General features: G+C 43.2%; 3 protein-coding genes and 1 long non-coding RNA gene across 8 annotated transcripts; 2 read left to right on the forward strand and 2 right to left on the reverse strand.

The window, feature by feature from the left end:
- Positions 1 to 31,118: 31,118 nt before the first annotated feature.
- LOC125552683 lies at positions 31,119 to 33,324 on the forward strand. Of its 2 annotated transcripts, none has more exons than XM_048716316.1 (4): positions 31,119 to 31,368; positions 31,464 to 32,276; positions 32,363 to 32,518; positions 32,622 to 33,324. In XM_048716316.1, exons 2-4 carry the CDS (start codon positions 31,488 to 31,490, stop codon positions 32,772 to 32,774), a joined length of 1,098 nt encoding a protein of 365 aa, XP_048572273.1. In that variant the 5' UTR covers positions 31,119 to 31,368; positions 31,464 to 31,487; the 3' UTR covers positions 32,775 to 33,324. The 2 variants fall into 2 exon arrangements, with proteins under 2 accessions (XP_048572273.1, XP_048572272.1); XM_048716315.1 differs by having other exon boundaries at positions 31,149 to 31,368; positions 31,475 to 32,276.
- On the reverse strand, positions 32,443 to 33,536 carry LOC125552684 (protein FAR1-RELATED SEQUENCE 5-like). The gene is made up of 3 exons (XM_048716317.1): positions 33,249 to 33,536; positions 32,754 to 33,126; positions 32,443 to 32,637 (listed from the first exon to the last, which is right to left on the reverse strand). The coding sequence occupies exons 1-3, from the start codon at positions 33,340 to 33,342 to the stop codon at positions 32,589 to 32,591; spliced, it is 516 nt and encodes a 171-aa protein (XP_048572274.1). The 5' UTR covers positions 33,343 to 33,536; the 3' UTR covers positions 32,443 to 32,588.
- Positions 33,537 to 33,954: 418 nt separating this feature from the next.
- LOC125552685 lies at positions 33,955 to 35,554 on the reverse strand. The gene is made up of 3 exons (XM_048716318.1): positions 35,418 to 35,554; positions 35,180 to 35,323; positions 33,955 to 34,412 (listed from the first exon to the last, which is right to left on the reverse strand). Exons 1-3 carry the CDS (start codon positions 35,444 to 35,446, stop codon positions 34,262 to 34,264), a joined length of 324 nt encoding a protein of 107 aa, XP_048572275.1. The 5' UTR covers positions 35,447 to 35,554; the 3' UTR covers positions 33,955 to 34,261.
- Positions 35,555 to 35,638: 84 nt separating this feature from the next.
- On the forward strand, positions 35,639 to 42,140 carry LOC125552686. 4 transcript variants are annotated; one of them, XR_007303730.1, is made up of 10 exons: positions 35,639 to 36,472; positions 37,336 to 37,511; positions 37,597 to 37,746; positions 37,994 to 38,037; positions 38,255 to 38,389; positions 39,076 to 39,146; positions 40,160 to 40,269; positions 40,441 to 40,732; positions 41,277 to 41,325; positions 41,868 to 42,140. It is a non-coding gene; the product is annotated as an uncharacterized LOC125552686 (long non-coding RNA). The 4 variants fall into 4 exon arrangements; XR_007303729.1 differs by having other exon boundaries at positions 37,372 to 37,511; XR_007303731.1 differs by having other exon boundaries at positions 35,639 to 37,511; positions 41,277 to 41,329.
- The last annotated feature ends 29,949 nt before the right edge of the window (positions 42,141 to 72,089 follow it).

A 72,089-nucleotide genomic window follows, 5' to 3' on the forward strand; every position in this document is an offset into this window, starting at 1 on the left:
CCAGCAACACACAGGCAAAGAGCTCACTGCTGCTGCCATTCTGCGCAGTGAAGCCATCGATCTATCAAGCGATGAAGATCTGGGCGATGACGCACTAGAACAGCTCATCAAAAGCAAGGAGGAAGCGGAAATCTTCAACAATCTGCCTCTCTTTGATGTCGCCATCATCCACAGCTTCATTGATGAATGGTTTGACACACCAGATATAAGCTTCAATGATCTGCAGCTGCCTGTTGGACTCAGCGTCGCCTTCCAAGGCGCAATTGCTTCAGAACTGGCCATTGCTCAGCGCATCGTTGAGCTGAAGCAGAAAATTGATCACGAAAAAGCTCAGTTCAAGAAGCACATGGCCAGTCTCAGCGTGCAGGAAGTGAGAAGCTTCAAAATCATGCTGCATGATCTCAAAGAAAACTTTCTGAAGAAGCGTACTGAAGCTCAAGGCTCGCGTGAAAGGATGAAGTCATTGGCTGACAAATGTGTTCAAGCCTACAACGAGGCTGAAAAGCGCAAGGCACTTGGGCGTCCAGGCATCGACCCCAAGATGGCCGCAAAGAAGAAGAAGCAGCCTGCTGTGAGTGAACCAGAGGCATCAAGACAAGCAGCCACTCCCATTGTCTTCCCAACCGCCACGACTGGCTCGAAGCCAAAGAGCCGGTCAACAGCTTCAGAGCTAAAGAAGACAAGAGCTGCAGAAGCTGAAGCCAGAAAAAGGAAGAGCTCTGAAGCCTCTCCTTCTGCCCCCAGTAAAAAGAAGCGCAAGACCAAGAAATCTAGGGCTGCTCCCACAGAGCCCTTGATGGTTGAACCCCTTTCTGTCATTCACCCCAATGCAGAAAGAAGACTAACAGTTCATGAGCCTGCTCCCACAGAGGCACCTGACGCTGAAGATATTCCAGAAGCCGACCCACTAGCTGCTGAAGACATTGGTCATCAGGACAATGTGCAAGGTGATGCAGCCCTTCCTCAGCTTGAAACAAGCGAACCCATCAGCATTGGTCGTCCTCTGACGCCAATGGCACAAGATGAGTCATGGGCGGATCGCCCTCAGGAGGAAGAAGACATTGAGGCCCAGCCCACTCCGACACCACAAGCGTCGTCTGCGTTCCGTAGGCTTCGCAAAGGTCCACAGCCTCAAGTCCAGTCTGCAGAAATTCCGACTGCATCAGCCGAAGACAATGAAGAAGCACCTTCAGAACCCACTCCCTCGCTCCATCGAGATGCAGTTCCCCAAGAGAACATGCCTGTAGATGTCCCTCAAACTACTAACACTAAAGCCAATGTGGAGCCCGTCCCACCAAATGCTTTAGCGGACAGCGAAGCCACTGAGCCAGACACTTCAGTTCCTGAGTCTGCTGCAGGTCCACAATTTGACTATCACATAGAGCACAGGCCTCATGTCCAGAAGCCAGTCCCAAGGCTTCCAAGGTTCCCAGGTCCTGCATCAGCACCTGGCTCCTTTGATGTAAACAGCTTCAAGGCAGACAACACATTTTTCAATAGCTCCAAGAACCCCTATTCAAGGGAAAGGATTGTATCAGACAGGTTCTGGAGCTATTCACAGCGCAGCTATTATTCTTGCATCTTATACAACCAAGGTCGCATCTTCCCTCACAAGCGCCTTGAGGTTGAAGCTATTGCTGGTCTGCCATGTCTTGAGAAGCTTTGGACTGCTTCAGGCAAGTGGGTTTGCTGCCGTTTGTAACTGATGAAGAGCACTGGAACGAAGAGCTTCTACTTCAGTTTTATGCCACTCTCCACATCAAAGGCTACAACAGAGATCCGAAGACTTGGATCCTGGAGTGGATGACCGGAAATGTCCATCATGAAGCCAATGCATTTAACATCATTGAGCTCACCGGCCTGCCCACTCCAGGCGAATTCTTCGAGGAAGGCTGCCAATCACATTCTGAAGCTATTGAGAGTATTTTCCAGAGACCTGAACCCAATATGAGTCAGATGCTCTCAATGATGAAGCCATTGCCTCAGGATGCACCCTATCCAACTGAGTTCTTCGTTGAAGACCTAGAGTACCTGCCCAGGACCATATATCATATTATCCGGCGGACTCTCTGGCCCATTAAGGGACACTCTCCACATGCCAAGATTGAGGGTGCAATGAAGACTCTCATATTCTATATCATGCATGGCAAATGCTTCAACGCATAGGATCTTTTCATACGACAACTTGCTGCGTTAGGCTCAGACTTATTTGGTCTAAAAATCTATGCCCCTTGGGTGATGAGGCTAATCAAACTGCACTCTACAATTTCGTATCAGCCCTCAGCCCGAAACCATCGCATCTTCCTGCCAGATGTGGATATCTCTGCTGAAGCAATATACCCTGAGCCTGCCAAGCAACCAATAAGTCTTCAGAATGCCGAACACCAGAGCTTCACGCAGAATGTTGAAGGTGTTGAAGCCATGTCCAGGGTCTATCCGATGGCTGGCACTACACGTGCACCAGCATCAACTGAAGCCACAGATAGCACAAACGCTCCAAGACCCAAGAAGCGTGCTCGTGTCCTCACTGACCGAGAGCTTCTTGTGGCCCTTCACCAAAAGCAAGATAGGCATCACGACTGGCTGAAACGTCAGATGAAGAGCCTCTTGGTGGATGTCAATCGTCTTCGAAACCTGGCCACCAAGAATGCCTTCGTTACACATGAGACTTGCCGTCGTACGTGGAAAGGGCTCTCAATGATCTGCACTGAAGCTGAACTTGAAGAGGACGGCTTCACAGAGCGCTTCAAATTTGACACCACACCTCCTAGGAGGGCTGTGATGCGCAACACTCCGTCACTTGAAGACTCTGAGTATTCCTCATCTGCTGCCACCGTCACTGCGAGGATCATTGATGAAGATGATGATGCTACTTCACCACCACCTGCTTCAGCACCTCAAAGCTCAGCACCGCCAAACAACTCCACCGACCCTGCTGCGCCTGGGAACGCGTAGAAAACTCTATGTCTTCAAACCTTTTTGGTCATTCCTGACAAAAGGGGGAGAAGCATATGATGTTTATAGTCTTCAAGCGGGTCAATATGGGCGGGTGTTATACTTTGCTTCGTGTTTACAACTCTTGTTTCTGCTTCATTTGGTTCTTTTGAGTTGTAAACACTAAAACTCGATGGTCGTCTGCTACTTGTTTACCACTCTGTTTGCGAAGATAAATTCCGCATGTGCGACGATAAATTCCGCACTCATCTCATTTTGCAGACGTCCATTTTCCATTATGCATGTCATTATCTTCATATACTTTCACATGCATAGTGGATTGTCATCATAAGCTGAAGCTGATCTCCACAAGTACAACCTGCCATGTGCATTTGCATTCCAAAAGCAAATTAACTTATATGCACATCTTCAGGGGGAGCTCTTGCAACTTATGATGACAATTCCTTTACAAACTTCACACTTTATATTCCCCGTTGAAAACTTCAACTAGTTTGTCATCAATCACCAAAAAGGGGGAGATTGTAAGTGCATCTAGTGCCACCCCTAGTTGGTTTTGGAGTATTGACGACAAACCTAGTTGAGGGACTAATGTGTTTGTGAGAATTGCAGGAAAACACAGGTAGAAGTCCCTCATTGATTCGGTTTTACTACCAGAGATGACCCCTAAAAATGAATGAAGACATTGAAGACAAAGGTGGTATATGAAGATATTCACATTGAAGACTATGACAACAGAAGACACGTTATGAAGCCTATGAAACTCGAAGACTTAGATCTTTCGTAGTTCTTTTTATTCTTGTTGAGTCATAGGAACCACCGTACTGTTAAGTGGGGTCCAGGAGAACCAGTCAGAATGACTGAAGTGATGCCTAAATCAAAAACCTATGTCTTCGAGTGAAGACAATGAGAGCGAATCTTGTCCAAAGCCGGACAAGTCAGCTTTGCTTGGAGCCCAAGTAAAGTTGCCATGAGAGTTCGAAATCTGACCGTTGAGACACGTGTCAGTTCCTTAGTGACCCAGGGTCATTTCGGACAAATTAGGTCGGGTTGCCAAGTGGCTATAAATAGCCCACCCCCACAACCATAAACGGTTGGCTGCTCAGATTTCAGTGCACGGCTTTTGTCGTTTGAGAGCAACCCACCTCGAAGTCTTTGAGAGAAAATTCCTAGTGAGGAGAAAAGCCCTAACCACCCAGAGCCAGAGTAAATTGGGCATCACTTGAGTCTTCTTGTCTGTGTGATCTGAAGACTTATTACACTTGAGGACTGTGAATCCTCCAGACGGTTAGGCGTCGCGTTCAGAGCATCCAAGAGACATTGTGGATTGCCAGTGAACGAAGTCTGTGAAGGTTTGGGAGTCTACCTTGAAGACTTACCTGAGTGATTGGGCGAGGACTAAGTGACCTTAGCTCAAGGAGATTACGGTGAGGACTTGGTGTCCTGAACTATGTGTTCAGGACTGGGTGTCCAGGACTGTGTGTCCTAAGGTTTAAATACCTAGCCGCTCCAACCAGACGTACAGTTGTCACAGCAACTGGAACTGGTCCAACATATCATTGTCTTCAACGAGTCACTGGTTTCATCTTCACTTCCTTCTCTTGCGGTTACTCATTGTGAAGTCATTGCATGCTTGCTTTATCATTTATCTTCACAACGTGAATGCATGATCTGTTTGGCTTCATAACTTCTTCCTACTTGATCCTTATTACACTGAAGCTGTTTGTCACTGTGCTTTCACTCTATTGAATACATGACTATGGCTGGCATAGTGTAATCTAACTTCCGCTGCATAGTAATAGGCATAATCTTCACTGTTTGTCTTCATAACTTCCAAGTTTTGAAGACTTTCATAAAAATCGCCTATTCACCCCCCCTCTAGTCGATATAACGCACTTTCACGGGGGCTACTGCATTGCCTATTCAATGCAGAAAATTCAGAGTGCTCAGTGTTCGGCTGGACCGGACTATGCGCAAACGCATCTTCGGACAACAATAAGTACCATCTGGGACTTATTCGGCATCAAGCTAATATATCACGGCGACTTCTCACGACCCTCTCTCAGGGGCCCGTCTGCCGATCATTATTTCTAATATATTACAATGCGTTCCTATTCCTACGTATGCTGCCGAGCTAGGAGTTGATCCTTAGGCCGATTTTGCAAATTGACCTGAGTCTCAGAGGCTACTAGGATCAGCAGTTTTATGTTTTCCTTCAGGTGCATCTCGGGTTTTAGACGGACACAAACCTTGAGGGCTACTGGATATACATATACTGGCTATATATCTCAGTAGAGAGTAAATTGCACCAATAAAAAATATTCACAAAAAATCAGCCCGTGGTCGGGGTGGTCCACCACCTCAGAAGTAGTACAGCATAAAGCTCGGGCGCCAGTGGCTGGCTCCATAGATGGTATTTCCGGCATAAAGCTCGGATTCGAATGGCTCGTTCCATGGAGAACTTTTCAGCGTTAAACTCGGATAACCTCCTTCAAACTTTTTCAAGCCAAGGTGATCTATGACACCTTGGATATAGTCTGGCGTTAGAGCTCGGATATAGTCCGGCGTTGGAGCTCGGATACAGTTCGGCGTTGGAGCTCGGATACATTCCGGCATTGGAGCTCGGAAGCGGTCCGGCATTGGTGCTCGGCTGCAAAAGATACCTCGAATGCAGTCCGGCGTTGGAGCTCGGATGCAAGAGGACACTACCGCACGACAAACACTTCAAACCTGAGGTGTGGCATAAAAATAACAAGGCATTGATAAAGGTCGAAGACTTAAAGGGCTCCTCGGATACCTGACATGTGAGATCTTCAGATTCAGTTCGGCAATCCTCAAGATAGAAGATGGGAAGATTTGTTGAACCAGTTTTCAAGACCGACGACCGAAGACGAAGAACAGTTCGGGAGAACCGAGGAGCATCCCCAACTTGAAGACCGGTTTAGGGGGCTACTGACGGTGTCCTGGACTAGGGGGCACTCACCACGTCATCTCCCGATCAGTTGGATTGGGCCGAGGACCCCCATGGCTGGTTACTCATGGGCCAGTTTGGACAGCCGATGTATACACAAGGAGGATTCCACAAGACTTGGTGATCAAGACAAGGACTCCTCTCCACCGACGTATTCGACTAGGACTCTTATTATCCTAGGCCTCTGGTACATTATATAAACCAAGGCCAGGCTAGTCGATAGATCATTAGGACATTATTCATCATACCCTCAGGTTTTAGACCACAACATATGATCTCGAGGTAGATCAACTCTGTACTTGATACTCCATCAATATAAACAAGAGCAGGACGTAGGGTTTTACCTCCATTAAGAGGGCCCGAACCTGGGTAAAACATCGTGTCCCTGTCTCATGTTACCCATCGATCCATGACGCACAACATGGGACCCCCTACCCGAGATCTGCCGGTTTTGACACCAACAACGAGGAGCTCCGGTGTTCATCGCCGCCGTCGTCGAATAGGACGTCGTGCACACGCTCCTCTCGCTCCTCCCCAACCTCAGAAAAAAACTTTCACTTGCCCTAACTGGCGTACACGACGCGGGCGAGAGTGAGGGGCAATGCGTGTGCGAGGGAGAGGCGGCGCCGCGTGCGGCTATGAGGGAGGCAGTGATGCGGCCGAGAGGGTGGGATTTGGCTACTGTTGGGGGGGAGGGATTCGTGAGTGAGTGTGGCGAGAGGAAGGGGAACTGGTGAGTGATTGCGGCAAGTAGAGGGGTAAAATGGGAAACTAGCAGATTTTCGTAACGCGACAGGAAATGAACTGGAGTTTCTAAATGCTCTAATAAAAGTTTATGGAGGGAGTACGTGTTATAAGAGTTGACTACCTTTGTAGGCTTTGTAGTGCTTCTATCATTTGACAATTGCGATCTGAAGGATGCTATCAGGCTGATATATTGATATTGTTATTGATGGAAGAGGACATAATACACATTCCGATACATAAGAGTTGTAGGTAATTTATTGTTGTGACTCTCAAAGCCTGCCTTTTCTTTGAGATTTTCAACTGAAGGCTACAATTTGCCATATGAAGCAATAAGGAGATAGGGGTTGTTTGGATGGTGCTCATAGCAGCCCCACCAAAACGATGGTGTGCCAATTTTTTGGCGAGCGAATTTGCCGTCAGGATTTCGCCACTACGCGGGTGCGGAATCAGGTGCAGGTTGCAGCAAGTGACCAAAAAGTTGGCTACGATTCAAAACTTTGGCTGTGATCCAAACGCGTGCCCACCCCATCGGTAATGCCAAAAAATAGCAGGGCAGTCGTGGGCACCCATCCAAACAAGCTCATACTACCATTGAAATTGAATGTAGTGTGAAGGTTGCATCTTTGGCTGAGGTGGTCAAACATAGCAAGCAGGGGCTATGTGGAGCATCATGATAATTGTCGTCACACACTGACTATAATGATTAATGGGCTTATCGTTGTACATGGGCCACATCTTCAACGAGCATAACTGATGGATGGATCCCGCATTTCAAGTAGATAGAAAAGATCCCACCTCTTTAGTGAGCATGCTTGATGGCTACATATGACCATCGTCATGAAAACCACGAATCGACGTGATCGTCACCATGGCTAGTAGCACATTCTATGTTACAATGTACATTATATTTTTCCTTCTCTTTTTATAACTGTAACTGGGTCTTTTCTCTCTTAACGATCTAAAATCATTTTTTTTCAAAACGAATTTATTTTTTTAATTATCTAATGCTTTAAAGCACTATAAAAGTTTATTTTGAGCGTGTAAATTCCTATCGTTTTGTTATCATGGAGCTCTAAATATTGACATTATTCTTCCATTTCCCTGTTCTTAATTTCCAGATCTAGACTTTGTTGTTGCTTATCTATTCTCACATCCATTTTTAGCACTTTCACAAGGATGCATCAATTCTTACATGGGGAACCAGATAACAAGGAGTAGAGCAGACTGCCAACCTCCTCCAAGGAAGGCGGCTGTGGTGCGTGACCTCAAGCAATTGTTAGTTTAGATTGGTAACAATAATTGGATATCTTATAGATTGCTTTTGTTTTGCAATTAGCAGTATTGAAGATTGCTCTAGGCACAAGAATAGTTGAAGCTTAATTATGTGCCAGTACCTTCAGCAGCTGGTTTATTTGTCATAGTGTCGTTGCTCTTTACGCAGAGACATAGGGTGTTCCTTATTCTTAAATCATTTTACTTTGCAACATTGGTTTTCCAAGGTTGTGATAAAAATGGATGAGGCAAACCATCTACAAGCCGTCATGAGCTATTATATGATCTTTTTGTACATGGCATGACGTTCAAGGAAGCGAAGGCACTCATGAGGTTGTCATTTGTTTATTTCCGTACTATGTTTTTTCATAGAATTATAATTGTAATTTGGGCCTATGGTCATATTTTATATCAAGATGAATACCCGATAATCCAAAAAAGTTTAAGAGTAAAGCAAACTCATTAATTGTACATTTTGACATTGGCGTGTGCCACTGTGTTGTTGTCGGGTGGTACCGTTCGGATGTTGGCGTGTGTCATTGATTGACGTTTATATGGACACACGGAGTTTCTTTCCCATTGCAACGCACATGCTGCATTGTTGGATGTTTATATGGACACACGAATTTCTCTTCCGTTGCAACACACGGGAATATGTGATAGTATTACTTAAGAACTCCCACTTAGATTGACATCCTTCTAGTCATCTAAATGATCACGTGGTCCATATCAACTAATCCATGTCCGATCATCATGTGAGATGGAGTAGTTTTCAATGGTGAACATCTCTATGTTGATCATATCTACTATATGATCCACGTTCGATCTTTCGATCTCAGTGTTCCGAGGCCATATCTACATATACTAGGCTCGTCAAGTTTAACCCGAGTATTCTGGACGTGCAAAACTGGCTTGCACCCGTTGTATGTGAACGTGGATCTTATCACACCCGATCATCACGTGGTGTTTCGGCACGACGAACGGTAGCAATGGTGCATACTCAGGGAGAACACTTGTACCTTGAAATTTAGTGAGGGATCATCTTATAATGCTACCGACGTACTAAGCAAAATAAGATGCATAAAGGATAAACATCACATGCAATCAAAATATGTGACATGATATGGCCATCATCATCTTGTGACTTTGATCTCCATCTCCAAAGCACCGTCATGATCTCCATCGTCACCGGATTGACACATTGATCTCCATCGTAGCGTCGTTGTCGTCTCGCTGACTATTGCTTCTACGACTATCGCTACTGCTTAGTGATAAAGTATAGCAATTACATGGCGATTGCATTTCATACAATAAAGTGACAACCATAAGGCTCCTGCCAGTTGCCGATAACTTCCACAAAATATGATCATCTCATACAACAATTTATATCTCATCATGTCTTGACCATATCACATGACAACATGCCCTGCAAAAACAAGTTAGACATCCTCTACTTTGTTGTTGCAAGTTTTACGTGGCTGCTATGGGCTTCTAGCAAGAACCATTCTTACCTACGCATCAAAACCACAACAATTTTTCGTCAAGTGTGTTGTTTTAACCTTCAACAAGGACCGGCCATAGTCAAATTCGATTCAACTGAAGTTGGAGAAACAAACACCCGCCAGCCACCTATGTGCGAAGCACATCGGTAGAACCGGTCTCATGAACGTGGTCATGTAATGTTGGTCCGGGCCGCTTCATCCAACAATACCGCCGAATCAAAATAAGACGTTGGTGGTAAGCCGTATGACTATTATCGGCCACAACTTTTTGTCTTCTACTCGTTCATATTATCTACGCATAGACCTGGCGCTGATACCACTGTTGGGGAACGTAGCATGCAATTTCAAAAAAAAATTCCTACGATCAGGCAAGATCTATCTAGGAGATTCATAGCAACGAGACGGGGAGAGTGTTTCCACGTACCCTCGTAGACCGAAAGCAGAAGCGTTAGCTTAACATGGTTGATGTAATCGAACGTCTTCACGGTCCAACCGATCTAAGTACCGAACGTATGGCACCTCCGCGTTCAGCACACGTTCAGCTCGATGACGTCCCTCGAACTCTTGATCCAGCAGAGGGTCGAGGGAGAGTTCCATCAGCACGACGGTGTGGTGACGGTGTTGGTGATGTGATCCGTGCAGGGCTTCACCTAAGCACTATGCCGTTATGACCGGAGGAGTAAACTGTGGAGGGGGGCACCGCACACGGCTAAGAGAACAATTGATGTGCCTTTGGGGTGCCCCCCGCCCCCGCATATAAAGGAGGGGAGGAGGAGGTGGCCGGCCCTAGGGTGGCGCGCCATGGGGAGAGTCCTAATAGGACTCCACTACTAGTAGGATTCGCCCCCTTCCTTCCAACAAAGAGGGGAAAGGGGTGAGAGGGAGAAGGAAAGGGGGGCCGCAGCCCCACCCCTTGTCCAATTTGGATTGGGCAGGGGGAGGCGCGCGCCTCCTCGTGTGTGTTCACACACGAACACGTCACCGTGTACCCTCGCCGCCGGGGGTAATGCACCGCAGCTCGCCTCGAAGGAGATCCGACCAGCAGCGCGATACGCAAGACAGCCGGCAGATGCTTTTGTAGACCCGAAGCCTCGCTTGCCCGGGAGGGACCCCGTCAGGGCTCGCGGCGGCTATGGGCTGCTCCAGGTTGATTCGCTCACCCCTAGAGCCTCGTGTATTCACAACCCTCCAGCATGAAGAACTAGCGAAGAACGAGAAGAAAGATACAAGGGAGAGATAAAAAGTAGATGAACACGAAAAAGTAGTAGATGTGTTTGTTCGATTGGAGTTGTTCAATCGACCATCACCCCCAACATATATAAGAGGCGGCTGGACTTCCCGTACAAGCAAAGGATTCATCTAGGCTTTCCTTACAAAAAAATTACATCAATTCACGTCCTAGAGTCCTAGTTCTATTCCAACTCGGATTCAGTCTGAATCTGGCCCAACTTCTGTCTTCCTCCTTGCGCGGGCCGCTGAGCTTGCATATGACCTCCGATCAAGACGGCCCAAATATGAAACTTGTGCGCATCGACGAGACGAACAATCCTTATGTTGAACACTTTTCCAAATAAGACCATCTTAAATACTCTACGATGCCATCTTTAATATCCACTCGGACTCGGTCATGTAACGGACTGGATTGTCTGAGCCTCGTAGTGAACTTACATGCCGTATACTATCTCATATGATAATGACTCCAAAACCAAAGTTCACTGTTTTGACGATACGCACAACTTCCGTGTTGATCACTTTTCCATCCGAGGTCATCTGGATTACCTTTCGGGCACATCTTCAGTTTCACTCGGATCTGAGCTCATCCACTCGGATATTAGAGTTTTTCGTCCGACTGGACCTTTTCACTCGGATGTTAGAGTCTTTCACTCGGAAGACAATCTTTCATTCGGATGACTATAATTTCACTCGGAAGACAATCTTTCACTCGGATGACTATATTTCGCTCGCAAGGCAATATCTTATTAGAACGTCAAGTTTTCATTCCGATGGTAATCTTTTCACTCGGAATAACTTCACTCGGATGATAATTTCACTCGGATTGCTATATTTTCACTCGGAAGCCAATCTTTTACTCGATCGATAAGTTTTTCACTCGACCTTTTACTCGATCGGTAGGTTTTCACTCGGATGGTAAACTTTTCACTCGGATTTCCCGACTGAAAACACAGCCTGATCTTGATTTGCCTCTCCAGGTCGTATACGACCTCAGATTGAGACAAATTTTATATGAAAAACGATCGGCTCGACGAGACAAAACTTTTTCGTGTTGAAGGTTTTTCGATTCAAGGCCGTCTTGATGGCCGAATTACTCACGCAACCTATTAGACAAGTGTGTGGCACCTCGCGCCATATTTCCGTTGAGGTTCGGTCTGCAGTGTATTGCCTCTAACTTTTGCATATGAACTCGGATTGAGATGATTTATATATAAAAATCAATTGCCTCAACGAGACAAAGACAATTCCTTAAGAGTGCTCCTTCATCCGAGGTCATCTTGAAGACGTGATTGGCCAAAAACCACTCGGAACATTGAATTATGCCAGTCGGAGTATAGTTTCGGTCCGTAAGATAAAGTCGAATGAATATAACCGAAACATCAAAGTGGTTCCACTCGGCGACATGAATCTTTTCATGCTGAAAACCTGTTCACTAGAGCATCTTCATTGCAATCTGTATCTTGCCAAAATCAGGTGTCAACACATGCCCCCCTGTTTTCTGGCAGAGCTTGCGTGCCAGAAAATACCTTGCTTAGGGTAATGTTTAAGCATGATGTCAACACTCCATCGGTTGTGCATGTTGAGTATGATAATTTTAATCGTCCATATGCTCATGTTTGTTGCTTCTTTGGTAGACCATATTGGATAATAGTTGTCTGAAAACAACAATTGGATGTCACAAAGGCTTCCACGTAAGTTTCTTATGTCAATCCGGACCTTACATTTGTCCAGGAATTCCCTGGGAATATTAGAACCCTTCAACGAAGACGGTTGCCGAACGATTATGACCATGCACCTCAAAGGAATACCGTCAACTGTTCGGCGACTCAACTCGTTATCAAAGTACACCATCAAGCCTCCGCCGAACAACGTCTGTCTCCTGACTTGGATCCTGCAAATAAATAACATTTGGAGTCGGGGCTCTTTTATGCACTAGACCCTTGATTGGTGGTCGACTCAATAATTAAGTCGGCCTCGCCGGTATTGGCAAACACTGAGCATCGGCTATAGGAGTAGGAAATCAACCATGGTGAACACAGTTAGCCAGATGCTGGGTTTGCCAACACAATGAATTCTAAGGGCGATATGCAAATATCGGCCATGCATTCTTATCTCAAAAGTGCTCGGGAGTCCATCCACCAAAGTGTGAATAGCCGAAATAAGTCAGATGTTTCGGCTGAGGATAAATTCCATAGCGTTGATTTTGATGGTAGGATTGAAGAATATGGATGAGACGCCTTCTGGAGTCTCCTATATGAAAATTATCATCCTCGCCTACGGGCTTTACACTTGTACTCCCTTATTTCTGCTGGCTTCGCAATAGGAGATGTGATGTCGCTCTTGACTCGAGGATTTCCCTTAGGAACCCAGGCCATGTTCCTCTTCTCCAGCTCTTTGGCCCTAAGCCGTTTTAGCTTCTTCTATTGCGAATATGGTAAGCCGAGTGGGCGTCCCGGCTAGGACTTTGGTTTATGCACTGGCAAATTCTTCCTGACTATTGGATCCTTGAAATTTACTTGCTTCACTTTCTTGTCCTTAGCAGCCAACATAGGCTCGGCTGGCTTTTTGTCATTTGGAGTCGGATCTGAAATTGCACTCTTGCGGCCATCCTTTTCGTTCTTCTCTTTTTTAACACTTGTTGCAATAGAAGGTCGGACATCATTTCTATTTTGACTGCTCCTCTTGGGAACCCATGCCATGTTCTTCTTTCTCAACTCATGTGCACTAAGTCTTTGTAATTCCTTCTCTTGCCAATGTGCTAAGATGAGTGGGCACCTCGGCTGTGATTCTGTTTCAACCAATGCCAACTCTTTTTTGGCCTTGTGCACTCTCAACTTCTTCCCTTCAGATTTGGCACTTGATTGACTTGCCTCGTTGCCTTTTGTAGCCAATATCAATACTTTAACTGGCTCTTTGTTATTTGAGAATAAATCTGAAGTAGCACACTTACGACCATCTTTCTTGACCTGGTACACTTGCTTGACCACCTCTTTCTTGTTCCTTAAGCTCCGGACCGATTCCTTATGATTGAAACGATCTTTGACGTGTGATTGTTCATCAAATGTTAATCTTTTTGGAGCTGCATAATGTTGGCGAGATGATCTAAAATAAGATGGAAATTTCCCTTGTATCATACCTGCCCCATGATGGATATGGATTTACATGAGCGTAGGGAGGCATCCACGACATTGGCATTGGCGGCCCAAAAGCAGGATATGAAGTCTGCTTGCTCAATGTCTTCCTTTGCCAATCCAAGTCTTCAGATTTATGCCTTGGGGGTGACTTCGATGCTTTTGCTTCACTCGGCCGATAAGCACTCTTTGCCTCACTTATCTTTTGGTACTTTTCTAATAACTGCGCGAAAGTGACTTTCGGCTTTTTGCTTTTGTGCTTACCATGGCATTTGCTTTCTTTGGTTGTGCATGCACCGGTCTTTGAATTCTCTTGTTGCCCCCTAGTGCTAGATGTTACCATTGTAGCTTTGATGGAATTTCCGTCTTCAAGATTGTTCTTGATGCACTTCTTAACAATATCCTTGCTTGAAGACTTGACCCCATCATCACTGACGTGTACATGTCCACTTTTAGATAAATCAGCTGAAGATAGCCGAGTCAACATTTGATGGCCGTCAAAATGATCCGACTGTCCAAATTATCGTGCCTCAACAAACTCCAATTGTCCTATCTTGTCCGATTGCTTGACTTGATGGATCATGTTGCAATCTTTGACATTTTGCTTGAATGAACATTGCGTTGGCTCTTGTCTTGATGGCTCGACGTCGTGATCAATTATAATAATAGGATTAGTCAGCGATGTACCGATGATGTGATCCACTATGACTGCACTGGACGTACACTCCTGGTCCATTAACCGATATTGTGATACCGGCTTCGATACAAAACAACCGAGCGGTGTCAGTTTAACATCATCCGACTCGTCCATGCATTGATTTTCGTCCTCCTTTCCTGATGCTCTTGAATCGGTTATCCTGGAGAACTTTGAACCTGGCTTTATATTCCTGCAACCAAAATAATTACAGAATATACGTCTCATCTGAGACCAAATGTTAGCCAGGCATGAAACAAACAAAGTTGCCCATATGAATATAAAGTTCAGTCGGCATGACGGGAACAACTTTGGTTGCGATAAGTTGTCACTATTAGCCTCTATGAATGGTGCCATGTGTTGATCAACATGATTAGTAACAAGATAATTCGAAACAAACAGATTACTCATCTCGATCGGTCTTTCAAAATTAATTAGAATCTTACTAACGGGTGCATCAACAATATGATTTTGACCGAATCGAAAACTAAGTAAACTCTCGGTTAGGTGTACCTTTGTGAAGTCGTTGGAACGAGAAGATGGTTGCACCACTGGAATAATACCTTGCTCCACTTCTGAATAATTCTCGAATGCATCTTCCTCTTTTTCTGGATCTCGTGCCTCATCACTCGGATTACCTGAATAGATTTGACTTGGATTTCCCGAGTAGATTTCACTCGGATTACCCGAATGGATTCCACTCGGCCGCTCTTCGTCAGCTATACTTTGTTCAGCTGCACGCTCTGGTTCTTGGTCTTTGTCACTAGTCAAACTTTGTTTGGCCATATAACTTTGCTCTTGATGCTCATCAATTTCTTTGGCACGGAACTGATAGGGCAGCATGTAAGCTCCCTCACATCCAGAAAAATCGAGCACGGCCAATTTGTTGTGTTTACCGTTCTTTTTCTTGGCAAAGCTTGCATCTTCTATTTTGGTACATGCAGCAATAACTGGCTTGATGCACTCGGCTCTAGCGGCTTTAGCCGGTGATGCACTCATCTGGAATGATGCACTCGGCTGACACGATGCACTCGGCTGGCTCGATGCAACGCACTCGGCCTTAAACTTCTCAGTGGTCAATTTGGTTTCAATTGAATCCACCATTGTCTTGTCACTAAAGGAACTGTTCAACTCAGCTGTAGACGACTTAGTCATATTCGACTCAGTTTCAACCGAATCAACCGTATTAGCCGAGTGAACCTTTCTTGACGATTTTCTTGCAAAGCTTCTTTTTTATCTTGCCCCAAAATTACAAAGGATCCAACATGGTTGCTACATGGAGGCAGGCACTTGACGTATTCTTGCAAATATTCCACTCCACGTTTCTTCTTGAGTGCTTCATAAGCATGTCGATATTCTGCTGGTAATTCCTCAAGAGTTGGCATAGTAAATTCGTTGACGCTATTCCCTGTGAGCTTTGGCTTGATCTTGTCCACTTGGGCCACATGTTTTTCTTTAAACTCAGCCCTGCTTGGATCAGCTTGCCCCCCAATACTTTTATGATCTTTCGGCAATGAATTGATGTTGCCGAAATTTTGCAATTGTATAGGGGGTGTATAACATGCTGCAATGATAGGTGAAGACATGTGCACTGTTGTTGAATTCTTTCTCGTGCCAATTTGATCAATCGGTAACACTTCATCTTCTTTCGAAACCCTAGCTTTTATTGCATCATAATCAGGAACCAAACCTTTATCATGTTGCTCAAGGCAAAGAGCGGTAATCTTCTTATTTTGCGCTAAGCTTTTTAACGCAGCCAAAGTCACCTCATCTCCTGCAATATTAGACACATACACTCATGTAGAATTGTAACACCCTCGATGCGGCTATATCTCCCACGTGTCGAAGCATGACTTAGAGGCATAACCGCATTGAAAGCAATGTCGCAAGTGAGGTAATTTTCACACCACCCATGTAATACATAAGGGAAAGAGATACATAGTTGGCTTACAATCGCCACTTCACACAATTACATGAATAAAGCATTACATCAACCAGCTACAATCAAGGCCCGACTACGGAGCCAAAATAAAAGAAGACTACCCCAAATGCTACACAGATCCCCGATCGTCCCGACTGGGCTCCACTACTGATCAACTAGAACGAAACAACACAAAGGACAAGATCTTCATCGAGCTCCTCCTTGAGCTTGGTTGCGTCACCTGCTCGGTTCAACGGCACCTGCAAACTGGTTTTGGAAGTATCTGTGAGTCACGGGGACTCAGCAATCTCGCACCCTCGCGATCAAGACTATTTAAGCTTATAGGTAGGGTAAGAGGTATGAGGTGGAGCTGCAGCAAGCGACTAGCATATTTGGTGGCTAACATACGCAAATGACAGCGAGAAGAGAAGGCAAAAGCACGGTCGAACAACTATGATCAAGATGTGATCCTAGAACAACCTACGTCAAGCATAACTCCAACACCGTGTTCACTTCCCGGACTCCGCCGAGAAGAGACCATCACGGTTACACACGTGGTTGATGTATTTTAATTAAGATCACCTTTAGGTTTTCTACAACCGGACATTAACAAATTCCCATCTGCACATAACCGCGGGCACGGCTTTCGAAAGTTCAAATCCCTGCAGGGGTGTCCCAACTTAGCCCATCACAAGCTCTCACGGTCAACGAAGGATATTCCTTCTAGCGGGAAGACCCGATCAAACTCGGAATCCCAGTTACAAGACATTTCGACAATGGTAAAACAAGACCAACAAAGCCACCCAGATGTGCCGACAAATCCCGATAGGAGCTGCACATATCTCGTTCTCAAGGCACACCGGATGAGCCAAACGTCAGGTGGGCCAGCCCAGAGTTGCCCCTGGTAGCTCCGGACATCGCTCAGTTTGGACCAACACTTAGAGGAGCACTGGCCCGGGGGTTTAATAAAGATGACCCTTGGGCAGGCCTACCCAAGGGAAAGAAAAAGGCTAGGTGGCGAATGGTAAAACCAATGTTGGGCCTTGCTGGAAGAGTTTTATTCAAGGCGAACTGTCAGGGGGTTCCCATTATAACCCAACCGCGTAAGGAACGCAAAATCCGGGAACATAACACCGATATGACGGAAACTAGGGCGGCAAGAGTGGAACAAAACACCAGGCATAAGGCCGAGCCTTCCACCCTTTACCAAGTATATAGATGCATTAATTAGATAAGAGATATTGTGATATCCCAACAAGTAAACATGTTCCAACAAGGAACAACATATCCATGTACCAACAAGGTACAAACTTCATCTTCACCTGCAACTAACAACGCTATAAGAGGGGCTAAGCAAAGCGGTAACATAGCCAAAACAACGGTTTGCTAGGACAAGGTAAGTTAGAGGCTTGGCTTAACAACATGGGAGGCATGATAAGCAAGTGGTAGGTATCGCAGCATAGGCATAGCAAAAGAGCGAGCATCTAGCAAGCAAAGATAGAAGTGATTTCGAGGGTATGGTCATCTTGCCTGAAATCCCGCAAGGAAGAAGAACGAGTCCATGAAGAAGACAAATAGACGTAGACAAACGGTTCCTCACAAACGCGACGTTATCGGAACCAACCGGAAGAAGCAACACCGGAAAGAAGCAAACAACATAGTAAACAACCACCACATAGACATGGCATGATGCACAACCAAGTATGATGCATGTCCGGTTTAAAGAGGCATCGCATGGCAAAATGCACAAACAATCCTACAAATTAAGTGGAGCTCAATATGCAACGGGATGCATATTGACGGAACACCACATTCGGGTTACTTAGTTCGATCTCGTTTATGTACCGAACAATATTAAATGTTGTTAGCATGGCAAGAGGGTGAAGCAAAGTAAGTCTACCTATCTAGTCAAGTTTAAATGAGGCCGGAAGCAACGAACAACAATTCCGGTAAATACCCATATGCATAAATTAGGTTTGGGACTGATCTTCCCTAAACACAATTTTAGAGTTATTAAACATGCAAATTGGTACCACCATGTTAAACTAGGCATTTTTCTACCCCATTTACATATAAAGTTTGTTTAAAACCGAGCTACGGTTAATTTGTTATGAATTAAATCATTTTTACATGGCATAGGAGCAAATTTAACCAAACATCATTTTAAATATTTTAAACATGGATGAAAGTTGCATATTTTTAAACTAGATGAAATTCTAAGCATGTTTCATATATGACATGTTTTATTTGGATGCACGGATATTTAGTTATGAACAAATCAAAATGATGGCATATTCTGTAAATATGCATGCCCTTGGAATTAGAAAAATCGCAGCGAACAAAAAAAATGTGGGCCGAATGTTGCTCACTGTGGAAGCCCAACAGCAGATCTGGCCCGAAGTGGATGTGGCTGTGTGCGTGCAACAGTATACAGGAAAAACAGAGCAAAAATTGGGGCGCCTGGGACTCGAACCCCAGACCCCTTGGAATTAGACAAATCGCAGCAAACAAAAAAAATGTGGGCCGGATGCTGCTCACTGTGGAAGCCCAACAGCAGATTTGGCCCGAAGTGGATGTGGCGTTGTGCGTGCAACAGTATACAGGAAAAACAGAGCAAAAATTGGGGCGCCTGGGACTCGAACCCCAGACCCCTTGGAATTAGACAAATCGCAGCGAACAAAAAAAATGTGGGCCGGATGCTGCTCACTGTGGAAGCCCAACAGCAGATTTGGCCCGAAGTGGATGTGGCTGTGTGCGTGCAACAGTATACAGGAAAAACAGAGCAAAAATTGGGGCGCCTGGGACTCGAACCCCAGACCCCTTGGATGTGTGCACGCGCTATTAACCAGATGGGCTACGATGGAACTATGGTGAAAAGGTCTTATGCTCGAGATGAACCATACCCTGGCGCTGATCTGGCTTACCATGGGCTTGGTCCGTTCAAAAGAACATAGAGGAGGCCTGGCGCTGGAGGAGAGGTAGGCCGTGCGGGGCTCGCAGGGGAGCCAGCTGGGCCTTGCTCGACGCGGTGGGACGAGTCGATCTGGATCGGGCTGCGGTCAACGCGAACGAGTCGAGCGAGCGACTCTGCTCTCGTCTCTGAAGAACAAACACTGCAGCGGGGGCGGGGTTCAGAGGTAACAGCAGCGGCAGAGACGAGCGGTTCCAGGGCGGGGCGTCGTTCTCCGGCGAGGAGCGGGCAGATGGCGGCAGAAACGGGGCGGCGGTGCTGGTAGCCTACTCCGACGAGGTACTTGGCAGGGCGGCGGGTCTAGACGACGGGAACGGCGCAGATGGAGGTCGCAGGTGGCGGGGGCTCCTCCTGGATCCGCGCGACGAGGAGGAAGACGGGACGGCGGTGAGCACGGGAGGTGCAGAACCTTGCACCGGCGACCAGGACAGCAGGGGCGAGCTGCGTTTGTTTCCTGGCAGAGGAGAAAAACAAACGAGGGCGGGAGAGAGATTAGAGGAGGTAAGAGAGGAAAACAGGGGAGAAGAAAAAGGAAGCCGGCGGCGACTCATCTGCTGGGTTTTTGCTGGCGACGAACGGTGCGCGGCCGCGGTCAGGGACGAAGGAGCTGCGTGCGGCCGGACTTGCTCAGGATGCAGGGGAGGCAGAGGCGTGCGAGGCTGTGGCCTCGATCCATCCTGGATCGGGCGCCAACTGGTTGCGGGGAAGATCGAGCGTGGGGGGGAAGGAGGAGGCAGACCGAATGTTGGATCGGGGCGGATGAGACTGGTTGGTTCGGCGCTGAAAACAAAGGGAGTGGCGGCGGTGTGGGGATTGGATGGATGGGACAAGGTCCCTAGAATTTAGGGTTAGGGGCTATATATAGCATGTAGGTGAAAAGAGAGGGATCTGGATCATCGGATCGAAATTCGACGGACGAGAATAAATATGCTAAAGAATCCAATAAATAAAACGATGATATTTTGTAGATGTTTGGGGATGTTCCGGACCCAGTGGTGACGACTCCCTGGGTCGGGTTCGGGACAACTTCCGGGCGCGCACGAGGAGGACCGCGGGCTGACGAGAGAGATTAGGTTGGGCCTGACGGTGGTAGTGGACTATGAAGAAGGCCTCAGACTGAGAAAAGAGAAGAGCGAAAGGCCCGGCGACTGTTTCCGGAGACCGAAAACGTCCGACGATTGGCCGGCTATACTGCCACTATAGTTTAACGGTTGGGCTATCAAACGAACTCCGAACGCGATGAAATTTGACAGGCGGTCTTCCTACACTAAAATAAGATCGCACGCCAACTTTCATCCCATTCCTAGAACATTTTCTGGCCACTTATGAAATAATATTTCGGACATGCCGCGGGCGCGTGCAAGTGTGGCTGGGCTCAGAACGGACAACAGAAGGAACTGGGGGAACCCGGACGAATGCAGGTTTTGAAAACATGATGATGCAATGCACATGATGACATGATATGGAATGCATGACACGCAAGCAATGACAAGGCAACAACAGCGAATAACCGCAAGACACCTGGCACATCGGTCTCGGGGCGTTACAAGAATCTCCATTCACTCGGCCATACAAGTGAGCCGAGTCATGAATACTTTTAGTTGCATATGATGTTGAACAATTAATATCATGAGGTGTATTATATGATGACTGGGGATAACCGGCCAAATAGCTAATGGAAGCATGGCCGATTGCCTCATTCATCGGCATGTTTGGGGATAAACCCGCATATTGCGTGTTGGCTGCCGATGGATAAAACTATGAGATGCCCTCCTGCACATGAGGTGTCATATATTGATCACTTGAACAAATCGTGTTGTTCACCGGCATATTGAAAGATGTTGCCGATGCACGAAAGTTCAGATTCATAAGTTGCATGCCGCGATTATGTAAATTCCAAGTTTCTCCAACGGAATAACTAGTCGGCCTTTGCTCGTTAGGGCTAGCCGACATGACATGTCCATTGAAAGATCTAGCAACATCAACATAATGGCTATTTGCATCTACGTAAGGAGATTGATGATACATGTTACCGTTGTAGATTGCAGCCGCTCGATGACGCTCTCCTCGTAGCAAGAACAAGCTGGAGACTGTTCAAAGCTTCTTCCCCATCGGAGTCGCCAAAAAGTGTGTTCACACACGAACACGTCACCGTGTACCCTCGACGCCGGGGGTGATGCACCGCAGCTCGCGTCGAAGGAGATCCGACCGGCAGCGCGATATGCAAGACAGCCGGCAGATGCTTTTGTAGACCCGAAGCCCCGCTTGCCCGGGAGGGACCCCGTCAGGGCTCGCGGCGGCTATGGGCTGCTCCAGGTCGATTCGCTCGCCCCTAGAGCCTCGTGGATTCACAGCCCTCCAGCATGAAGAACTAGCGAAAAACGAGAAGAAAGATACAAAGGAGAGATAAAAAGTAGATGAACACGAAAAAGTAGTAGATGTGTTTGTTCGATTGGTGTTGTTCAATCGACCATCACCCCCAACATATATAAGAGGCGGCTGGACTTCCCGTACAAGCAAAGTATTCATCTAGGCTTTCCTTATAAAAAAATTACATCAATTCACGTCCTAGAGTCCTAGTTCTATTCCAACTTGGATTCAGTCTGAATCTGGCCCAACTTCTGTCTTCCTCCTTGCGCGGGCCGCCGAGCTTGCATATGACCTCCGATCAAGACGGCCCAAATATGAAACTTGTGCGCATCGACGAGACGAACAATCCTTATGTTGAACACTTTTCCAAATAAGACCATCTTAAATACTCTACGAAGCCATCTTTAATATCCAGTCGGACTCGGTCATGTAACGGACTGGATTGTCCGAGCCTCGTAGTGAACTTACAGGCCGTATACTATCTCATATGATAATGACTCCAAAAGCAAAGTTCACTGTTTTGACGATGCGCACAACTTCCGTGTTGATCACTTTTCCATCCGAGGTCATCTGGATTACCTTTCGGGCACATCTTAAGTTTCACTCGGATCTGAGCTCATCCACTCGGATATTAGAGTTTTTCGTCCGACTGGACCTTTTCACTCGGATGTTAGAGTCTTTCACTCGGAAGACAATCTTTCATTCGGATGACTATAATTTCACTCGAAAGACAATCTTTCACTCGGATGACTATATTTCGCTCGCAAGGCAATATCTTATTAGAACGTCAAGTTTTCATTCCGATGGTAATCTTTTCACTCGGAATAACTTCACTCGGATGATAATTTCACTCGGATTGCTATATTTTCACTCGAAAGCCAATCTTTTACTCGATCGATAAGTTTTTCACTCGACCTTTTACTCGATCGGTAGGTTTTCACTCGGATGGTAAACTTTTCACTCGGATTTCCCGACTGAAAACACAGCCTGATCTTGATTTGCTTCTCCAGGTCGCATACGATCTCAGATTGAGACAAATTTTATATGAAAAATGATCGGCTCGACGAGACAAAACTTTTTTGTGTTGAAGGTTTTTCGATTCAAGGCCGTCTTGATGGCCAAATTACTCGCGCAACCTATTAGACAAGTGTGTGGCACCTCGCGCCATATTTCCGTTGAGGTTCGGTCTGCAGTGTATTGCCTCTAACTTTTGCATATGAACTCGGATTGAGATGATTTATATATCAAAATTGATTGCCTCGATGAGACGAAGACAATTCCTTAAGAGTGCTCCTTCATCCGAGGTCATCTTGAAGACGTGATTGGCCAAAAACCACTCGAAACATTGAATTATGCCACTCGGAGTACAGTTACGGTCCGTAAGATAAAGTCAAATGAATATAACCAAAACATCAAAGTGGTTCCACTCGACGACGTGAATCTCTTCATGCTGAAAACCTGTTCACTTGAGACCATCTTAATTGCAATCTGTATCTTGCCAAAATCAGGTGTCAACAGTGTGTCCTCCCTCCCTCTCTCCACTATGGCCCATGAGGCCCATTAACTTTCCCGGGGGTTCCGGTAGCCTCCCGGTACTCCGATAAATCCCCGAACCTCTTCAGAACTATTCTGGTGTCCGTATATAACCTTCTAATATATCAATCTTTACGTCTCAACCATTTCGAGACTCCTCGTCATGTCCGTGATCTCATCCGGGACTCCGAACAAACTTCGGTCACCAAAACACACAAATCATAATACAAATCGTCATCGAACATTAAGCGTGCGGACCCTACGTGTTTGAGAACTATGTAGACATGACCGAGACACATCTTCAATCAATAACCAATAGCAGAACTTAGATGCTCATATTGGTTCCTAGATATTCTACGAAGATCTTTATCGGTCAAACCGCATAACAACATACGTCATTCCCTTTGTCATCAGTATGTTACTTGCCCGAGATTCGATCGTCGGTATCATCATACCTAGTTCAATCTCATTACCAGCAAGTCTCTTTACTCGTTCCGTAATGCATTATCCCATAACTAGCTCATTTGTCACATTGCTTGCAAGGCTTATAGTGATGTGCATTACCAAGAGGGCCCAGAGATACCTCTCCGATACTTGGAGTGACAAATCCTAATCTCGATCTATGCCAACCCAAAAAACACCTTCGGAGACACCTGTAGAGCATCTTTATAGTCACCCAGTTACGTTGTGACGTTTGATAGCACACAAGGTGTTCCTCCGGTATTCGGAGGTTGCATAATCTCATAGTCAGAGGAATATGTATAAGTCATTAAGAAATCAACAACAATAAAACTTAACGATCGTTATGCTAAGCTAACGGATGGGTCTTGTCCATCACATCATTCTCTAATGATGTGATCCCGTTCATAAAATGACAACACATGTCTATGGTTGGGAAACTTAACCATCTTTGATTAAAAAGCTAGTCAAGTAGAGGCAAACTAGGGACACTCTGTTTTGTCTATGTATTTACACATGTACTAAGTTTCCGGTTAATACAATTCTAGCATGAATAATAAACATTTATCATGATATAAGGAAATATAAATAACAACTTTATTATTGCCTCTAGGGCATATTTCCTTCATTTTTTGCGTCACGGAGTGGTGGGCGCCGACTCGCTACAGGACCGCGCTGGGTCGCCGCCGCCGTCTCTAGGGCGTGGTCTCGGGGCGCAGCGTAGCCACGCCTGCCTCGGTCGGGGGCCATAGGAGCACTGTAGCCACATCCGCCCATCGTAGGAGGGGGTGTCCGGTCGTCTTGTCAGCCTAAGCAGGAGCTGGCCCGGCCGGGTCGAGCTTTACTGCTATGCCCAGATGGCCTAGAGCCGGCCGACCGGATAGCGGGGCAAGCCTGATGGTGGGGTGCTTGTCGCCCCGTTGTTTTGGAAAATTGTTAGGTCATAATTTTCCTACCAGGGGGTCATCCCCCCAACACCAAGCGTCGTTTACGGCAGTCGCGGATGCCGCGTGATAGGCCGGCTACCGCCACCAACGCGTACCTTAGCCCCACTGATCGCGCGCATCATTGGCCGGCTAGCCCGTTCGTCGCCGTGCTCGTCGTGGTCGAGCCTCGTGCAGGCCGCCACGATATACCAACCTTAGCTGCATCACGCGTTGCCCCTGGTGGCCACGTCACGCTCCGTTGAGACCCCATCGCGCACCGCCACCACTCTGCCCAACCCCACCATCCAAAGTTCTCCAACAGCCGCCGCCTCTGATGGTCGGCGGGACTTAGTCGGCTTGGTCGTTGACGCAAACCACTGCATGGCTGGCTCGTAGGAGAGGCAAGAGGGATCTCTCGGTAGTGGTGAGGGAAAGGGGAGTCGGGGGCTCGAGAGGGAAAGGGGGTCAGGAGAGAAGAGGATAGAGGAGAGAGATGAATATGATTTGTGGACCCATACTATCAGTGAGAGTAGCGGATGAACCTGATCGTCTCTTTCCCTAGTACGCCAAACGTGACTATGGCTAGAAAAGACCGGGATCCTTAAGGTCAGAGTATCAACTTCGGGGATTTGAAGATGAGGGTTCATTTGCGTCGGCATCTACAAAGTCAAGGATTACTTCAGACTTTACTCCCAGCTAACACACATTGTCCGTGAATGTCCTGTGACTGCACGAGGGTCCATCGGTTTATTTGAACGATCCCCGTTGGTTTTTTTTGTGCTCCGCTCTTCTCAGATTGTGTTGAAGAGATTATCAAGGGCAAATTTTCAGTGTGTGACTCACTATCGAAACCTGGGCCAATACAAAGGCTTCACCCCCATGGCCGAGGCCCGAGCCCGGATGAGTTGGACACAAACCCTAAAAAATCTCGAAGACACATCTAAAAACGGAGCCCTCCCACCGGCAAGGGCCGGATCCGCCACGCTCCCATGACCCTAAGGCCACCGGAGACGAGGCGGACCGGTGATGGCGCCGGTAGGAGGCGGGGGAACCCTTGTTGGGGAGGAGGCCGCTGCCTGGAGTCACGTACGATAGTCAATCATTCACCGAAAAATATATGATTGAAGAATTGGTATTAATGAAAGCTAGAACAATGATACAACACAGGAGCTCCTGGATACTCCACCCCCTATACGAATATTAATTTCAAAAAGTGCCAGGAAAATTTAAAAAAACTTGGAATTTGGGGTATTATACCTGGGTGCCCAATATACTCCCGTGTGAAGTTTCATGAAAAAATACCAGAAAATATATCTGTGGCGAAGAAAATAAAGTCCGGCCTACAATCCATTCAAACATTTTTTCTATATATATGATTTCTCTCTTTACTGCGAATATGTTTCCTAGTATTTTTTTCAAGAAACTTCACACCGGGGTATATTGGGCACCCAGATTTGATATCACAAAATTCCAGATTTTTCTGGATTTTGCTGGCTTGTTTTTTGAATTCAATACTCATAGGATAGGGGGGGGGGGGGGGGGGGGGGGGGGGGGGGGGGGGAGCACCCCAGTGCTCAAAATCCTCTTCCGAAAAATGACACGTTTCTCATATAAAGAATGCTTAATTTTGAGTTTCAAGATTTTTTTTAATAAACGTGTCATTCACAAATTGCAGAGATATACATAGTACTTTTTTACTTGCCATCTACCATTTTAAGGGCTTAACAATAGATTTTTGGGGAGGGGGAGGGGGGGGGGGGCTGTTCTCGAGACCTCCTACTCAGCGCCTTCTTTGCCAGATAAAGGAGCGAGCGCTCACGCGCCCTGCTCTGTGGGCTGGTCCGATAACTAGCTCCCTCGCGACGCACCACTTCTCCCAGTTCCTGATCGCTTTGGTTCGTAGTTGACCGTTGACTTTTTGGGAAAAATATGAAATGTTCAAAAACTCATAAATTGAAGAATAATGTTCACGAATTTGAAAAAACATCATGGGTTCAAAAAAAGTTCGCGCATTTGAAAATGAACTCGAAAAAGTTCATGGGATTTGAGAAAAAAGTTCATAAATATTAAAAAGTTTGCAAATTTGAAAAAAGTTCATGCATTCAAAAAATATCCATGGATTCTAAACAAGATCACAGATTTTTAAAAGTTTACAAATTTGAAAAGAAAAACACATTTGCAAAAGTTCGCCAAAAAAGCAAAATGGAAAAAGGAAAAAACTAAAAAAATTTGGCTGGGAACGTTTCGGAAAAAACAAGAAGCGACCACTTACATGGGCTGATTCATTCAGTGCACTGCGAAGTGTGCCAAAAATTGCGGTCACAATGGAGAGAAAAATAAATAAATGGGCCAAGACCAAGGTGGAGGGTGTTTGTGCGTCGGTTTGCCAAATAAACTTCAAGAGCACTTACAACTAGTTTGGTTCGCGTCCTCGGGAAGCCTCACCTGGCCTGCCGTGTGCCTCGACGTCGCATGTGAGTTGTTTGGTTCACATGTCCTGAAAATGCCTAGTATAGCCTGGCCTAGGGGTTTGCATGCAGGTGGTTAGCCTGGGCAGTGCAGCCATGGAGGTAACTAGCCTGAGCAAGGCATGACAATTTGGGCGCCTGGGCACACAAAGCAGCTGCCTGGGCTTTAATGACAAACTGTTCATCATACATGGGCCCATGAGCTGATCTTTTTTATTCCTAATGACTATCCAGGCTTAGGGCAATAACCAAACGCCTCTCATCCAGCGTTGTCTGACCAGACAGAATAATAATCTGAAACCATGTCCACGCCAGCCAGGCAGCCCTATGCCTAGGCACGCGGCCGTGGACATGATCCAAACTAGCCCTGAAGGCGCCTAATAAGGTTTGGATCTGTTCTCTTGGATAGGACCCCGATGAAATAACGAAAAGAATGTATATTCTTTTTGAAAACACATTACTTAATTTTTGAAAAACTCACTATGAATTAAAAAATGTTCATGCAATGTAGAATATCATTCGGATAATTTTGAAAATGTTCACATAACTTTTTAAAATGTTTGTTTGTTTCTGAAATATGTTCTTGACATTTTTACAAAACGTTTACACAATTTAATGAAAACTTCATAATTTTGGAAACATGTTTCAAACAATTATAAAAATTCTATGACATTTAGAAACATGAAACACTTGAAAAATGTTCATGGATTTTTTAAATGTGTGATCCAGGATAAATAAAATCATCATGTATTTTAAAGTTGTTCAATGTGCACTTGACAAATGTTTTACACTTAAGAAATATTTCTCGATTTTTTTTGAAAAAATCATGACATTTGTGAAAAATATGTTCAATGTGTGTCAAAAAAAGTTCACCATGAATTTGAAAAATGTTCAATGTGCATTTGACAAATGTTCAACATATATTCGGAATAATGTTCAGTGAGTATTTAAAAAATGTTCAATGTATCTGAAAAATGGTCAACATATACAATTTTCTCAATGGGAATTTGACCAAATGTTCAACATCTACTCGAATAAAAAACTGTTCAATGTGTATCTAAAAAATGTTTAATGTGTAGACTAAATATGTACAAAAAGTCAACATGTATTTGAAAAAATGAAGAATAAAATACAAATAAAAAAGGGAAAGAAAAAAGGATCGACGGAAAACCAATACAAAAACACATAGAAACAGAGTAGAAGAAAATCCGCACCGAAGCTTCGAAAACATGAAATCACTAATTGAGGAGTACTCCTTGCAAAGATCACTCCCACCTTCCCAGGTTGTGACAAGTGACGTGTTGCTTGTGCGCCACTTGTCGCAATCTGGGAGTTTTCCCTTTTTTCGTATACCCATTTATTCAAAATGTTTTATCTCTTAAACCGTGCGTTCAAATATCGAACCGTTTTCATCGTTGGATTCCTCATGTTGAGATCTTCAAAACTAGATCCCATGTTGATAGGTTTTGACGGACTTTTTTCATGAAAAAAACTGAACGAAAAAACCAAACCCGGAGCACGGTTTTTTCCATTTCCGAAACAGGCACGGCCATGCCTCCTGCGAAACCACGACCATGCCTCTCGCGGAATCAAAACCGTGCCTCTCGTGGAAGAAAAAAAAACAAAAAATGCATTATTTTTTTCGTTTCCGACCTGTGCCTCTCCCGAAAGCAAAACCGTACCTCTCGCGTAAGCAAAACCGTGCCTCTTGTGAAAGAAAGAAAAATAGAAAACGTGTTTTCTTTTCCATTTTCTTTTAATGGGCGTGGTACATTCCAAATGCACGTGGTATATTATTTTAATGGCATGAATTTTTTAAACTATACGAACATTTTATAAACATTTTCAATGTGACAAAAAATTGATACATGTGAACATTTTTTTAAATGAGAGACACTTTTTGAATAGGATGAAATATTTTTTTGAATTACGCGGACATTTTTTACATTGTATAATTTTTTTAGAATATCTCATGATCATTTTTTTGTAACCCGTAAACCATGTTGAAATGTACAAACATTTAATTAGTGTCGTCACCATGTCTTTGAAGGTCCTGAGAGAGAGAGAGAGAGAGAGAGAGAGAGAGAGAGAGAGAGGAAAAAGTAAAAAAAACTAATGAACAAATATCAGCGGAAGCACGTTACTGGCCAGCCCACTAGCATATCTCTTGAGGCGAGGCTACGTTAGGTCTTGCATAAATCGATACCTAGACGTGCCATGTCTCGCAGTAAGCGAGACTTAGCCCTGGTGACATATCTTCATCTATGTGCTTCCATGGACCTCTAGTCCTCTATACTGGACCAAGTGAGCAGCATATACAAACAAGACATAGAGCGCATTTTCAGCGGACGAGCACCTCGTAGAATGTTATCTCACTCGCTCATATAAGGATCGTGATTCCCTTGCTGTTGTCCACGCTGTATTTACAAACAATCCAGGCTTCGTTATACATTAGACCGGTGGTATACAATATTGTATCGAGTCAGAAGAGAACGCGTCAGATTTAGCGTGAGGCATAGGGTTTGGGCGAAGCGAAGGAACGTGAACAATGCTCAACTAGTTTAATGACATGCCATGCCGGAGCTTTCCTCCCCAACTACCCCCACATCACAATGAATGATCATCTAATCCACCGCGTTGTGCCGGTGAAAGATTCAAGAACCAGTCGCGGGATTTCTTTAGTTAAGGTGATGCGGGAATCCGGCGGAGGATATGTGCCGAGTCTCGTACAGGTGGCGTCGTGGAGATGATGGTTAAGTGATGATCCCTTTTTAACCCGAAACAAACTGAGCTGATTAGAACTAACTATATTTTATTTTGAAAAAAAGACCTAACTATAATCTCACTTTCAAAAGAAGAACTAATTATATTCTAGCTAGGTACTGAATGTGCCTCGTAGACCCTACGTGCGGCTCCTGTACTGGATGCCGGGTTAAAATTTGAATCTGGCTGCTTGCGTTGATTTTTCAAAATTTACCTCGACTTTTACCAGGGCCATGCTAAATGGAAAATAATTAATTAGCATGATTTGATAATTATTGTTTACTTAAAATAATAATGTTTTGGGTCTGTCAAACATGTTTTTAAGGGGACTGCTGATTTTTAATCAGGCCGTGATGAAAGATTCCTGTGCATGGCCCATGTGCCTGCTCAACACCTCCCAACTCGTGGTGCATGATTTGTTTTGGAGGGGTACCAAGTACGAACAGCCGGCATAGCAGATGTGGGCCATGCTGCGATATATGGCAACCTTATACGCATCAGCATAGTGGCTTCTAAAGCGAAAAATGCTAATGGAGGCCGAGCATCAGGCAGGCCGCTATCCCTGCCGCCCGACCACCATCTAGATTCCCGCTGCCATTGTATAGAGGCTGTATTTGATTTTTTTTCTGCTTGTATTGATCCAGCGCTGGCCCACGCACATGCAAAGCCCCTAGGGTGTCTTACAACCTTTCTGACATGTACGCACATGTTTTGACTTTGCAGCACCGATGCACCATGCCATTCTCTCATCTGTACCAGCGGGACGTGCACGTCGTGGTCGAGCCGTGTCCACTCCAACTGGATGTGCAAGTCGTGGTCGACCCTTGTCCACTGCGTAGGCAATGGAGGCACAAGTCCCTTCGTGGCGAATCCCTGACCAGATAAAACAGACACTAGTGCTATAGTGCACCTTTTTTAATCATCGTTAATGACGTTGGTAGTGTTTTCCGAACGGAAGGCAGTTCTCCCGCTCGCCACGTTATGCCTAATGACCTGAATTAGCAGTAGTCAGCAGATTACCGCAACATTTCAACATTTTCTTGTCTTTACACTTGAAGTTTTAGAAGCTTTTAGTTAAACACGCACTTGACCATTCCACTTGACCACGGTACACATGCGCTCTAATGAAAACATGTCCCCTAATTAGTATTGGGTGCAGCAAGTTTTTCTGGGCGATGCGGTACAGCTACACGCCACCCTCTGTGTCCCACTTTTAGAGTCGTGTCACGTCTCCATTTTTTCTATTCCCTCACATCAACCTCACCCTGTTGTCATCTCCCTCCCCCACCCAACCTAGTTCTCTCTCACTCTGTTTTCCTCACCGGAACCTCAGCTCCGACGCATCTAGGTGGGGCAGCCTGTGCCTCGCCGCCGAGCGGTGCTACTACGGCGAGCCCCCTCATCTGCCGGCGTTGCGCGACGCCAGCCGCCGGCGATTTGCTCCGCACGGAAGAGGTACCGAACGCCAATCCCCACTTAGTTTTTCGCCGCCGGCGTGTTCATTCTTTCTTGTGTTCTTGCTCGTTCGTCCTCAATCTAAATCGCCACAGCATTTTTTTAGGGGAGTTATAAAAATGTCAGGCCTTTTTAGTGGGATACAAGCTGCGATGGTTATAAACCGTGTAGAAAATAGTGACAAATCTGTTGAAGATTGGAATAGCGACGGTGATGGATCAGGTTGTTCAACGGGGGTAGCTGGAACACCATGCTTCACCTCGCGGTTATCTGTGCTAAAGGCTGCTTCAGTAATTGCTCAGTTTAGCGAATTTAAGAGGCAGTTAGTTAGCGAAATCGGTTTTGGAGGAATGTTAGAGTTGAAGTCATGGCAAAAGATTAATCTGAAATACAGTGCGTACTTGATGGATAGAGTTGATTTAGATTCATGCTCCTTGAACCTGGAGTCACAGGGGGTGTTGGATTTGGTTGACAAGAATATAAATTATGTATTTGGCATCCCATGTGGCAATCTAACCATTCAAGGTGAAGGCGTTGAACCATCTGAAGCTTGTATTGAGTACACGCGTGTAGCAGCATCATTCGGTGAGAAAGGCACACACAGCCTAAAAGCTGCTGAATCAATCTTGCTTGCACCCATAACAGAACAATCAACGGAAACAGAGAAGCATTGTTTCAAAATTGCCTTTGTGATTTTCATCATTGGACATGTGCTTGCTCCGACCGCCAAACATGACTACATATCAGTAGATTTTTGGGCTGCACTGAACGATGTCAACAAGATCAAAGATTGGAACTGGGGGGCATATGTGCTGAAGAATTTGTTACAAGCAGTTAGGAAGTTCAAAACCGATGTTTCAAAGAGGAACCCAACTATACATATAGTTGGATGCCATCTGTTCCTGCAGGCAAGTAATTTCTTTAGCAAACAAATTCATTTTTTACATTTTTAAAACAGGATTCATTCATGCCCATATGTTTTGCTGCAAAACAGGTGTTTGTTCTCGACAACTTAGAGCTCGGTCTACTAAACAAGCAACAAGGAGTAACACCAAGAATAGGCTTGTACGATTATGAGTCAATGAAAAAGATGGTCGAGCAAATCACAGTAAACATCCCAGGTGGTGAAGTCACTTTCAGCGGTGGCAAGGTACGTTTGAACTTATTCTTCAATTTTCCAACGGCATACGCAACCCACAAGACAAATTTTCTTCATTTTCTCATCCAGGACTAACTATGTTTACGGAAATCAGGTCAGGGATGATACGCCTGCAAGGGGTATTGAGTCACATGTAAATGTTGCGGGCACAGGAAAGATTGCCAAACCAGCTTTCAACCCGAAAAGAGCAAGTACTCCATGCTCGCCAATGTTGCGATCTACTTACACGAAGAATGGCGGCACGTAACCCTTCAAAAGATGGTTTGCGCTCTCACTCCGTTGAGTGCTTGTCATCCTAGCACAGAACACCCCTTGGAAATACAGCTTTGCCCATTTATGCCTCACCTCATATATCTGCGTCAAGAATGGATGCTTCCTCAGCGAGTACTTCTCCAACATCTGGTCCCATCCAGCCTCAAATTCTTCTTCAGTTATCATGTGATGGACAAGCTTGTGGAACTCCAGTTTGAAATTGCTGTTCTTGCTCCAGAGAACACCCATGGATTCCTTAGCCTTTTTCAAAACATGCCATTTGCACCAACGGTGCACTGTGTTTGGCAGCTCTGCTTCAATAGCAAGCTCCATAGACCGTGCTTGATCTGCATTTTCGTATAGAAGCAAAAACAAATGAAAAAAATGATCGGATCAGGCAACGTGCTGGTTACTATAACGCTAAAAGAATGTTGTTATGAAATGGAATTATGGTGTTATGCACACAAACCTGTAAGTATTGTCTGCGGATGTTTGCCACCCACCATGCAGACAAACTCCCTGAATATCCATTTGAATGTTTCCTCTTTCTCGTCTCTCATCATGGCTCAACCGAATATTATGCTTTGGAAGTGGTTGTTGACGCCAACAAACAGGCCAAACGGCATATCATACAGGTTTGTCCTGTATGTAGTATCAAATGTTATTGCATCTCCAAAATACCTATACTGATCGCACCCTCTACTTGTCACCCACATTAATGTTCTTATGCGGCTCTCCTCGTCGACCTGCACTGTGTAGTTGAACTCTGGATCATCAGCTTTCATATCCGCAAGCATGTTCATCGTTTTGACCGCATCAAGATCCGATTGCTCCTTGTTGAGCTTCCTGCACAATGTTTTCAGAGACCTTTTTGTAAATGGCACATTCTCCGCAGCACCAAAGAAGCTACCAACAATGCTGAAAACCTTCCCAAGGGAAACATTGTTGTCCCTCAACTGCTTCACAAGATCCTTGGTGTATCTATCTATATGCCTGTGCGACTTCCAATGCATTTTCTGGCCACATGTAATAGAGAGCGGATGGTTGTGCCCTGATTTGTGCTCTGATATGTACCAACCAGCATCCTTGGATCTCAGCAGCCTTATCATTGCACTGCAACCACATCTTGACGAATGGTTGTTCTCTTTTAATGGGGAACCCTACAGAAAGAAAAATAGCCATCAACCACAATTTTCATCAAGACTTGTCTACATCCTACTACACTCCCTCCCGCTCAAATAATTTTTCTCAAAGATGCATGCTAACTACAGTTCAGATATTAATGAAACTAGCTTGATACACGACTATTATACCAGAGGCATGGAAAAAAATTATTTTTCCCGCACACGTACCGCACAGGCACACACAATCTTTTGCATACATCGTACTCTTTGCACATTTAGCCTGCTCTTTGCCAACCGTATACCAAAACCAGTCTCCCATGAATAAAGGTTGTAGAATTCATAAGCCTCGTCCAGCGAGTCAAATTCTGTGCCAATCAAATTCTGTGCCAATCTTTGGATTGATGACATGCCCTTCACGATTTTCAGCATAAGCACGGACAGACGACTCAAGAGCTGTTTTCCTGTCAGGGTTCATCTCCCTCTCTTCAGGCGCCTTCCCTAGCCTCACCCTGAAACGGTATGTCGCACCAAAAACAAACAGTTAGCAATTAGACACATTTTTTTATTCAAACCACCAGTATCCATCTCTAATTACAAACTGTACATTTCCACAACCATAACCGTTATTTTTCTGCACGCAACTAAATGAACATTTAGTTATTTTTCTAGACTAAACAGAACATCATATTATACAAACCCAAACAGACATTCTTTATGTATGCATCCGGGGAGCTACTGATCCAACTATCTCTCCCTTAATTATGAAACCCAAACGTTAAGCTCACACATAGATTTCCCACTGTCAGGTAACTTTTTACCATTTTTCATCATGTAAATCATGAAAAAACACATCTAATTACATGATCAGAAATAGCATACCCCTAAAACCAATGAACAGCCTGCTAAAATCCACCAGATCATCCTAAAAGTCCAGTAAGGGCAGGCAATTTTTTGTTACATGCGCTAGCAGTCTAAGTAATACTGGAATCCAAATTAATACACAGCAGATGACTATCCAAAAATACTTTATGGGATAGAGTGCTATGTGCCACTCTGAAATCTAAAAACGTGAAAGTGAACACCATGAAAAATTTGCCCTCTGCGTCAGATATGAGCAGAACAGAACAACACACCTACTCCATACAATGAACTAGTTGAAAATGCTGCTGACAAAAACGCATCCCTTGGTCGTACAACCAAAATTTTTGCGAGATTCATCCCCAAATCTAAAACACGTGGTAATGAAGCATGGTGGGGGAACAGAAATAAGACTGACCTCCTCGTCCAGCCGCTGGTAGCTTCAGAACACAGCTCGTATCTCTGCCCATCTCCACCAATCAGTTCTTCGTCACCCTTCTCGAGCTCTAGAGCTGGGGCAGTCATGGAATCTTGGGACTCCATCGGGAACACACCACAATTCCTGCAGTCCAGGATATCGCCGTCAGTGGATGGATTTGCAAATAAAATGGGGGCAGTGATCAGGGGGCATAGAGATCTGGAAAAACAAAACATACCCGCTGAGCTCCAGTGCGTCTGTCGACATTTCACCGTTGGGGAATCGTCGCTGCCGTGCCCGTCTGGAATAAGAGAGCCGCCGCCGATGCAAGCTCTATGTTTCTGTGGACGAGAGGATAATGCCGATGAAAACTGCTCGCGTGGATCTACCTGCTCCACATGTCCCCGGGCCCATAAACCTGTTCTGTTTCGAAAAGTCCATAGTGTACCAAAATGCCGGCCCAGCCAAATGAGTTGTCCAGCAGGCCGGGGGACAGGAATCGGTGAGGGGCCGAACAGCATACGCCTACGTGATACTAGCTGTATCACGGACCGTATTTCAAAACATAGGCCTGCCACACAGCTGGACTGAGGTGACTGATACGCAATCCCAAGGCCCATTCCAACGCACAAGATTGCGGCGTGCCTGTAGGCCGGCCTCCAAAAGCCCGCACCCCTTCTAAAGCGAGTATACAAGGAGTAAGAAAGGCGTGATGGGAATCCAAAGGGAAACAAACGAGGGTGATTGAAACTGCAGTTGGACGGCGTTCAGGGTCACACATACACATGATTTTTTATTTGCTATTTGAAACTGTAGTTTGAAACCGAATCTCTTTTGCTATTTGAAACTGCAGTTTTTTTAAGGGCCACACATACACATGATTGCGACTGACCAATTTTGTGTGTCCTTTTCATGCCCAGAGTATTGCAGGTTGCACTGCTCGCTTGAACCAGCATTACCTTCGAAACCGAATCGAGTTAACAGTAGATCCAAAATGTTTTTTCTGTCATTTGGTTTGTCAAAATGGTGTTTGTTCACACACTGTCGGATGCTTAGTTAAGTTAAAACAATAATGTTGTATGAGTATAAGTAATAATACTAATGCGCTTTCACTCATGCTACGACCCCAGTAACAACTCTCTGAGATGGTTGTGCTCAAATTTATAGTTCCTGGTTAATGTTTTTTATCTTTTTACTTTATGTTGGTTTGTTTCTTTCAGTTTGTAAGTGCCCTTGGAATCCTGTTCACTGTTGGAAACTGCTGGACCTTGCTGTTGTTGATTGGTTCATAAGGTAAACTACGCCCTGCTTTATTTTTCGTTACTTGTTATGTGTTGATATCTATTATTCTTCATCTAATATCCATTTTTTCCCTTTGTTTGGTGTGTGTTGGTGGTTTTGGGGTTGTTCCTTAATCATTACAACCAAGGCATATTAGAATTTCTTTGAAAATATCCTATACTTTGAAGTAGTTGTGCTCATCACATAGCTTAGTTTAATTTGTTGTGATGATTTGTGCTTCCTGTGAGAGTAATACTGAAGCTTAACTTCATGAGAGAAAGGAAAACGCTTGGGAATTTAAAAGTTTAGATGAGCTTTCTGTGGTTATTCCTGGTGCCATTGCCGATGTAAGCTTCGCCGGCTCTTTATATTTTTATGAGCATGATGTATGTGCTTTCTGTGAGAGTAAGGTAGTAATACAACACAAGATGATGTTGCCTGCCGCTGCGTATCCGCTGTTTGGGAGTGAGGTGGTAAAAACTCCATATTTCCGACATCAGAAGGAAATCATAAAAAGAGTATACATGCACTTGCTCGACTAACAAAGCTGGTACCTAAGAGCAGGTCTGGTTCATGCTTTAGGGAGGTTAAATAAATTTCAGTCAGACGCAAAGTAATTTCTAGCATTGTTGCATTTGACCATCAGTAGATCATCATATATAACAGGACTATAGAACAAAGTACAGAAAATCATAACTTTTAGAACTGATTGTATTTCTGATTCGGTGGCTTCGCTACCGTTTTAGCTTAATGACATCTTCCAGTTCCCAGCTATGCAAGTCTAATATATTTGCATATGTTAGGTATAACACACGTATGACCCTATTTTGATACGCTATCCCACTTATGCATGTTAGCAATTTTTTGGAAGTTAGGTCATTAGAGTTACCAATCTGTCTTGATTCTGTAAGATTCATGGATCGATTTGAGCCGGTGAGCCACTTGCACTTCTTGAAGCTACTAACAAACCAGCAAAGGTACACATCCCTACAAACCAGATTGATCTTAAGACACTGGCTGAGCCCTGTGCGTTGAGAGCGTACCAGTTTTGGTTAGTTCATATCTCCTATGCTTTGCTGGTTCTTATGCATGCACCCAGTTGGTCTATGTAATGATTCTTCCCTCTCCTTGTGAAGCTTGAAGGTTTCAGATGCACTGTCGTCATAAAATATGGTCCCTGGGGAGTCATGGAGGTTTGTTTCCTGCAATAGACGTGGCAAAAAATATCTGCCACATGGAGATGGCTGCTGCTGCACTGCATGTGGATACAGAGGAAAGAAGTTCAGGTATCTTTAACCATCACAACTTACTTCCCTTCTTTCTTTGGTTCACAATTTGATATAATGATTGGCCTCACTGTGTTGCCACCTAATTAATTAGGTTCAAACTGTGTGTCCCTTGCATTGGCATCTACTATATATATTGAAAGTAGTTCTATTTATCTTTGCACCTTGATATATTTTCTAAAACCACTTCTTATGCTTCTATTTGTATATATGACATTTTCTGTGTTTTTCTCATGTTGATGTGCAGGCAAAATTCCGTTAGGCTTTGCTCTACTCTTAGTTACCATGAGAGTAAGTAACCAACACTTGCTTACTTCCTAATACTGACTGTGCGCTCAGTAGTATTTTGATTACTCATGTCTTGAATAAAATTCTGAATATAATAGCTCATGTCTTCTTATGCTTTTGTTTGATTATGATAAGAAAAGAAGAAATACTTTGATACATGATAGATATACATGAGCACATACTCGTGAATTTTCTATTAAATTTGTCCACTTGATTGCAGTTTCATCAATCGCTCTACATGGTGTCGTGCTTACTCTCGACATGCAATGGATTCAAGCGTGTGTAGGGAGCTTTCCTCAACCACATAGCGACAAATGCACGAGCCTTACGGTCTATGGTGTCACCGGCATGCAAGGTATATCAGGAACCATTAATCGGTCCTGCTCTACTTTTTTTGATCTGGGCAACTTGGATTCACAAATGTACGTTATTGCTGGTTGGTGGCTTGCTTGCAATATGCGTGGGTACCTTTAGACAAGAACGTATGCAGTTTATTGGGTATCACATGAGGAAATTTAAAAATGCCTAATTTACTGATATTTGTGTGGTTTCCCAATGATCATACTCTTTATGGAAAGCTATATCTTTTAACCCTTTATTCGTCCTGCAGCTTTATCAACGTCGGGCCTTGAATTGGCTTTTTTGTAGAACATATTCATTTGGCTTGAAAATATATCTGTAGTGACATGCTATTGTTAGCAATCATCCACTTCCGCTACACTCCTGTGATAAATAAATTAGCCTATCAAACATGCATTGTTTTATGTGTTGTCTGCCCCTCTTCGATTACGCCATTCTGTTGTACTGAATAATTTTTCACCTGTTGCAATGGTGTGTCTGAATTATTCATATCCTTTCCTAAGGTTAACTCATGTTTATTCTGGTTCGATTGATAGGAACATTATTGCTCAGATGGTTATTTGTTCCTAGGATTTTGATTTCTCAGTTTCCTCTTTCTCCTCTTCTTTATCATTTTTCTTAGGTTCATGTTAACTGATTAACAGTATGTTGTTTCTTTACTATCTATATATTGTTTTGCAGTTGCTAATCTCCATTGGATCGCTGCGTGGGGTTGCACATAGTGGTTGTGGCAAGTGGCATTGACAGATACAGTTTTGTTCTCTTCTTCTTCCTATCTATGTGCAAGAAGAATATAGGATGTTGCTTGGTTGACTATATGTTGTTTGAATTAAAGTACAAAGTCCATTTTGAAAAGTGTCGGTTATCCACGTCGTTAGTCAGTCAAACAAACATGTTTCTCGGTATCCATGAGAAAATAAGTTTGTAGGTGCTGGGTGGATGTGCCCATTTTTTGTGCAGTCTAGGTAAATAGATAAAGAAGAACTTAACTTAGTTGGCACATGGATCCTAATCAGACGGTTGCGGGCTGTCGAGGGATACTGCATCAATGGCTAAAACAATTCGAGTGACGTGGCTTCACGAGAAGCCAGGAAAATCAGCTAGTGGGGTGCCCCTATTTAGATATAGAAGATTTGTCCCCCCCGCCTCACACGCACAATCCTCATCTCCGATTGGATGCCATCTTTTAAGAGCACATGATACAATATAAGAAAAGTTAATAACATTGACTGCTAAAATTTGGACAATTAGAGCCTAACTGAATTAGTTGAATTTAGAATTTCTGATATGGATAAGCATATACAGATAGAGGATCAACATGACTGGGTGCTATAGAAAAAATGGTACCAAGAAATTGGTGAAGATGTGATAAAAGCTATAGATTTAGAAAATCAGTTTGTACTATTGATTCTAATCAATGGTATGAAAGATTTAGAAAATCAGTTTGTACTATTGCTTCTAATCAATGGTATGAACGATTTAGAAAATCACTTTGTATTATTGCCTCTAATCAATGGTATGAAAGTTATATATTAGAAAATCAACCTACACTATTGCTTTATAGGAAACAATATGGTGAACACCCAGTTTATTACATCGTTTGTGTTTGTGCTTTATCCTGATTGTAGTTTCAGTCATAGGTCACGCACGGCACTATTTCTAATAAAGGGTCATGCTTCTATATGGTGTTTATTTGCTATGATGTTTACTGTCGGTGGTACCTTTAAATTGTTGACTATATTTGTTTTGTACTCTATTCTTCTAGGGTGAATTTTGCTGCGATTTACGTCTGTTCATCCAAAGGAAGTAGATGATTGATAGAGATTCAGAGGGAGCAATTGATATAGATAGTTGTTGTGGTTCCTATTTCTTCAGGTAGTTACTTTTCTTGCAGTTTCCTTTTAGTTATGAGCTTCCTCTGCAGTATAGTCATTTCTTTATTCCATTACCAGTCCCTGTTGACTACAATGTAACCATGCATCGGCAACATAAATTGCAGCAGTTCTTAATCAGTTAAAAAAAGCAACCTGATCAATCTTGCTTCAGATTATGTTTCTATTGCTATTGTGGCCTGAGGTCCATCCCCCGTCGCCCCTCCTCTCAAGCCGCTACGGTGGCCTATATGTTTTAGTGGGTTCCGTCACGCCGGGCTGCCCCAGGCCCTGACCTAGGGTTTGGTGGGCGAGCTCACTACCATCCTCCCGGTGGTCTTCTTCCTCGCTTGATTCTTGGGCGCCCCATCTATTCTGGACGAGCACCTTCCATTGGTGGGTGAGGAGATCTGGCATGAACCACGCGCCGAGAGGATCTCAACTTCTGCTGCCTCTGCACGCCCTAGGTATAGCAGATCCTACACACTACCCTTTTTTATTTGTTTCAGTAGAGTAGGATGAACACCCGCAGCTCAGTCTGGGTTCGTAAATTGTGTTTTCCTCTCCAATATGCTCTGTTTATGCTTCAACTGCTATGTGTGACCATCACTCACGTATATGCACTACCTGTTATTCCTAAATTTTGTTAGCTCCAGTCTGCAACTACCCATACAGAATAAGAACAATCAGATAAATGTTGCATGGGATGTCAATAGCTTGGCCAATACATTGTCTATTTGTCTTCTTTAGACCACATTGCATTGTTAGCTCCAGTTTGTTGCCTATTGTTCGTGTCAAACTCTTGCTCTGATTTCACATGGTCTAATTAGTGTTCTATAGAGAACAATGCTTTTGGATTATGACTAATCTCTCAATTGTTTAGGTGGTGTAAATTCACATTATTTTTCAAAAGCATATTTAGTTCGTTTATCCTACATTATCTATGACAAGTCGATAAAAGATGTATATGTTATTTGTTCTTGCTCATGCTCTTTTCTTATATCTGTTCAGGCCTAATCTCACCAAACTTTGCTACACTTCACATCATGAGGGAAGGAGGGTAAGTAAGTAAATTGGCGACAACATATCATATTCCTTCAAGTCTTACTGAGTCCGAATTTTAAGTAGTGTAGTATCCCATCATTCCGTCAGCCAGACATTGAACTCATTGTGGACTCAATCAAAAGTATTTGAATTTCTCATATATTAGTTATTAAAACTATCAGTGGTGTAGTATCCAATCATTCTATAAGCCAAACATTGAACTGGTCGTGGATTTGGTCAGAAGTATTTGAATTTATCATATAATCTTGTGCTTTTTTACTTTTATCTGACTATGTTACGAAAAGGACCAGTAATAACTAATGTGATTTGAGAACACATAAGATCTCATGAGTTAGGATGGACATAACCATGCCCTCTGAAACAGTCACCAAACTTTAAGGAAGTTTGTATATGTGTCTTCATTTTTAAGGATTAGGATGACCACCTATCACCCACTGCCCAAAACCTTTATAGGGGGCCAGTGCATGAAATTGTTTTCTTGCTATACATACACACACTATATGCATAATTTGGCTAACACGAGATGTCTTTCAACAGATGCGTCCATCGCAATATCAAGCAAATCAGATGACAAGGTGTTTGGAGCAAGCTACTCATAGCCAACTACATAGTTTAGTACAATGCTGTATTGAAGCAGTGTAAATAAATAACTTGTATGGCCTGCTTTTGGTATATAGTACGGAACCTTGATCTTTAGGTATTTCATGCTACAATTGTTAACAAATGCACCGATGGTCTGTAACGAGATTTGATGTTTTGAATTGGACCATTACTGTTGTAAGTAAATATTATCTTATGCTTTTTGAGTAATACTACCAGGTGTTGGATTGTTAGACTCAATAAATATATACCATATGTTGGATCATTAAAAATTCGAAGATATCTATTGTATATTACCGGATTAGCTAAAACGGGACCGGGTGGGGTGTGGCAGGCCGCAATATCATGCTATTTTTATATATATTTGTAATGCTTTGATGAATGTATTACCGGTTGGATATGACTTGTATGGCAAGCCGCAGTTCCTATCTAGTAGGTGAGACCGTAGAACCGTTTGCCTCAAGGGACTCCCCAATTGAGCCGGACCAGTCGACTGCGGTTGATTTCATTCATTCCTTTAGTTTTGCTTTTTATTTTTCTTTTGTTTATAGCCGGAAATATTCTAAATGTATATATATTTTACAAATTGAATTTACTTAATTTCAAAAAAGTTCACCGTGCATAAAAAATGTTTATGTAACGTGAATTTTTTTCTAGATTTGTAAAAAAAATCATATCATTCAAAAAATTATTCACCATACTTAAAACTTCTCGTGTGTTTCAAAATAACTTCCTGGCCTATGTAAAAAGGTTTATACAATGTAAAAGATATTCGCCTAATTTCGGAAAAATATTTTGTACCATTAAAAAGAAGTCCATGACAAAAAAATGTTTCACACGTTTTTTAAAATGGTCATAACATTTATGAAATATGTTCAATATTTGCTAAAAAATGTGCGTTTGATTAATAGTTTGCATGTTTTCAAAAAAATTCCACGGCATTTAGGAATAATGTTCATTCTGTGTTCTAAAAAAGTTCAGCATCTATTTTAAAAATATGCAATATGTGTTTGGCAAATGTTCAATATGTATTTGGAAAATAAATTAAAGTTGATTTTTAAATGTTCAACCTGCATATAATTTTCAAACTGTATTTGACAAAATGTCAAACATTTGCTCGAAATGTTTAATGTGAATCTACAAAATGTTTAACATGTATCTGGAATATATATATTATTTTTAAAAGTTAACATGTATTTGAACAAGAAAGGAAAAACCCTGAAGAAATTGACACTAATAAACATATAAAAACAACGAAGAAAGAACCCACACGGAAACCTCAAACGGATACAAACCGGCCAATGGAAACTTTCCAAAACCACCCACAGGACGCTACAATATTGCGTCGGCCCATTAGAGGAGCAATGAGACGAGGATGTGTCTTGCAGTAAGGGAAACATAGCCCTTGCGGTATATATTTCTCTATGTGCTTTCATGGACCTGTAGTCCTCTATACAAAGAAGGCAGTGGGCGTGCCTATATGTGGCTCGATACGAGTTCGACGGTAGCCTCGCCTAAAGCGAGCGCCATACCGGCCGGCCTAGTTGCGTAGGAGCCCACTTTATTGTTTTTTTTCTTTTTTTTAGGTTTTGATTTTTGCTTTTACTTTTGTTTACACTTCTAAATATTCTAAACATATATATATATATATTACAAAATATACTTTACATAAATTCAGAAAAAAATTAACCATTTACTTGAAAAATGTTAAATGTGTATAGAAAAAATGTTTCCGTTTATACAAAAAATATACAATGAGTATTGAAAAAGTAGACATAAAATTAAGTTATCGAAAATGAAGAATTTAGATTTCATCATCGAGGGTGCAGAATAAGTTTTTTTTCACCCGAGGTAATATTATGATAATTTCATAAGTAAATTACATTTGGAATACAAATATTTACATTGATATTGATTCATCGCATAAAATTTGGCTTAAGAAAAAAAATATAGGTCATAAGACCAGAAATTTTGTATTTTACATACATTTTACATTATGTTTTTACATTTGTAATTTTACGTAATGTAAAATATTGTTTACAGTGATTATATATTTTCTAACGTTCTCTGTTTACATTTGAAAAAAGACTAAAATTACAGTGCATTGATGTTAAAATAGAGGGGGGGGGGGTGGGAAAATAACTATATCTCACCCAGGGTGACGAATACTCAATCCGTATATACAAATTTTATCTACCATCGGTGATGGTTACCACCAGTTGAATTTTGTATGTTGTATGTAGTATTTATCAAATCGGAGAATATGTACGAGTAGTATGTAGTATATAAATATGTTTAGGTAGTATATATACTACTTTTTAGGTAATATGTATCATATTTTAAGTATGCTTCTTTTTACATACAAATATGTATATATCTCGCAAGTATAATAAAAACCATGAGCTAACTTGTAAATTTTTCATATAACTCACTTTGAATTATCTTATCTATAGTTATTAACATATCTTGAATGATAAAATTATATATTTAGTACCACATGATAGTATATAAGACACGTGGGGTAACTACCCCTGGATAGTAGGATGTATTAAGAGTAGACATCCAAAAATATATGTTTTAGGAAAAATGTCAATTATCTATAACAAAAATGTTAAACGTGTACACAAAAATGTTCTTGATGTATACCAACAATTTAGAACTGTATTAAAAAACAAGGACATAAGAACCAAATTTCAAAAAATGTTGATCATGTATCAAGAGAATGTTAATAATATATTCTGAAAATGATAAACATGCATGAAAAATGTTCAATGTACAATGTGTAGTAAAAAACAGACATCAAACATAAATATTTTAAAAACTATTCGTCCATTAACAAAGTGTTAAACATGTACAAAAAATGTTCCGGATATATACAAAAAATGTAGAAATGCATTAAAAAGAATAGAACATTAAAACCTAAATTCTAAATAATGTTGATCTTGTATTAAAATGTTAATCATATATTTAAAAAAAATTTAAATTTGTATTAAATATGTTCCTGATATACACTGAAAATTCTGTATGAAAAAAGTACCCATCAAACATTATTTTCTTAAATGTTAATCATTTATTTAAAAGATGTTAAACCTATATAAAAATGTTTCGGATGTATAAATAACATTTAAAAATGTGTATAATAACTAGACACATGTTGAATACAAATGAATGAAAACAATGAAAACCAAGGAAACAGAAGAAAGAAACATCTCAGAACCAAGGAAAATGAAAACCTAAAGAAAACCTTGGAAACCCATGAGGAAACGAAGAAAAATGAAGAAAAACAAAGCAAAACCAAAGACAAACAAAAAAATTGATGAAAACTAAGAAAAAACGGAAAAGCAAAAAATAAATATAATAGAAAAGTGAAAAAGGAATCTAAAAAAAGTAACCAAAGAGAAAAAGGAAACAAGACCACTGGAAAAAAACAGTGCAAGAAAAAACTAAGGAGAAAACATAAGATAAGCAAAAAATAAAAAGGAAAAAGCAAAGAAATAAAAACCCGAAGAAAATACAAAACCAAACTAAAAAACAGGCCAAAACCGGAGAAGAAACCCACACAGAAACAAAAACAAAAACCACGAACTAAACCCGGCGAACCTGAAAGAAACACAACAAATGAAAAAAAATACGAAATGGGCTTGCCCAAGAGCTATAGTGCGGAGACGAAGATTCCAAGTGGGACGAAAGGAGCACTTGCACTTAGTGAGATATAGCTCCCATGGTTTCGTGTTCTGTCTTGTGAGCAACAATTATTTTACAAAATACTATGTTTGTTATTGGCTTGGATTAGATAGTGGGCTTCAAGAAAACCAATGTTGTGGGTCATCCGAGAGTATAGGTAGAACAGATGGAGTTCTAGAAAATGGTAGAAAGGATGCTTTATTGGGATTTATTTTTGCAATTATACTGTGTAAACAGTGGCGCCGAAAAAATAATTAAACTCTTGGTTGCACTTTTTGTAACTAGGTTATTTTATTTTTATGTGTAATTCTAGTTTTTAACGAGTGCAATTTGTGCATATTTAGTGATAAAAAACCAGGTACTATTTTTTTAAAGAGTCTTTGTGGGGTGTCAGTTTTTCTGGAGGGAACGGTGGACTGTCAAATAGACGAAGCTATTCACATCAGCGCTTGCTGTTGGGCCGGCCAAGTTGGCCGTCTCTTGTTACCTCTCGTGGAAGCAAATTCGTGCCCCTCGCAAAAGCAAACATAAATGTTTTTTTATGCATTGTTTTGTCAAAAAACTAAGAAAGACTAGTGAAAAATTGAAAAGGCGAAAAAAACCCGGGAAAACAATCTAAAAAGCCAAAAATGCATGCAAAAAAATCTGGAGGGAGCGTCCAGAGCGCGACACGTGGGGATGACTGAGAGCGTGTCAAGTGGTATGCTCTCAGCCCACCCCAAGTGACCCTTGGGGAGGGCCCCGAAAGAGCGCTGCTGAATTAGTTGCTCTCAATTTTTAGTCTTTTTATTTATTTTTCTTATTTTTTTGCTTTCTCATTGGGTTTTCCATGTATGTTTTCTCTCAATTAGTTTTTGTCAGGTTTTCCTTGATGTTTCTATTTATTCCCTTTGTTGTGTTTTCCCTTTTTCTTTTTATCTTTCAATTCCGTTATTTTTATTTTCCCCCTTTTTTCCTTTTGGTTTCTAATTTTTTGTTGGTTTTTCAGTTTTTCCCTTCAGTTTTCTTGTTTATTATGTTTTTCTCTCACTTTTTAATTACTAATAATTTTTCCATAAAGCAAAATTTTCCATATACGCTGAACATCTTTTAATACATGTGAATGCTGTTTCAAAAGACAAGGATCTTTTAACACAAACTTAACATTTTAAAAGTACACATCGAGCATTTTCTTAATGTAGGAAGACCAATTGTTTTGATATATAAGCTCTATAAGGTTATTAAGTGCACTCATTTTTGTTGTTGTTTTCTTAGAAAAGCCAAACTAGTGACGAGGAACTAAAAGATATAATTTCAGGATCTAAAGAAGATACCTTCAAACACTCACCTCCCCGGCAACGACACCAAAAATAGCTTGATGTCTATTATGTTCTTCTATTCTTGTATGTCCTATTAGGCCCCCAAGCGTAGAGGGTTGTAGTACAACAACAAATTCCCTCAAGTGGATGACCTATGTTTATCAATCCATGGAAGGTGTTGGTTCAAAGTGGTCACTCAAACTATCCTGCAATTAGGATACAAGAAGTATCTTGTGTCCCCAACACACCCAATATAGTTGTCAATTGTATACGTGCACTAGTTTGACAAAGAAGTTATAATAAATAATGTGTAACATGGATGGTATTAGTGTCTTTTTTTGGAATAAAATAGGACAACAAGGTAAACAATAGTAGAAGTGAGTAGAATGGTGCCTCAGTGCTTGGAAACGATGCCTAGGGTTCATAATTCCAATCTCAACATCATTAACATAGTTAAAACAACATGATATGACCTCAAAAGCGCAGTAAAGAATCACTCCAAAGTTTCTTTTTTATTCAGATCAAAGTAGGATGAGATGTCGTAGGTGTACGAATAGCCAACCACCTCAAAGTCGTATTTCTAATCTTAATCTATTGAGCCACCCAATGTCACATCAGGCAGTCCTAGAAATTATAGTACTACAACACCATATAATCTTTATCATTCTAAACTATTTCCATAGAGTCATTCCATTGCCACTACGAGCATCTTCAAAAGTTATACTAGAAATGGATCATCTAATCTCAATGATTCCCAAAAGATTCAATCCAACACAAACAAATTCATAGATGAGCAAGATTTAATTATGAGAAAAGAATATGATGGGGATAAAAACTCCATTAGCAAAGCCCATTGCAATCATCATCGGAAACGAACATAATAAAGGGAGAGAGTGAGATCATAGCTAATGGTAAAAACTCTCAACCTCGACGGTGGACTACTACCAACCATCATATGATCAACAAGGTAAGGGAGTCCTGAACTAGGGGGTCCTCGGGAGGCCAGCCTACCTGTCATGAACCGGATTAATGGGCCGCACCGTATCCGGACTGAAGACTTCTTATGCCTTGAAGTGCACCATAAGTCATGATGGATGATATGATGTTTCCTTCGTATAACCAACTATCTGTAAACCCTACTGCCCCTGGTGCTATATAAACCAAGGGGCTTAGTCCGTATAGGCTGGAGGAACAATAACCACCCTACTAGTTAGGGTTTAGTTCGTCTGATCTCGTGGTAGATCTACTCTGTAACCCCCTTATACATAAGCAATATAATCAAGCATGACTTAGGGTTTTACCTCTTAGAGAGGGTCCGAACCTAGGTAAATATCATGTCCTACGTCTACTGTTCCCCATCGACCCAAGGTCTATAGTTCGGGACCCCCTACCCGAGATCCGCCGGTTTTTACACCGACGCAAGGGATGATAGAGAGGTCAATGAAGATCAATTCCCCTCTCTGGAAGGCAAAAAGGGCTAAAATGAAGATCGCCTCAAATCAGGAACTCATGTGGCGGAAAAAATAGGGTAAAATGTGGGAGGTACTTTTGGATATTATTATAGATAGGGGGCGAGAGTCGTTGTAACGGAGGCCCAGGGACACACAACCTCCCCACATGCCCATCCCCCGGTCCACACGATTTTGACGCATGAAAACTGGTGGGCCCCTCCTAGTGAGCTTTTGGCACATTGGCTATTCTACCATGGAATGTTTTTGATATATTTTATTTGATTTCTTTAAGCTCCATAGAATTTATTTCCCTGAAATGTCTAAAAACAGCAACTGGCACTGACACTGAATTAATAGGTTAGTCCAAATAATAATAATAATAATTGATGTAGCATGAAACAAGATAAAATTGTAGATACATTTGAGACATATGAGGGAGAAGCACTAGTCTCTCATCCTGTCCAACAACAAGAAACATTGGCCAAGGCACCCGGTGCCAATAATGTAGGAGTACCACTAGTATTTTGTTTCAAACTTTGACCATCTATTTAACTAATAAAATGTTAATGCATGTCATTGGATTCGTATTTGAACATAGTTTTTTATGACATGCATGACACTTTGTTAGTTACATTTATGATCAAAATTTTACACTTAGTACGAAGTGGACCAATAAACCAGGACGGAGGTTTATATACAGGTCAATAAAATAAATCATCAACCAAGGTAGTAGTAAATGATGAGTGCCCGAAGATTTTTTTCCAAAAGTAGTACTCAATAATGGGCTCATTTTCCTCAAGCAAGTTGTGTTTACGAACATATTAATTGGAATGCATACGTGAGGAACAAAAGACCTACATGCATGGTGAGTTTTCTCTTAATTCTTGCATGCAATGTTTTAATAAAGCTTGAAATATGAACATGTCAATGGTAGGGAGTAAAAGCCTCATGCATGCATGCAACACTCACACATACACATGCACGCACACAACACTCAAGGCATCTATGCGGCACACAGCACACGACGCAACACACACGCTCATGCTCAAGCTTCTCCTCGTCCGGCGAGTTGACTTATGTGTGCATGCGACCATTGAGAGAAGAAGACTAAATGAAGGTTGTTGCATGCTATAACTAAGGATAGACATGCAGCCTATAGCTATAGCACAAATTGGTGCATTAGTCAATCAATGCGGATTGGATTAAAGGCTAAGTGCATTGGAAGTGTAGATGTACACTCTTCGTTGGAAAAATTTCTAATGTTAGATGTACAATTTTTCACGGACCGAGGGAGTACCCGTGCATGCACTCACATAAACAGCCAGGGTGGGTTGCGCACAAAGGTTGGACTCCTATCGCACCTACGTAAAGTTTTGTTTAACTGATTTATTTGCTCTGCCAACTGATAGGTGGGACCCAGAAACCAGGTGTCAATTTAACCAGTCAACAAAGTGCCCCATCGGCTATGTGGCCGGTCAGCAGGGTGGAATACGGTGCTCTACGGTGATCTAGTGACCGTATAATTACCGCAAGACTATATAGTGAATGTAATGAGCGTATTGTTATATTCATTGACCGTGAGTGTATTTTTCTCATTTCAAATTAAGCCATATTAACCGGAAAGGACGCATTATGGACTAGTACTACTTTGATGTGTCTCGTCAGTTCGCCAAAAGAGGAGAAGCTTGCTTACTACGCCCTCTCCCTCGCCCACACGCGGTGGCTCACAGGAAGAGGAGAAACTTGCTTACTACATACGCCTATGCCCTCTCCCTCGCCCACGCGTGCAGTGGCTCGCAGGACGAGGAGAGGGTTTTGACTACAGTGCCCTCTCCCTCTCCCTCGCCCTCGCGGTGGACGTGCAGCAGTTCATTCGGTGTCAGATTGCCAGAAGCATATTGTACTGTAGTATCATCATTGTTGGACATTCCGAAGAGGCGAAGAGCCAAGTGTAAGGTTCATAGGAGAACGGACTGTTGAACCTCCCAAAGAGGCAAAGAGCCAAGCGCAAGGTTTATAGGAGTTGTCGTCCTAATACTACAACTACAACGGACGATTACTACTGTATCATGCCGCCACGTCACCTATAGCCAAAACTGTGCCACCTTTTTTTCTCATAGAGCATGTTGGAGCCCGTGCAATAGCCACACAAGTTGCACTTACACATAACACATTTACTAGTAATTAATTTTAAAGGACAAATGCCAGTATGCCACACAAGTTCATCTCCACTTCATGTGATAAATTTGTGTACGACTAGTCTACATATATTTATAACGCTACCATTCACAATTTACCATACTCCACTTACACGTTATAGATGGGCTCCATGTCCTCCTCCAGGTTCCAGTCCCAGGTGTTCTTCATAGATGGCACGATCCATAGCGGTGGGCAACGGGAATTATTATCGCAACTTTCTAGTCTGGTTCCACACGATGGAGACTCATCCAAGCTGAAGCGGCATAAATCAGGGATAGCGTGTCCCAGCATGCCGTTCATCTGGCGATGCGCACTAAAGACACAACCATGATTCATGAATAGCAGGCCTTCGGTGTTGTGCACGGAAGGTGGCATCCGCTTCACAATGGGGTAGCTATCCCCAATGAAAAGTGAGTACTCTCCAAGAGTGTTCCTCGGCACCCACGTAGCATCATGGGGGTCTGTGGATCGAAAGTAGGTATAGAGGGGGGGGGGGCGATAAGACTACTTGACCAAATAAAAATCTAACATTTCCCAATTTTAGTTGTGGGCAGATTTTAGCAATTAGCACAAGTCAAGCAATCAACCTACACATGCAATTCTAAGAGTGTAGCTGCAGAAAGTAAAACATTCCATATGAAGGTAAAGGGAAGGGTTTGGAGAGTGCAGACGCAATGATGACATGGAGATTTTTGGCATGGTTCCGATAGGTGGTGCTATTGTACATCCATGTTGATGGAGACTTCAACCCACGAAGGGTAACGGTTGCGTGAGTCCATGGAGGGCTCCACCCATGAAGGGTCCACGAAGAAGCAACCTTGTATATCCCATCATGGCCATCACCCATGGAGGACTTGCCTCACCTGGGTAGATCTTTACGAATTAGGCGATCTCCTTGCCCTTACAAACTTCTTGGTTCAACTCCACAATCTTGTCGGAGGCTCCCAAGTGACACATAACCAATCTAGGAGACACCACTCTCCAAAAGGTAATAGATGCTATGTTGATGCTGAACTCCTTGCTCTTGTGCTTCAAATGATAGTCCCCCCAACACTCAACTCTCTCTCACAGATTTGGATATGGTGGAAAGATGATTTGAGTGGAAAGCAACTTGGGGAAGGCTAGAAATCAAGATTCTTGTGGTTGGATTGGAATTTCTTGATCTCGACACATGAGTAGGTGGTTTTATCTAAAAAGATGTAGGCTGGAAGTGTAGGCACGTTCTGATGGCTCTCTCACATATGGAGAAGGGGGTGGAGGAGTATATATATCCTACATACAAAATCCAACCATTACACACATTTGACCCAACTCGGTGAGACCGAATAGAAGAACTCGGTGAGACCGATTTAGTTCAAAATGTGAATGTTAGGAATCTCGGTGGGACCGGATGGAACAACTCGGTGGGACCGATGTGCTAGGGCTAGGGAAAAACCTCATCTCGGTGAAGCCGATTGCTTGAACTCGGTGAGACCGATTTCAGCAAAGAGCAAATAGAGAGTTGGTCAAGCAAACTCGGTGGGACCGACTGCACATTTCGATGAGACCGAAATAATTACAACAGGCAACAGAGAGTTTGCAAGGCCATCTAGGTGAGACCGAGATCCATATCGGTGTGACCGAGGTGTTAGAGTTTCTGGCAGTGGCTAGGTCAAGTAAACTCGGTGGTGCCGGATAGGATGTTTCAGTGGGGCTGAGTTTGACTTTGAGTTTTGGACATATTTGGAAATGAGAAAGTGGCTGAGGGTCTTGGAGCAATATCACTAGGCACTTTGGTCAAGTAGACCATTAGGCAACACCTCATCCCCTTTTAATATTATTGGCTTTCCTATGGACTCAATGTGATCTTGGATCACTAAAATAGAAATGAAGAGTCTTGAGCTTTTTCCAACATATGTCCTTAGCATTTTGAGGGGTCCACATCTCTAGTCCATGTCATGCCAATCATTGAACTTTTTGAAATATTTAACTTGAATGGATATTAGTTCAACGAGCAATATGTTGTTATGAATTACTAAAACCACCCGGGGGTTAGTTGCACTTTCAGGGTCGAACTCGGCGCCGTTCATCTGGTACACGCGGCATCTCAGATGTGGACACATGGTGATGTACATGGTCAAGGTCCATGCATAATAATGTTGTGCTCAAATATGGCGGCCAGTAATATTATGCAACAAATAGTACTACTCCAGTATAGAGGAAGTAAAATAACCAGCTTATTATATATAGGCACTCTTGGCTACATGGATGAGCTAGTAAGACATGGAAAAACAAAAATGGTGGGAGCTAGTGGGTTCAAGTATTCAAGGGCCTAGCTAGCTATATGCGTCCTCCAAGGTAAAAAGTACTAGTACTAGTAAGTAGTACAATGAAAGAGAAGGCGAGAGGGTTAAAAAAAAATCTAATACTACTAAATTGTAGTACTGGTATAGTAAACATGTCCCAGTCAAGAAAATAAAATAACTAAAAAGTACTACTACTCTAACACACAACAATGAGAAAATGGAATACCTGGGTAGATGGTGACGGTCCGATCGTGGTAGATCGTGTGACCATGTTGCACATCAGTGGTACCATGGGTAACGGCTGCTAAGATAGTTGATCCCAATATACCAAAGTCAGCTACAAGGTGTCAGGTTAGACCGAACCGCGGATGCAAATGCACACCCAAGATCGGCGATCTTATTTTGATCGGCAGATGACTGGTCCCTGCAAAATAATGGAGTACCGGTAGGGATGCAAATGATGGTTTGTGCATTCCGTTTGTAATCTCACGTACCGTAGGATGGCAACCAGATGAAACAAGTCCCCTGGCTTGTCACCGCGAAGATGCTGTTGGAGAACGTAGCATGCAATTTCAAAAAAATTCCTATGATCATGCAAGATCTATCTAGGAGATGCATAGCGATGAGAGGGGAAGCGTGTGTCAACGTACCCTCATAGAACAATAGCGGAATCGTCAGGTTAACGCGGTTGATGTAGTCGAACGTCTTCACGATCCAAGTACCAAATGTATGGCACCTCCGTGTTCAGCACATGTTCAGCTCAATGACGTCCCTCGAACTCTTGATCCAGTAGAGGGTCGAGGGAGAGTTTCGTCAGCACAACGGCGTGGTGACGGTGACGGTGATGTGATTTGTGCAGGGCTTCGCCTAAGAACTACGACAATATGACCGGAGGAGTAAACTGTGGATGGGGGCACCACACACGGCTAAGAGAACAACTATTGTGTCTTTGGGGTGCCACTGCACCCGTATATAAAGGAGGGGAGGAGGAGGTGGCCGGCCCAGGGGGGCGTGCCAAGGGGGGAGTCCTACTAGGACTCCACTCCTAGTAGGATTCACCCCCTTCCTTCCAACGGAGATGGGAAAGGGGAAAGGGGGGAGAGGGAGAAGGAAAGGGGGGGGGGGGCGCCCCCACCCCTTGTCCAATTCGGATTGGGCTTGGGGGGGTACCTCCTATGGCAGCCTCCCTTTCTCCACTATGGCCCAATAGGCCCATTAACTTTCCCGGGGGGTTCCGGTAGCCTCCCGGTACTCCGAAAAATCCCCGAACCTTTTCGGAACCATTCCGGTGTCCGTATAGAACCTTCCAATATATGAAGTTTTACCTCTCGACCATTTTGAGACTCCTCGTCATGTCTGTGATCTCATCCAAGACTCCGAACAAACTTCGGTCACCAAAACACATAACTCATAATACAAATCATCATTGAACGTTAAGCGTGCGGACCCTACGGGTTCGAGAACTATGTAGACATGACCGATACACATATCCGGTCAATAACCAATAGCAGAACCTAGATGCTCATATTGGTTCCTACATATTCTATGAAGATCTTTATCGGTCAAACCACACAACAACATACGTCAGTCCCTTTGTCATCGGTATGTTACTGTAACGCCCTCGATGCGGCTATAGCTCCCACGTGTCGAGGCACGACTTAGAGGCATAACCGCATTGAAAGCAATGTCGCAAGTCAGGCAATCATTACAACATCCCATGTAATACATAATAAAAGGGGGAGATAACATAGTTGGCTTACACTCGCCACGTCACATCAGAGTACATAAATAACATCCATCAAACAAACACTCATGGCCCGTCTACGGCGCCAAAATAGAAAAGAACCCAACATGCGACAAGGCCCTGAATCAAACCCCAACTAGGCACCACTACTGATCATCGGGAAAGGAAACATAATAACGCTGAGAGTCCTCGTCGAACTCCCACTTGAGCTCGTACTCGTCACCTGGAGAGGAATCGCCTGGACCTGCATCTGGAGTTATAGTATCTGTGAGCCACAGGGACTCAGCAATCTCGCACCCTCGCGATCAAAACTATTTAAGCTTATAGGAAGGATAAGGCAAGTATATGTGGAGCTGCAGCAAGCGACTAGCATATATGGTGGCTAACTTATACGCAAATGAGAGCGAGAAGAGAAGGCGAAGCACGAGCGAGAAGCTAAAGGAAAATCCTGCGCAAGCATAACTCCAACACCGTGTCCACTTCCCGGACTCTGCCGAGAAGGGGCCATCACGGTAACACACCCGGTTGATTCGTTTTAATTAATTAAGGTTTAAGTTATCTACAACCGGACATTAACAAATTCCCATCTGCCCATAACCGCGGGCATGGCTTTCGAAAGTTCAATCCCTGCAGGGGAGTCCCAACTTAGCCCATGACAAGCTCTCACGGTCAACGAAGGAATAGACCTCCACCCGAGACACACCGATCAGACTCGGTAACCCGGTACAACAAGACAATTCGACAGGTTAAAACAAGACCAGCAACACCGCCCGAATGTGCCGACAAATCCCGATAGGAGCTGCACATATCTCTTTCTCAGGGCACACTCAGATGAGCGCTCCATACAACTAAAACCAAACCTCGAGTTTCCCCGAGGGGACGCTGCACAGGACTCTAGTTTGGACCAACACTCAGAGGAGCACTGGCCCGGGGGGGGGGGTTTAAAATAAGATGACCCTTGAGTCTGCAGAACCCAAGGGAAAGGAAAAGGCTAGGTGGCAAACGGTAAGACCAATGTTGGGCATTGCTGGAAAAGCTTTAATCAAGGCGAACTATCAAGGGGTTCCCATGATAACCCAACCGCGTAAGGAACGCAAATCCGGGAACATAACACCGGTATGACGGAAACTAGGGCGGCAAGAGTGGAACAAAACACTAGGCGAGAGGCCGAGCCTTCCACCCTTTACCAAGTATATAGATGCATTAAGATAACATGGCAATATAATGATATCCCAACAAGTAAATAAATGTTCCAACAAGGAACGGCCTCCAAACTTCACCTGCAACTAGCAACGCTATAAGAGGGGCTGAGCCAAGCGGTAACATAGCCAATCAACGGTTTGCTAGGACAAGGTGGGTTAGAGGTTCAGCATGGCAATTGGGAGGCTGACAAGCAAATGGTAGGCATCGTAGCATTGGCATAGCAAGAGCGAGCAAACTAGCATAGCAAAGATAGTAGTGATTTCGAGGGTATGATCATCTTGCCTGCACAGTTGTCAAAGTTGACTGGATCCTCACAAGCAAACTCAACGGGCTCCTCGGTAGCGAACTCGTCTCCCGGATCTACCCAACAATACAAAGAAGCAACAAGGATACAATCAACCACGTGCAAGACCAAGCAATATGATGAAATGATGATATGCTATGCGGGATGCGATGCGGGATGCAAAATGCAAGATATGACAGGAAATGCATGAACCTAGCATCAACTTGGAATTCCAAGGGTTCCACTGGATAGAGGGGATGAAATCGCTTGAAAATGATATAAAGATCATTGGAATCGGAGCTACGGTTTGGAAATGGCGAGCGTTTTACGAAACGAACCGATCTGCGATATACAGCAAGTAGGCTCCTAAATGCAACGAAATGAACATGCTACAGCCACCAAACATGAAAACAAAATACATGGCAGTGATGTACACAAGATGATTAACAAAACACTAGCACTGAGCCATAGGCAAATTCATCCATTAAGATGTTCAAACAAGCATGGCAAAAATGAATATGCAAAACAGATTCCAGACTTAGTGAAATTAACACTAGCCTGAAATTTCAGATCACGAAGCCCTCTTCGGAGCAGCAAAACAACATGATAAAAAACCTGAACATGACAAGTAAGAACATGGCATGTAGCTACTCAACAATCTTAACAAAACACCCAAAGTGACCTGGGGCCAAAAGGGTTCACAAAATACTCTACCGAGCTCACGAACATAGCTCGAACACAATCAGTTTTCAGACTTAGTGAAAACTGAGACATGCAGAAATTTAACTCACGAAGGCATGTAAACGAGCTCGATGCACTCACTACGGTGCAATTCATGGCAAGGAAAGCATATAACCAGCAAGAAGGCACAATATTCTAGCTACACATGGCAAGAACAAAGGCATAGCATGCATGGAACACTAACGGTAGCATCGGCAAAATCGCAAACAAGTTGACGATCTGCCCAGATTAATAACGAAGCAAAAGTTGAGCTCGATTGAGTCAACCTAGAGCACTCCACATATGCAAACAAAGACATGGATGGATAGAGCATAACATAAATATCAAAACTCCCTTACTGATCATCCTCAAAAGAGGCACGGATCACTAGGAAACAAGCTGGACATATAGCATCATGAACTAAAATAACCAGACTTAGTGAAAATCACTAAGTCCCTGAAATCAGCAATCTCAGGTACCTCTCTTCGCAAGCTTGCACAAGACAACACACACATACTAAAAATGCATGGGTGGCACCTCTGGAAAGAAGACAAAATGCTTAACAATTCATCCCAAAAGGGCACAGGCATATCATGCACGGAGTAAACATGGCAAAAATGACAAAAGTGCATGATGAACTAACGGATCTGCAATTTAACTCACGAAGCCTCCTTCTAACAGCATTTTGGGCATCAAGATGAACTCAAATGCAAATGATGCAATGAAATGAAATGATGTACATGTCGAGGTGAAGATTTTGATATATTATATGTCCAAATCGGAGCTACGGATGCAAAGTTACGGGACCTCGAACAGGAACATATGGAGTAAAAATTCTGAGACTTAGGAAAAAAAAAACACCCGCGGATCTAGGGTTTACTATTCACCCGATCCGGATCTGGATCCCGCACGGATTCCGAGGCGATCGACGGAGTAGGAGGAAGGGCCGGCCGGTGGGGGGGAGCTCGCCGGAGTTAGGGGCGCCGGCGACGAGGCGGCTCGGGCGTGGCGACCGAGGCGGCGGGGTGGCGCGGCGGCGACCCGAGGCGGCGGGGCGGCGCGTCGGGCGGCAAGGTCCCGCGGTGGAGCTTGCCGGAGACCGGGTGGGCGGTGGAGGCGGCGACTGCCGGCGCGGCGCGCGGCGGCCGGAGTCGGGGAAGGAGGCCGCGTGATGGCTTCGGGCGGCGGGCGCGCGACTGGGCTCGGGGAGGGCCGCGGCCGGGCCCCGCGGGCCGGCGCGGTAGGCGACGAAGTGGGGCTGCGCACGGGCGAATCAGAGGCGGACACGTGGCGGCGGCGCTCGGGGCGGACACGTCCGTCTCGCGTGGACGTTGTCTGGCGGCGGTGGAGAGGTTTTTAGGGTTTCGGGGAGAGGGAGAGATCCGAAAGCGGAGGGGTGTATATATAGGCATAAGTGGAGCTAGGAGAGTCCAAATGAGGTGCGGTTTTCGGCCACGCGATCGTGATCGAACGCTCTAGGACATGGAGCAGAGTTTGGTGGGTTTTGGGCCAAATTGGAGGGGTGTTGGGCTGCAACACACATGAGGCCTTTTCGGTCCCTCGGTTAACCGTTGGAGTATCAAACGAAGTCCAAATGATACGAAACTTGACAGGCGGTCTACCGGTAGTAAACCAAGGCCGCATGGCAAGTCTCGGTCCAATCCGGAAATGTTTAATCCCCACACACGAAAGAAAGCTAGAAATGACCACCGGAGGAGAACGAAGCGCCGGAATGCAAACCGGACAACGGAGAAAATGCTCAAATGCATGAGATGAACATGTATGCAAATGCAATGCACGAGATGACATGATATGAGATGCACGAAAAACGAAAACAACACACGGAGATAAAAACCCGAACCCGAGAAATAAATATAAGTTAACGCCGGAAACGGCAAGAGTTGGATACAAATATGGAAAGTATATCTGGGGCGTTACAGTTACTTGCCCGAGATTCGATCGTCGGTATCAACATACCTAGTTCAATCTCGTTACCGACAAGTCTCTTTACTCGTTCTGTAATGCATCATCCCGCAACTAACTCATTAGTCACATTGCCTGCAAGGCTTATAGTGATGTGCATTACTGAGAGGGCCCAGAGATACCTCTCCGATACTCGGAGTGACAAATCCTAATCTCGATCTATGCCAACTCAACAAACACCTTCGGAGACACCTATAGAGCAACTTTATAATCACCCAGTTACGTTGTGACGTTTGATAGCGCACGAGGTGTTCCTCCGGTATTCGGGAGTTCCATAATCTCATAGTCAGAGGAATAGGTATAAGTCATGAAGAAAGCAATAGCAATAAAACTAAACGATCATTATGCTAAGCTAACGGATGGGTCTTCTCCATCACATCATTCTCTAATGATGTGATCCCGTTCATCAAATGACAACACATGTCTATGGTCAGGAAACTTAACCATCTTTGATTAACGAGCTAGTCAAGTAGAGGCATACTAGGGACACTCTGTTTGTCTATGTATTCGCACATGTACTAAGTTTCCGGTTAATACAATTCTAGCATGAATAATATTTATCATGATATAAGGAAATATAAATATCAACTTTATTATTGCCTCTAGGGCATATTTCCTTCAGTCTCCCACTTGCACTAGAGTCAATAATCTAGCTTACATAGTAATGATTCTAACACCCATGGAGTCTTGGTGCTGGTCATGTTTTGCTCGTGAAAGAGGCTTAGTCAATGGGCCTGCAACATTCAGATCCGTATGTATCTTGCAAATCTCTATGTTTCCCTCCTTGACTTGATCGCGGATGGAATTGAAGCGTCTCTTGATGTGTTTGGTTCCCTTGTGAAATCTGGATTCCTTTGCCAAGGCAATTGCTCCAGTATTATCACAAAAGATTTTCATTGGACCCGATGCACTAGGTATTACACCTAGATCAGATATGAACTCCTTCATCCTGACTCCTTCATTTGCTGCTTCCGAAGCAGCTATGTACTCCGCTTCACACGTAGATCCCGCCACGATGCTCTGCTTGGAACTACACCAACTTATAGCTCTACCATTTAATATAAATACATATCTAGTTTGTGACTTAGAATCATCCGGATCAGTGTCAAAGCTTGCATCGATGTAACCATTTAAGAGAAGCTTTTTTTCACCTCCATAAACGAGAAACATATCCTTAGTCCTTTTCAAGTATTTCAGGATGTTCTTGACCGCTGTCCAGTGATCCACTCCTGGATTACTTTGGTACCTCACTGCTAAACTTATAGCAAGGCACACATTAGGTCTGGTACATAACATTGCATACATGATAGAACCTATGGTTGAGGCATAGGGAATGCCTTTCATTTTCTCTATATCTTCTGCAGTGGTCGGGCATTGAGTCTGACTCAACTTCACACCTTGTAACACAAGCAAGAACCCTTTCTTTGACTGATCCATTTTGAAATTCTTCAAAACTTTATCAAGGTATGTGCTTTGTGAAAGTCCAATTAAGCGTCTTGATCTATCTCTATAGATCTTGATGCCTAATATATAAGCAGCTTCACCGAGGTCTTTCATTGAAAAATTCTTATTCACGTATCCTTTTATGCTATCCAGAAATTCTGTATTATTTCCAATCAACAATATGTCATCCACAGAACCAGTATCAAATACCCAGGCGCTACTACGAGCATTAGTAAGGTACACATCAATAACATGTATATCAAATATACCTTTCACTTTGCCATCCTTCTTATCCGCCAAATACTTGGGGCAGTTCCGCTTCTAGTGACCAGTCCCTTTGAAGTAGAAGCACTCAGTTTTAGGCTTAGGTCCAGACTTGGGCTTCTTCCCGGGAGCAACAACTTGCTTGCTATTCTTCTTGAAGTTCCCCTTCTTCCCTTTGCTCTTTTTCTTGAAACTAGTGGTCTTGTTAACCATCAACACTTGATGCTCCTTCTTGATTTCTACCTACGCAGCCTTTAGCATCGCGAAGAGCTCGGGAATTGTATTTTCCATCCCTTGCATATTATAGTTCATCATGAAGCCTTTATAGCTTGGTGGCAGTGATTGAAGAACTCTGTCAATGACACTATCATCAGGGAGATTAACTCCCAGCTGAGTCAAGTGGTTATGGTACCCAGACATTTTGAGTATGTGTTCATTGACAGAACCATTCTCCTCCATTTTGCAGCTTTAGAACTTGTTGGAGACTTCATATCTCTCAACTTGGGCATTTCTTGAAATATTAACTTCAACTCCTGGAACATCTCATATGCTCCATGACATTCAAAGCGTCTTTGAAGTCCCAATTCTAAGCCGTAAAGCATGGCACACTGAACTATCGAGTAGTCATCAGCTTTGCTCTGCCAGACGTTCATAACACCTGGAGTTGTTCCTGCAGCGGGTCTTGCACCTAGCGGTGCTTCCAGGACATAATTATTCTGTGCAGCAATGAGGATAATCCTCAAGTTACGGACCCAGTCCGTGTAGTTGCTACCATCATCTTTCAACTTAGCTTTCTCTAGGAACGCATTAAAATTCAAGGGAACGCTAGCGCGGGCCATTGATCTACAACAACATATATATGCAAAAACTATCAGGACTAAGTTCATGATAAATTAAAGTTCAATTAATCATATTACTTAAGAACTCCCACTTAGATAGACATCCCTCTAGTCATCTAAATGATCACGTGATCCATATCAACTAAACCATGTCCGATCATCATGTGAGATGGAGTAGTTTTCAATGGTGAACATCACTATGTTGATCATATCTACTATATGATTCACGTTCGACCTTTTGATCTCAGTGTTCCGAGGCCATATCTGCATATGCTAGGCTCGTCAAGTTTAACCCGAGTATTCTGCATGTGCAAAATTCGCTTGCACCCGTTGTATGAGAACGTAGAGCTTATCACACCTGATCATCATGTGGTGTCTCGGCACGACGAACTGTAGCAATGGTGCATACTCAGGGAGAACACTTGTACCTTGAAATTTAGTGAGGGGTAATCTTATAATGCTACCGCCGTACTAAGCAAAATAAGATGCATAAAGGATAAACATCACATGCAATCAAAATATGTGACATGATATAGCCATCATCATCTCGTGCCTTTGATCTCCATCTTCAAAGCACCGTCATGATCTCCATCGTCATCGGCTTGACACCTTGATCTTCATCGTAGCGTCGTTGTCGTCTCGCCAACTATTGCTTCTACGACTATCGCTACCATTTAGTGATAAAGTAAAGCAATTACATGGCGATTGCACTTCATACAATAAAGCGACAACCATAAGGCTCCTGCCAATTGCCGATAACTTTTACAAAGCATGGTCATCTCATACAAAAATTTATATCTCATCACGTCTTGAGCATATCACATCACAACATGCCCTGCAAAAACAAGTTAGATGTCCTCTACTTTATTGTTGCAAGTTTTACGTGGCTGCTACAGGCTTTTAGCAAGAACCGTTCTTACCTACACATCAAAACCACAATGATTTTTCATCAAGTGTGCTGTTTTAACCTTCAACAAGGACCGGCCGTAGTTAAACTCGATTCAACTAAAGTTGGAGAAACAGACACCCACCAGCCACCTGTGTGCGAAGCACGTCGGTAGAACCGGTCTCGTGAACGTGGTCATGTAATGTTGGTCCAGGCCGCTTCATCCAACAATACCGCCGAATCAAAATAAGACGTTGGTGGTAAGAAGTATGACTATTATGGCCTACAACTCATTGTGTTCTACTCGTGCATATCATCTACGCATAGACCTAGCTCTGATGCCACTGTTGGGGAATGTAGCATGCAATTTCAAAAAAATTCCTATGATCACGCATGATCTATCTAGGAGATGCATAGCAATGAGAGGGGAAGAGTGTGTCCATGTACCCTCGTAGACCATAAGCGGAAGCGTTAGGTTAACGTGGTTGATGTAGTCGAACGTCTTCACGATTTAACCGATCCAAGTACCGAACGTACGGCACCTCCGTGTTTAGCACACATTCAGCTTGATGACGTCTCTCGAACTCTCGATCCAGTAGAGGGTCGAGGGAGAGTTTTGTCAGCACGACGGCGTGGTGATGGTGATGGTGATGTGATCCATGCAGGGCTTCGCCTAAGCACTACGACAATATGAGCGGAGGACTAAACAGTGGAGGGGGCACCACACACGGCTAAGAGAAGAACTGTTGTGTCTTTGGGGTGCCCCTGCCCCCGTATATAAAGGAGGGGAGGAGGAGGTGGCCGGCCCAAGGGGGGCGCGCCAAGGGGGGGGAGTCCTACTAGGACTCCACTCCTAGTAGGATTCGGCCCCCTTCCTTCCAATGGAGAGGGGAAAGGGGAAAGGTGGGAGAGGGAGAAGGAAAGGGGGTGGGTCGCGCCCCACCCCTTGTCCAATTCGGATTGGACTTGGGGGTAGGACCTCCTGTGGCAGCCTCCCTCTCTCCACTATGGCCCAATAGGCCCATTAACTTTCCGGTAGCCTCCCGGTACTCCGAAAGATCCCCGAACATTTCGGAACCATTCCGGTGTCCGTATATAACCTTCCAATATATGAATTTTTTACCTCTCGACCATTTTGAGACTCCTCGTCATGTCCGTGATCTCATCTGGGACACCGAACAAACTTCGGTCACCAAAACACATAACTCACAATACAAATAGTCATCAAACGTTAAGCGTGCGGACCCTACGGGTTCGAGAACTATGTAGACATGACCGAGACACATCTCTGGTCAATAACCAATAGCGGAACCTGGATGCTCATATTGGTTCCTACACATTCTATGAAGATCTTTATTCGTCAAACCGCATAACAACATACGTCATTCCCTTTGTCATCGGTATGTTACTTGCCCGAGATTCGATCGTCGGTATCAACATACCTAGTTCAATCTCGTTACTGGCAAGTCTCTTTACTCGTTCCATAATGCATCATCATGCAACTAACTCATTAGTTACATTGATTGCAAGGCTTATAGTGATGTGCATTACCGAGAGGGCCCAGAGATACCTCTCCGATACTCGGAGTGACAAATCCTAATCTTGATCTATGCCAACTCAATAAACACCTTCGGAGACACCTGTAGAGCATCTTTATAATCACCCAGTTACATTGTGACGTTTGATAGCACACAAGGTGTTCCTCCGGTATTCGGATTTGCATAATCTCACAGTCAGAGGAATATGTACAAGTCATGAAGAAAGCAATAGCAATAAAACTAAACGACACTAAGCCAACGGATGTGTCTTGTCCATCACATCATTCTCTAATGATGTGATCCCGTTCATAAAATCACAACACATGTCTATGGTCAGGAAACTTAACCATCTTTGATTAACGAGCTCGTCAAGTAGAGGCATACTAGGGACACTCTGTTTGTCTATGTATTCACACATGTACTAAGTTTCCGGTTAATACAATTCTACCATGAATAATAAACATTTATCATGATATAAGGAAATATAAATATCAACTTTATTATTGCCTCTAGGGCATATTTCCTTCAGATGCGGCCTACATGGCACATGACGCCTTCGCACGTGTAGGGGTACAAATCTGCCGCGACCAACATTGTGCCAGCCTCTACCGTTACTTCCTTTTGTATTCATGGTAATCCTTATGTTGAACACCGTGATGAGATAGTAATCATTGTAGCCACGTCGCTTTGTCGGTGGGTCCGCAATTTCTATCCTCTTCAATCTCATGTAGGCATCATCATACGTATTCAAGCCCAGCCAGTCCGGAAGGCCGATCCCAATGGTGGAGAAGGAGTCTATGGGAACGGCCGCACTGCTGTGGATGTTGTGCAAAATGATGGTGGTATTCGACCAGAAGTATGCAAGCCAATCTTTGTTGGAACCAACCCAGACCTATATGTATGAAGGTGGGCAGCGGAGAAATTATGGGATGGAATAACTAATTAAGTACTATATTTATAATATACACTACATGATCAAACTCCATGACTGACTTGCTCATCAGACAAAATCCGACTACCTCTCAACGTCGGCAACTCTAGCAGAGTCAACGTGCAACCATGGCTAGAGAGCAGTGGACTGTTCGATGGATTGTCCCATAGAATAACCTTCTCCTCAAGGACGCATGGAAGACCAACAAGCATGGACTTTTTCCAAGTCTGTTTAAGCACTGTCTTAAAATAGTTGGTGCAGGAAGCACCGAGTCTTGTGACAGTGAGGACGTTGGAGTGGCGTGTGATTTCTCCCAGAGGATCATCGTCCAAGGTCTCCCAGCCCCAACGTGGAGCATAACCGCCTAGCAAATCCATGGATGCAGCGACGAACTGCCTTGGTCTCTTCGGGGGGAGGGGAACTGGTGAGGAGGAGATAAGAGTGTAACCGTAGGGCCTCGTCCTTCATCAAGGAAGTTATGTGGGCACACGTAGTGGTAGTGCGATGGTGCGGCTATTATTTACTTATACGTAGTGCTATAGCAGTAGTACTTTCTCAACTAGTAGTGCGATGTACTGTACTTCTATAGTGCACCAGTTTTGAACTCTTGAATCTCAAGGCCAAGGAGCTATAGTCGCAAGTAGAGGGTACTACTGTTCTCTAGAACCATCGTTGTACTATCAATGCAAGGGAAGTACACCTACGTAGTGCGTACTCTCCGTGCTCTATTCAAGCGTGTAGCTGGCCTACTTAGCCGCTCCTCTCTCTCACACACACACACTAGCAGCCTGTTTATCAGTGACGGTTACTGTGGGGCAGAACATTTGAGTTCTTTGATACAGTGAGACTAGGCTTTTCGCTTCCATTTGTGGAGGTGTAATGGATTTCGTCGAACTTTGTTTGTTAGTCCTTCCTTCTTTATGAATGAGATGAGGCAAATCTTTTGCCTCCGTTTCAAAACAAAAAAATCACATCAAGAGGAATTTTTTTACGGAGTTTAGAGCTGATAATGGAGCGAAGTCCATGCCAACACCACAAGCTATAGAGTAGTAGCACTTTACGTACAGAGCCATATTGCACAGTTCCCAATGCCATCTAGGCTTCCCCGACTCCTCAGGCTTAATTGGGAGGCGCTAGTTTAAATATGGTAGCTGATGAGGAAGCAGCAAGAGAGGTGCGGCTAGGGAGAGCACGCAGGCGAGAAACATTGCACAGCGTGAATTGATATACAAGAGTGCTACTACTTTATGCAGTAGTACTAGTACTACTCTAGTACGCGAGCCATGAGATGATGGAAGGGAAAACCCGTTCACGTGGCTGAGCTATCTAGTGCACCCACATTGTGGTGCGACACATCCGTTTCACTTCAAAAGTCAAACTCCTAGTGTACAATATTGGCTCGCAGCAAGGTAAATATTTTAAAAAAAGGCCGCCGTGCTTTAGGCCGGTATCGAACCCACAAAACAAGCTATACACTCCCGCGACCACTAGTAGTACAACGCAACCTAGAATCGCCTTTTGTCACTAGTACATTGTTCCTTACAAGAAACCACTACCAAGAAACTACCACTTTCCAACCAGCCCTACCAAGAAACCACTACTCTACAAAAATTAGCAAAAATTAGCAAAAACATACCAAAATATTCTTAATCCATCACAATAAACTACCAAGTGTCGTTATAGGCACGTTTCAACCCATGTCGCCCCTTAAGTCAATGTCGTCTATTTGACCGGCAAGTTAGGCGTTATGACTTGTGGGACCTACATGTCAGTCTGGACAAGAATCCCCAAGTGACCTCCTACCCCTGGTCCATCCACCTAGTCATCCTCGACCACGGGACGCAGCTACCGCCACCAGCAGAAGGCAATGTCAAAAGCGCCGGCGGCGCGGAGCCTATCTTGCGGCAGCCCGGATGCCAGCTCCGTGCGGCGCTCGCGGCCGCTAGCTAGCCAAGCTAGCACACACCCTCCTGGATGCATCCAGCTGCTTGTCTGCAAGGTTTGCTAGCTAGGTTGGCACGATAGCGTAGCGGCTTGCTTGCACGCGCTACGCTAAGGCCAGCCATCTGGCTCGAGCGAAGGCCAGCTAATACGTCTCTAACGTATCTATAATTTTTGATTGTTCCATGCTATTATATTATCATTCTTGGATGTTTTATAATCATTTTTTGGTACTAACCTATTGACATAGTGCCAAGTGCCAGTTGCTGTTTTTTGCTTGTTTTTTACACCGCAGAAAATCAATACCAAATGGAGTCCAAACCCAGTGAAACTTTTTGTGGATTTTTTATGGACCAGAAGACACCCAATGGGTCGGAGAAGCACCTGGGGGTGCCCCGAGGGGGGCACAACCCACTAGGGCGCGCCTGGCCCCCCAAGCGCCCAGGTGGGTTGTGCCCACCTTGGTGGTCTCCCGCATCGCCTCTTTTCTCTATAAATACCCCAATATTCCAGAAACCCTAGGAGAGTCGACGAAAATCAATTCCAGCCGCCGCAAGTTCCAGAAACACCAGATCCAATCTAGACACCATCACGGAGGGGTTCATCATCCTCATTGGTGCCTATCTGATGATGCGTGAGTAGTCTTTTGTAGACCTTCGGGTCCGTAGTTAGTAGCTAGATGGCTTCCTCTCTCTCTTTTGATTCTCAATACAATGGTCTCTTGGAGATCCATATGATGTAACTCTTTTTGCGGTGTGTTTGTTAGGATCCGATGAACTTTGAGTTTATGATCAGATCTATGTTTTTATCCATGAAAGTTATTTGAGTATTTTGATCTCTTATATGCATGATTACTTATAGCCTCATATTTCTTCTCCAATATTTGGGTTTTGTTTGGCCAACTTGATCTATTTTATCTTGCAATGAGAAGAGGTGCTTTGTGATGGGTTCGATCTTACGGTGCTTGATCCCAGTGATAGAAGGGGAACTGACACGTATGTATTGTTGCTATTAAGGATAACAAGATGGGGTCTATTTCTACACAAATAGATCTTGTCTACATCATGTCATTGTTCTTATTGTATTACTCCGTTTCTCCATAAACTTAATACACAAGATGCATGCTGGATAGCGGTCAATGTGTGGAGTAATAGTAGTAGATGCAGGTAGGAGTCGGTCTACTAATCTTGGACGTGATGCCTATATAATGATCATTGCCTGGATATCGTCACGATTATTTGAAGTTCTATCAATTGCCCAACAGTAATTTGTTTACCCACTGTATGCTATTTTTCTCGAGAGAAGCCACTAGTGAAACCTACGCCCCCTGGGTCTCTTCTTTATTAAATTTTCCTTCACAATCTATTTTTACTTGCTTTTATTTTCAGATCTCTTAATCCAAAAACCCAAAAATACCTTGCTGCAATTTATTTTTATTTATTTTATCTCGCGTTCCCGCGAGATCCATTTATCCAATCTACTACAATTTTACCTATCTTTTTACCTGTGAGGGATTGACAATCCCTCTCTTACGTCGGGTTGCAAGTATTTGTTCTTTGTGTGCAGGAGCTATTTAGGTGGTGTTGCGTGGTTCTCCTACTTGTTCGATAACCTTGGTCTCATCACTAAGGGAAATACCTACCATTGCTGTGCTGCATCATCCCTTCCTCTTTGGGGAAATACCGACGTTGTTCAAGCAAACATCAAAAGGAATTTCTGGCGCCGTTGTCAGGGAGACATCATCAACATCTACCAAGTTCCTAATCACAAATCTCATCTCCTTGCAATTTACATCATTTGCCATTTTCCTCTCATTTCCTCTCTCCCACTTCACAAAAATTTCCGTTTTATTCGTCCTATTTTTTGTTTGCCGTTTTCTCGTCAGATCTATCTTTTTGCTTGCAATCATCAATGACTTTGGTATGGCAGAAACATATGATGGCCTAACTCCTAAAATTGGACGATCTGGCAATATGGATGCTAAAACTTTTATTTTGGGGCAAGGGAGTGTTATAGGAAAAGAACGTATCCAAGAATTTTTCAATTGTGTTGGGAATTTAAGTCTTGATGATGCTCCTATTCTTAAGAGGACTAAATCTTATGCGGAAGCTATTTCAGCACTAGTTCTGAAACTTGAAAGTAAATTTATCCGTACCCATCATACCTTGCTAAGGTTATTTTTTGAGCTACCCATTATAAATAATCTTAAAGCTAAAAAGTTAGCCACCCTTGTTCTTATGAATGAATTTGATTACATAATACAGGAAGCTAGAGAAAATTGATTTCTATGGTATGAATCGTGAAAAACCGGTGATAGATGAAATTCTTTAAAATAGTGATTATGTGCTAAGACATTTTCTTGGGGACAATCAAATCTTTGATGATAATCTTAAAAGGAAGTCCCTATTTTAGATATAATCCAACAAGTTTTCAATGATGTTAGTCAACTCTATTCTTGGATTGTTGCCGGAAATCAAAAAGGATATGATGATAAGCAACTTGATAGTGCTAAGGTCTGTATGGATAAGATGTTCTATGTTGTCTTTACAAAACCACCTGAAACGGACACCTATAAGGAAAATAGAAACAAAGATGGAAATACTTGATCCTTTGCATTATGCCTAGCTAGGGGCATAAAACAATAACGCTTGTTGGGAGGCAACCCAACGAATATTTTTTTGTCTTTTTCTTTCTGTTCTTGAGTGTTTGCACAATTACGCTACTGTTATTATTGTGTTTTTGTGTTTTAATTTGTGTTTGTGCCAAGTAAAGCCTTTAGGATCTTGTTGGGTGATAGTTGATTTGATCTTGCTGAAAAACAGAAACTTTTGCGCCCAGAAACATAATTTTCATTTTTAATAGAAGTGCGATAAAATACTGATTTCTTTGCAGAAGATTAATATACAAATTTCTCATGTTGTCCTATTTTTTCAGAACTTTTGGAGTTACAGAAGTATTCGAAATGTTCAAATTGCTACAAACTATTTTGTTTTTGACAGATTCTGTTTTCTTTGCATTGTGTGCTTGTTTTGATGATTCTATGGTTTTCCTTGAAGAGTTTTTGCCATAGAAAAGTTGGAATACGGTCGATATAATGCAAAAATAAAATATGAATGGGTTTGCAACAGTACTTATAGTAGTGATTTACTTTCTTATACTAACGAATCTCACGAAGGTTTTTGTTGAGTTTTGTGTGATTTCAAGTTTTGCGTGACTTTACGATGGATGAAGGAATAAGGATTAGCAAAAGGCTAAGCTTGGGGATGCCCATGGCACTCCAAGATAATATTCAAGAAGTATCAAGCAACTAAGCTTGGGTATGCCCCCGAGTGGCATCCCGTCTTTCTTCTAACAACCATCGGTATTTTACTTGAAATTATATTTTTATTCGTCACTTTTGCTTGGAGTGTCTTGTATGATATGAGTCTTTGCTTGTTTTGCTTTGTGATCTTAGTCATGAATACTTGCTGGACACACCTAATTGAGAGAGCCAAAATTATGCCATGACTTGTTAGAATTGCTCTCTATGCTTCACTTAAATCTTTATGAGCTATGGAATTGCTCTAGTGCTTCACTTATATCTTTTTTGAGCACGGCGTGCTTTAGTATTTTTGGAGAAATTCTCTCATGCTTCACATATATTTATTTGAGAGTTAGTAAATTTTTTAAGAAATTCTCTCTTGCTTCACTTAAATTATTTCGGGAGAAGAAAAAAATATGCTCATGTTCTTCACTTAGATTTGTTTGAGCTATCAAAAGCAACATATGAAATTAGTCCCAAAGTGATAGATATCCAAGGAGGATATAATAAAAACTTTCATGAAGATCATTGGACAAAATAAACTTGATTCCTTGTAATAGTTTTGAGATATGTCGATATAATATGTGAGTCATGTTGATGAGTAATTATGCTTTAGTAAGAATATTGGTGTTAAGGTTTGTGATTCCCTATGCAAGCACGAAAGACAATAGTTATTCAATGAAATTACATTCTACTTGTGGTGCATTATTCGGTGTTAGTTATGCTTAATGCTCGCTTATGAGATTTTTTCGTTTCTTGGTTGGTCGCTTCTCAATCTTTTGCTAGCCTTCATTTTGCACTAAGTATGATCACTACTTGTGCATCCAAAATCCTTTAAATCGGTTTTGCCACATGAGTCCACTATACCTACCTATATGCAGTATTCTGTTGCCGTTGTAAGCAAATTTGTATGTGCCATCTCTAATTTTCAAAATAAACTTCTCTTTTGTGTGCTCGTACAGCTCATGAAACGGTGGGGGGTGGCTGATATATTTCCATGCTAGATGTGTTATTCTCAAGATGAGTGTTTATTCACTTTTCATTGCATGAGAGTACGTCAAAGGTATTAGGGATGCCTAGTCTCAAAATGAAAAATGAAGTTACTTTATGTTGTCAAATAATAAATTCCTTGGAAGGTGTTGGTATGGAAGGCACCCGTGGATACAGTTAGCCATGGAAAGTGAAAGAATGGTGGAAAACGGAATAAACTTTATTTTCTTTTTGGGAACCGCCTATGATATATCTAGCATGGAAAGTATTGGGAACTACTCAATCATTTTCATTGACAAGAAAAGCATGCCTCCCAAAATGTTTTATCTCTATCTTTTTCGCTTTGAGCTCTAGCACCTCTACAAATCCCTACTTCCCTCTGCGAAGGGCCTTTCTATTTACTTTATGAATTTTTTATTTTTTATTTGAGTCTCCATCTTCTCTTATAAAGCACCAACTAAGGGGCACTATGATCGCACTTGAGCACTGGGTGTAGCTAATATGCGAGTGTGTTTCATGAATGGATAATGGTTGAGCATAATGGTCTAGGGATAACTTGCTTTAGTGTTGATATTTTGAAAGACATGGTTGCTTGTTGATATGCTTGAGTATGTCTTCATGTCAAAACTAGACTATTGCTTTGAACCATATAAAAGTCCAAATGTCCATGCTATAAAATAAAGAATATGTGATGAACATGTTAGGCAGCATTCCACATCAAAAATTCTGTTTTTATCATTTACCTACTCGAGGATGAGAAGGAATTAAGCTTGGGGATGCTGATACGTCTCCAACGTATCTATAATTTTGATTCTTCCATGTTGTTATATTATCATTCTTGGATGTTTTATATCATTTCCAGAAACACCAGATCCAATCTAGACACCATCATAGAGGGGTTCATCATCCTCATTGGTGCCTCTCCGATGATGTGTGAGTAGTCTTTGTAGACCTTCGGGTCCGTAGTTAGTAGCTAGATGGCTTCCTCTCTCTCTTTTGATTCTCAATACAATGTTCTCTTGGAGATACATATTATATAACTCTTTTTGCGGTGTGTTTGTTGGGATCTGATGAACTTTGAGTTTATGATTAGATCTATGTTTTTATCCATGAAAGTTATTTAAGTCTTTTGATCTCTTATATGCATTACTTATAGCAACGTATTTCTTCTCCGAT

Source organism: Triticum urartu, chromosome 4, assembly GCF_003073215.2.
Source record: "Triticum urartu cultivar G1812 chromosome 4, Tu2.1, whole genome shotgun sequence".
NCBI classification, from domain to species: Eukaryota; Viridiplantae; Streptophyta; class Magnoliopsida; order Poales; family Poaceae; genus Triticum; species Triticum urartu.

Excerpts from the sequence above, each read along its gene's own strand:
- LOC125552683 (XM_048716316.1), top strand. The coding sequence starts at position 31,488 with ATGTCAGGCCTTTTTAGTGGGATACAAGCTGCGATGGTTATAAACCGT. Across the intron at positions 32,277-32,362 it reads GATGCCATCTGTTCCTGCAG|GTGTTTGTTCTCGACAACTT; the intron begins GCAAGTAATTTC and ends GCTGCAAAACAG. Across the intron at positions 32,519-32,621 it reads TCACTTTCAGCGGTGGCAAG|GTCAGGGATGATACGCCTGC; the intron begins GTACGTTTGAAC and ends TACGGAAATCAG.
- LOC125552684 (XM_048716317.1), bottom strand. The coding sequence starts at position 33,342 with ATGATGAGAGACGAGAAAGAGGAAACATTCAAATGGATATTCAGGGAG. Across the intron at positions 33,127-33,248 it reads TCCGCAGACAATACTTACAG|ATCAAGCACGGTCTATGGAG; the intron begins GTTTGTGTGCAT and ends ACGAAAATGCAG. Across the intron at positions 32,638-32,753 it reads TACGTGCCGCCATTCTTCGT|GCGTATCATCCCTGACCTGA; the intron begins GTAAGTAGATCG and ends TACCCCTTGCAG.
- LOC125552685 (XM_048716318.1), bottom strand. The coding sequence starts at position 35,446 with ATGTCGACAGACGCACTGGAGCTCAGCGG. Across the intron at positions 35,324-35,417 it reads GACGCACTGGAGCTCAGCGG|GAATTGTGGTGTGTTCCCGA; the intron begins GTATGTTTTGTT and ends CCTGGACTGCAG. Across the intron at positions 34,413-35,179 it reads ACCAGCGGCTGGACGAGGAG|GGTGAGGCTAGGGAAGGCGC; the intron begins GTCAGTCTTATT and ends ATACCGTTTCAG.